The sequence below is a fragment of the Molothrus aeneus genome, chromosome 3, assembly GCF_037042795.1.
Source record: "Molothrus aeneus isolate 106 chromosome 3, BPBGC_Maene_1.0, whole genome shotgun sequence".
Lineage (NCBI taxonomy): Eukaryota > Metazoa > Chordata > Aves > Passeriformes > Icteridae > Molothrus > Molothrus aeneus.
In genome coordinates this window covers 22,454,306-22,526,394 of record NC_089648.1, presented here as the reverse complement: position 1 = coordinate 22,526,394, position 72,089 = coordinate 22,454,306, and the positions used below count along the sequence as shown (strand labels likewise).

At 43.9% G+C, this 72,089-nt stretch overlaps 1 protein-coding gene across 1 annotated transcript; it reads right to left on the bottom strand.

The window, feature by feature from the left end:
- Window positions 1–29,115: 29,115 nt before the first annotated feature.
- PKDCC (protein kinase domain containing, cytoplasmic) lies at window positions 29,116–65,712 on the bottom strand. Its single transcript, XM_066547857.1, has 7 exons — window positions 64,975–65,712; window positions 50,541–50,663; window positions 47,219–47,490; window positions 43,372–43,451; window positions 42,425–42,532; window positions 31,940–32,113; window positions 29,116–30,368 (listed from the first exon to the last, which is right to left on the bottom strand). The coding sequence occupies exons 1-7, from the start codon at window positions 65,623–65,625 to the stop codon at window positions 30,283–30,285; spliced, it is 1,494 nt and encodes a 497-aa protein (XP_066403954.1). The 5' UTR covers window positions 65,626–65,712; the 3' UTR covers window positions 29,116–30,282.
- Window positions 65,713–72,089: the final 6,377 nt, after the last annotated feature.

Sequence of the window (72,089 nt, the reverse complement as noted above, 5' to 3'; positions counted from 1 at the left end):
CAACATGTAATCAGGGGTTTATCCACTTATCTATTAAGATACTTAGTTACATTTTGGGGTCCCCTTGCCTGTTTGTATTTGAATCACAGCTCCACTTGGACATAAAAGCACAAGAGTTTGGAGAGGTGGAGTACTCTTTATCCCGCTGCCTCGAACACAGGAGGTCAGGGGACTCAGCTTAGCAAGCTGGGAAAACTCTAGTTTGCCCTTTCAGGCTTGGCACCACTTGCAGTGGAGGGCTAAACAGCAGAAGGAATCCTGGGATCACTATTCCTTTTAACAATATTTAATTTTCCTAGCACAAAATGCTGATTCGGGGAAATGTCAGTGCATACCCGATAGCAGAAATGCTTTTTTTTTTTTAACTTGAAAGATAGAATAGATTGAACAAAAAGAATTTCCTCGGCCTCAGAGGGGAAAAGAGGAAGTAGATCAGATCTTGTGTTTATCAAGGCAGAATTAAGGGGAAAGCATCTCTGCCAGGCTCTTTGTGATGGATGTGATGTTATCTCAAATATGCCAAAGTCAAAGGCACACTGTGAGATTCATAAAAGTCAGATTATCTGCTATCTAATGAAAACTGTAGCTGCAGTGCTGTCAAAAAAGCCTTATTTTTTGTGTGTTCTTTAATAACAGGTATAATTTTGGAGAAAATAAAATTGTGGTGGAAATTCCCACTGAGCCAAATCTAATTTTCAGATGATGTGACACTCTGTTTCCTAGAGTTACATTAGAAACATCTGGTGGAAAATGTTACTTCTTGATCTGTACTTAAAAAAATTTCCTCTCCAACACTCTTAATTAATCTTCAGAGACATTAGCATTAGCAATAGTTCATTTAATGTATTTCAAAAATAAAAGTTGGAGTATGATCGGTGGGCAATGGCTTTGTTGATACTTACACAGTAATAGCTCTGCAGTAAAGCTTTTGTAACAAACCTGGGGTTTAGCTCTTCTTAATTATCCAGGGTAACACAGTTCACTAAGCATGTCACTTGGCACCACTCCTTGCAAAGCAGAATTTTTCTGAAAAGCTTGTTTGTAGAAGAGGCGGGGCGAAGCGGGGGGCTGGAAGTGGAGGATGCGGAGAGGCCGGTACAATTGGCCATTGACAGCACCTTGGAACCTCCGCCTGGAGCCAGCCCAGGGCCAGGAGCTCAGCCCTGCCTGGCTTCCTGCTGGGGCACAGCCCTTCCCCGAGCTGGGCAGCCACAAGTGACAAGTGCAATGTGGCACTGCAGCCTCTGGCACAGGTCTCAAGGGTGCCCAAGAGGATTTCCCTGCAGCCAGACTGAACTGTAGCACCAGACTGTACAAATGCCCAATCCATCTTCCATGCGTCGTGGATAGCTCTGTTGAGTTCATTGAGTTTGAAGTCCAATCCATTAGATATGATGAAAATTAATCTGCTGCTGCCTGTGACGGCCAGGTTTAAATAAACTGCACTTTTTTCCTTCATGATTAGTGCCCTTGCTGCACTTACTAGCTGAGGTGGAAAGATGAGTCAAGTTCAATGCAGGAACAGGTGTGAGAGCAAATAACACCTTTAAATATTGCCTTTATTATCAAGAGACCATCTAGCACAGCCTGAGAGATGTTTAATTAAAAATAAATGTTTTTTTATTTTTATAATGAAATAAGAGCTCTCCAATCTTTTTATCTCCACAGCTATCTGTATGGAATATAAGACTTATTTAAATGTGCCCTCTCTCTGAAAGGTTTTTAATGTCATTTTTCTTATTGTTAAAATTTTATTTGACAGGAAATGTATGATACAACAGAGGTTTATATATGTCATCAGTTTGTCTGTATAGTAAAAGATATTCATGAACAACAAAAAAATCAATTATGTTGTAAGAACGTTTCTGGATTTCACGCTTAAAACAACTTCAACTCCTCCGCCCAGAAGAATTTTGTATATGAAATTTTACTGTTGTAAAATTATAAAATTGTAGTGAGTTTATTAAGCTTGCTATTTATTTCTTAGAAACATTAACTGAGTCTTAGTGACAGGGATAGGAACCGAAATTTAAAGTTTCTACCCAGAACTAAAGATGTGCATCTGATTTTTACTTTTTAAGAATCTAAGCAGTTTGAAGTATTATGGAGTTAGCAATGAAACTACAGCTATTTCTAATTATTACTGTGTCTGACAGGATGCATATGTTTATGGAATAATCTTTGCATAGCATGAAAAAGCTCTTTTTACTGTTTTTGAAACAATGTTTACATCAAAGTGAAACATATGTGCGATAAAAGAACAAAGCAGAAATCCCTAGTTGCTAGTCCTAGTTGAGATCTATATATAGGATATTTACAACATTTTTTGGCATGGCAGAAATCTGTGTCAGAATGATTAATTAACAGACATGAAAAACTAAAGGACCGTGAAGGGCTGAGGCAGATACAGCATCATCTAAACTAGCAGGATAGGTAGAAATGAACACTTGAATTTGTCAGAGGCTTGCTGCGAAGTTTTATTGTTACTCAAAAGGCACCTGGGCCCAAAGCATCAAGTGGAAACAATTTTACAATCAAAGGAGATAAACTATGTGAAAAAATCATGAGTAACTAGTTTACTCAAAGGACTTGTAACAGGATCTGGAGCTTTCATCCTCACCCAATTAAGAGTGACCAAGACTAAGTCTCATCAGGAATAAAAAGGACAGATATTCCCATCACAAAATCACCACTACAGCTGACACCAATTGACTTTCTTATTGGTCATGTCAGCAAAGGGCTGATGATTACATGACTGTGAAATACTGTCCTTCCAGAAAGGCCTCGGGATGGCTGAGCAATGATATCTAGACTGTGTCTAAACTGGGAACAGACATTGCTTAGGCTCCCATTTGAAGAACTGTAATTGCCCTGATTCTCTTATTGGACACAGATATTGTAAATCAGGATTGCTGACTTACAGCAGCTTCAGTGATATCCACAGAAACAGCTCAACATAAAATCTGTGGGTGGAAGGGCTGGGTTGGGTCACGGGGTTAGAAGGATCTCTTCTCAATTTTTCTCACTCAATAAGCTGCCTCAGTGTCACCTGAGGAAGAAGACACTTCCCTGCAGTGCAACCCTCTTATTAAGAGCTGTTGAGCAACAAAATAAGAGTCTGAAAAGATCCATTTTATTAGCAAAAGGGAAAGTTTTGCTATTGTTCTTTCAAATTCCTCAGTGGGGTAAGACACACAATGGTGAGTGTGCTCCCTTTTGCTCTTTGATGACTGTTTTTGAGCCATTCAGTTATAATAGGATGTATTATCCTATTTGAATTATCCTAATTTTCCATTAATTCTTACTTCATGTTTTCCATACCTTCCATTAGTTCTATGAGTAGGATAATATTTAGTTAGCTGAAATGACATGGTTTAAGTGTGGCTACCGTGTCTGGAGATAATGTGAGCAAGCATCAGCATAAAATTTATATGTACAGAAACATAAATAATTCTTTAAGAAGTCTTCTCAATCTTAACATAATCAATGGGAAACTAAAGCAGTTGCTGTCCCCCCACCAATCACAAAAGCACAAACTCACAGCAGAATTGGTCGATCAATGGAAAACTTCATTTTGGATAGGAGCCATTTTTAAGCCAAAAGCTGTTTATTTAGGCCGGGAAGTTTGGCTGCAGCGAGTAGGCATCAGAATTGTTTATTATTGGAACCCAGGAGCACATTAATTATGTGATTTGAGTGACTGGGTAGCATCAGCCCCGCAGGTTTTGGACGTCAAATGCCCTCATCTCACATGGCGTAAACTGACCCCTGAAGTGTGGGTCTGTGCACCAGAGGTTACAGGAGGACCCTCCTCCATCCCCACCCAGGCTCTGCCAGGGTGGCTGCGCCGCAAATTTATGTTTTGGGGAGATCAGAGCGCTTTGATATACTGCACAGGGCAGCAGCATAGCTTCAATTTCACTTACATGTTGTGATTTCCTATGAAAGATCATCTGTCATTGGGGGCTCTTGTAACACATTTGCAAATAAGGTCAAACAATTTGTTCAGAGGTGAACACGGTAAGTATAAACACATTGTAAATATTTGAGTATGAGTTTAATGGTGTTTGAGAGGCTTGCACAAAAAACCTCACAAATAAAATCGCTATATTTAAAAACAAATTAGAAACTTGCACATTATTTTAGCCTTTGGTGGGCATTCATCATCATTATGGATACTTGTGTTTATTTGGGTTAGCGTTGGGGAAAAAGGAACGTTTGGAAAGGCCCAGCGAGGGTGGGCAGGGTGGGACGGGGTGCCCCTGCAATCACCAGCTGCCTGGGGGACCAGCTGTGCCCTCCCCCTCAAAAACCCATTAGGCCTGTCCAAAAAGCATTTCTGGAGAGCAATTACGGGGCACAGGAGCAGCAGCTTTGGTCTATTGGCACTCTTGGAGAGGACTGACCCAGTGTTGGGCAGTGAGGGGATGGGTGGCCTCTATGGACAGCACACAGCATGTCTCGGCTCTCTGGGTGGGGAACAAAGGGGGTTTCCTGTGAAAAATGGCACGTGGCTCTTGGTGTTGCATTTTGTGGAGCCACATCACACTCTGAGAAAGATAAATTGAAGATGATTGCCCCCAAAATTACCTTAGGACTGGAGAAACATCAGTTTTGCCCCAGATGTAGCTAAAAAAGCACTAATGGGAATTTCTTGTGAATCCATGCTCAGTCCTGCCACAACCTCCATAGAGAAGGCTCCCCACAGAAATATGTATGGCCATATTCCAGCACACTCCTGCCAAAATAATTTCTTTCACAGGGGATTTCAGGTCCCCTCCATACTACTGTATTTTGATATGGCTTTGGAGAGGAAAAATTTAAATATTCCCAGAGTACTCCCCCCAGGTTTACATCCCTGAGTAATCTCCAAACAAAGTTAAATTTGAAGAGTATTAAATCTATTGATTTTTGATTCCAAAATGGTAACAAGAATGGTCTTGAAGTAAGTCAGAGAGCTGTGATTTTCAGGACTGCGATATCCATACTGCAGCTGTTTGCACAGGGCCCAACCTTGCAAATACTCCTGCACATAAAGTGAGGAGAGCCACACCTGAGTGCAGACATTTCCAAACTTAAGTTTCCAGCTACTAAACTCTCTGAAACAGAGAACTATGTGTAACTGGAGCTGTACCTAAAGCATTGGTCATGTTTGGGGGGCTCTGTAATAAATCATATTAGTAATTGCATATAAATATGTAAATGGCATGATACAAAATATGTAAAAAGTAGTGGATTAAAATATAAATATATAGGTCAGACTCCTAGCATCAAAAGAGACCTCTCTGTCCAGTGGAATCCTATGAATGGTATAGGTAAGGAATTCTAGTTCATTAATCTTACTTTTGATCTTTCTGAGTGAAATTCACCCCAGGGTTTCATTTGGTCTCTCATGAAGCTGTCCTATAAATCACACAACATATAGTGCACAAAGACAATTATTTTGATAATGTTTAGGCTAAGTATTCCACTGCTTTCCATCACTTATAAGAATTTTTTCCTGTTCTGTGGCATTATAAATTGAAATGCTCAGATACATTTCATACCTGCGACAGGGTACTGCTAATAAAATGGACTCTAGGTGCCAAAAGAGCAAGGAGCATTGGCAGCTGCTTTGGGAGCTCTGCCCTAGTGAGCCTGTGAGTGAACAGCCTGTTCTTCCGTGGCTGTGGCTGGGGGAGTGATCCCTGCACAGCTTTTCACAGCTCCTCGGGGAAGGGTGAGCTATTGCGTAGGGACTGACCTTCTGTCAGCCCCTGAGACACCACAAACCAAACCTGGGGGAGGACTGGACCTCAACTGCTTCTTCTCAGCCAAGATCACACCCTTCTGGAGATTGCTTTGTCCCAGCACAGAAGTGTGAGCTGCTGCAGTAATTCTGCCATGAATGAGAGCCTTTCTTTTGAGTCATATACTTTTGTTTCCAGTCTATGGTGTCTTGGCTTACTACTGTGCTGGGGATTATCCCTCCAGAAAAACAGAGCCTGGAAAAATGAGCCATTTTCAGCAGCTATGAAACTAGGTTTTAAAAAGTGTTTCCCTCTTTATATACATTTATATATGAATTGGTTTCACTGCAGCGAAACTATGTAAATTATTGAAATAATAAAAAAAAATATAATAACATATTTTAGTACTATAATGTAATAGGAAAATGTACTACCAATAATATTATCGTTACTATTATCATTATTACTAGTAGAATATTACTCTCATAGTTAAAGTTTTCTAGATGCCAGTCAAACATAATGAATTGGACTCTTTTTTCCTCCAAGCTGCAAAAGCCTCAGGAAACTCCACACAGGCAAATCCCAAGTGAGCACAGGGAAGTCCTTGGCAGCTCAGGAGAATGGCCCAGCAACGGCTGCATTGGGACTGTGGTCCAGGTAAGGGCCATAGGAGAACTGATGACCAAGAAGAGATGGGAGCACTTACACATGTACAAGGACACATTTCTACCAACAGTCTGAATTCAGCTCACTCCTACCCTCAAAATCCTATCAAAACTGTTTCAGGTAGCAGCAGAGTCTTATGGGTGCAATTTATGGCATAATTTGGCACGGACAGCATATTTCTCCATTCCACAGGGCTGGCGTCCTTCAAAAGTCTGATCAGGTAAATCATAAATGCCTTGTGTAGCTATATTATCCTGTATTAATGTGATACAATACATTGTTATAATTTCATAAGATCAAATACAAAGTTTATAAAAAAAAATCTTTGGCACTGCAGAAGCTGTGAAACTCTACATAGTTAAAAGAGAATATTGTAGCACAGAGCAGCTCTGAACACGCTAATATTTTTTTAAAAGTCCTGGAGGGTTTCTGGAATTTATTCCGTGCTAGAACATTCCATAACATTGCATGTCACATGCCAGAGAATGGACTGAAATCTTGTCCTTTGCTCACCCTTTTACTGCCTTACTTTTGAGTCTCCTGTGGTTCTACTTTTTTCATCAGGCCCCACAAAAGAGGATTGTCAATGACACAAACAGATCTATCTATTCCCTGACTACATCAAATGTTATATTTCAGCCTTTCTTCATCAGAACCAGCTGCTTCAGGTTGTACATTTAAACTTAAATGCTGTGCCCTGGCTGACAGTTACTATTCCCTCCTCATCCCTATCTATCTTCTAATAGCATCCTGAAGCACATGTCAGTGTTGGGGCTCCTTTAATACCCATTTCACTTACCATTACAATACCCATTCTGCAGGTGTATGAAGTTTATGAAGATGTATCACACTGAGTGGGGGAATGGGGTTAAAGTGAGACAGCTGAGTCCATGTCCACCATGAATTTAGTTCTATCCTTTCCCAATTTTTTTTCAAGGATATGAATACCTGGAGGAGTGGCCCAGAAGAGATGAGTCAGTAGGATATGCAATTTTTAAAAAGGAGGGAAACGGGAAATCTTTATGGAAAAGCCAAATGGAAATAAGAATAAAAGAGGAACAAAGACCTCAAGGGAAAGAAAGACTGCAGGAAAGACACGAGGAAGATCTGAGGCTGAAAAGAGTATGGAAGCAGAAAGAATGCCCACACTGCGTTAGGTACAGGACAGTCAAATTAAACTTCTGAAGCTAATGCTGCCCCAACTGTTGGCCTTGAAACAAGGGCCAACTTAAACAATCTGTCCACAGAAACTGCAGCAGGTTAGCAGCTGAGTCACAAACTGGTCCTCCTTGCTTCAGGATAACCACGGAATCACAGAATATTCTCTGTTGGAAGCAAACCACAAGAATTCTTGAGTCAGCTCCTGGCCCTGCACAGAACACCCCAGGAGTCACACCACATGCCTGAGAGCATTGTCTAAACCTTTCCTGGGCTCTGTCAGGCTTGGTGCCATGACCACATTCTTGGATAACCTGTGCCAGTGCCCAAACACCCTCTGGGTGAAGAACCTATTCCTAACAATTTAACACACAAAAGCACAGTGAATGGTATATCCTCATCCATCCAAATCAAATCTGAGGCTGCAAATCTGCCCAGAAATCTAAAGGCTGCACTAAGGGAGGATATAAAACATTTTGTCTTTTTCAGGAGGAAAATAAAAATAGCAGAATTAGCTATCTCATGTGCAAAGAGGCCCTGCTTGCCAGAGTCACATTATTTAAAGCTTTTGATTGACCTGAGAGACTTCCTACTCTTTTTTGCCTCTGCCTCCCACTCCACATACTATAAGAGCGGTGGGTTTTTTATTTTTAACTGTATCATGACAATAAATTTAAAACTCTTGGATCTCTCAGCTCACTCTTCCTAGTTGGCGCCTCATTTGAGTAATGGGTCATGAAGTTGACATTCCTCCAGTGATGTATTGCTTGCTAAAGTGGCACTGACCACAAAAGGCAGGTCAAATAGTCTTAATTTAATCTTTTACAGCTAGAGATTCAAATGCTATAAAAAATGCAAAAGAGGATATCCATGTGATACTCTCACTGGGGAGAGTATCCATGGGGGAGAGAGGGAGAGACAGCATCAGGAGCCATGGAGAGATATATCTCAGGAAACATGGCTTATTTTGGGGACCAGCCAAAGGCAGAATAACAAGTGAGAGGGAAATGACGGAGAGTTTCTGGGGAATTTTTCACTAGCTGATTACCTTCTGTTTAACAGTTTGGCTCCAAAGGCTTTTTAGGTGGCTTCATCAAGAATACCCTTCACAGCAGAAGAAAACTATCACTCCTGGAAAGTTAAAGCTGACTACATTAAACCTGGTTTTCTGACTCTGATTTTGATTAATTGTGTTTCTTAGAATACATGTTGTCTCTCTTAGGCCATTACTTCTGATGACATAGCCCTGAAGGTTCTTTTAGATTGCTGCAATTTATTGCACTGTTTCTTAAAGTGTAGTGTCTCCTCCTAATTTCATGAGGAACGGACTCCCATTCCACACAAACAAGAGCAGAGAAAGAAAACAGTGAATTGTTTAGCAAGCCACTACTACTTTGCATAGGATTATGAGGGTATGTTAACCCTTTAAACAACAAATTTGACATTATTAACGTTTACTCAGTTTCCTCAACACTTGATGGAGTAAAATTTGTCTGATGCAACTCTGTTGTGCAATTTGATTAGACCTTCCATGAACCCAAAGAAAAGGAGGAACTCCTTTCAAAGTTATGAATCCCTTTTCCCATCAGTGCTTTCCATCAGTGCTTCCCATCAGTGCTTTTGCCATTTTATTATTCTCCAGGCTGCACACAAGGTATGTCCTTGTTTTATAGATCCTTCTAGCTTTTCAATATTTTTCTTTTTCTTTCACTGAAATGAATGTCCTTGTTTTATAGATCCTTCTAGCTTTTCAATATTTTTCTTTTTCTTTCACTGAAAACAAATGTTTTGTAAAACCACCATCAGGAAAACCATCCACCAGAGCTTGTCTTGAATGAGTAGAGACATGTGCTTGGACTTGCTGAGGATACTGATCCAGTCTCAGGAATCTGATTTCAGGCAGGAGATTAATAGTTCTGGAAGGTGTCATAGATGAAGGGCCATATTTCTGCTCAGTCCATAAAAGTAGCTTTTGTTGTTGTTTCAGCCCCACATATTGTTTATGCTGATCCATCCCTTCATGAAGAAAACCAAATGTCTATATTTCATCTTTGCTGAAGTCATCCCATAGCATTTTAAAGCTGAGGAAGAAATTCTGACATTCCTATTCATTCATCACTGACACTGGAAAATTATGAGACATTATGAGAATGTCTCAAGAAAGAAAAATGTTTATATTTGACTTCTCATATCTTGACCCTCTGAGGTTATTTGCTTCATATTTTCAACTTAGATCCACAGCTTGGAAGGCTAGCAAGTCTAAGTTGCCATTAAGAGTCCCTAGTTTTAATGGAAGCTTAGATTCTCACAAACTTCCACTATCCCAGCAGCTAGGGCACAAAGAAACCCAAATATCTCAAGACTTTGTGATAAAATTCAAAAACTTGGCAACAGTTTTGCCTCCTGCTGATTAGCTCTTTAATCTATGAGCAATCTGATATAAAACCAATGGAGTAAGTCACCAAAAGATAGCATTCACTGTGAGTAAAGCTGGCAGCAATATGTGCTGAAGAAAGTTCCCAATCTGAAAGTCTTGGTTAAAGGATATACACCATATAAAATGTATGCACACACACACACACACACACACATATCAATAGGCACACAGATACCCATGCTGTTAAAAACCCTGCAGCAGGTTCCAAACTAAACAGAACTACTTGGGTGATGGTTCCAACATGACCTCACCTTGTTAAATAAAACACCAAGTTATTATTTCACTGTTAATTTTAAATCAAGTGAACTGCAACTGTATGAAAAGAGAGAAATTTGTTTATGGCTTGCCTCTGCAGTGCCAAGCTGCCACAGAAATAGCACAACTCTGTGATCACAAGATGATACATGACTGGAGTTGACACACATATGCCAGGCTGGCTACAGAAAGCATTTCTTGCATCTGACAATTACAAAATCCTGGTGGTTTTGAGCATTTAGATTTCTTGGTTGTATACATCCCTTGATGTATAATAAATATATGTGACAGCCTCTCCTTTAGACAGGACACTTGAAAAACCTCTTTCTCTCTCTTCTATTTGATCACTGATTTTGACACTATTTGTAAGAACTTAATTGCCTTTTAAATATCAACTGCCTCTGTCAAATTTACTTAAAATCAGCTAGTGTTTTAAAAAAGATTATTGTGGAGACACAGAGTGCGACTGCAAAATAAGAAAAAAAAGGCATGTATTCAGCTAATGGAAGTAATTCTGGCTTATTTCTGTATTCTGTCACAAATCCCCACGAGGAGCACTGGCTGGCATTTGTAAATGGCAGCTGCTGCCTATGCACCAGGGCAATCAATCTTCATGCTGCTGCAGTTATCCATGTCAGAATAGTCAGTGGCTGTGAGTCAACAGGCTGAAGCATGTACCATTTACTCCTATCCACTTGGAAGTATCAAAATAACAGCTCACGAAGGCAGAAAAGAAGGCAATGGCTTCTTATTTTCATACCACATTTAATACAAATACAGTAGTTTTAAACAGGGCATTCACAAAGCTTTAGCTTAGATATTCATCTCATTTTATTGGTTTGATATATTCAGAGAAAAATGAAACCACCCCAACAGACAATATTACATTAATGTCTTAGTCATTCTGGACTTTGATATCAGTGGCACTCTAGAAAAATGGTGATTTATAAACAGATATTTTATTCCAAACAATTGTCTTATAACCAGTAAAGACAGGAGTATAAATTCCCCAGAGCACTTATATTGCTGACCAAAGTTCTGCTAAATAATATTATGGATTTTCTAACCCTAGCAAAATATTCAAGGACATGATTTTTACATGTATATAGATTTAGAGATTTTATAGATTTTTTATAGATTTAGAGATTTAATTTGGCACTTAAAAAAAAAAAAGTTGAATCCTTACCAAACTGAGAAATTGTCCTAAAACTGAAAAGTTCCTATGTAGATTTGAAAACTTGAATTAAACCTTCTTCTACACAAGAGGACATGTGTCAATGAATTACAAATTGGCTACTACTAAAACTAAATAAAGTATTATTTCCTTTAACTGAGATGTCCTGAATGTATTGAATCTGAGTTTAATCCATTGCCTTGAAATGTCTATACAGTGGAGCAAAGAAAAAAGAAATGGATGGCTGCTCTTCTCATTGACATTCATTATTTTGTGTTTGAAATCACATTTTAGTCTCATTAAGCCAGTCATTTTCAACTCATGGGTCGTGGATAAAGGGATATATGGACCACTTTGTAAAAAGTCTGCAGAAGATAGCTGCAAAAGACCACACCAATGGCTCTCAAGAAAATGGGTTCCTGTCTCTCCTACTGAAAAAGACTGACCCTGCATCTGCACCTGCATTTTGAATGTGGGCACTCCAAAGCTTAATTTATGAAAGTGAATTTCGCCTGCTCTTTTGCTAACCTCATCTTTATATGTCAAATGCCCATAGCTGGAGTGATCATTCAAGCAAATCTTCACATAACTTTAACTGGATTTGTCATTCTTCTCCAGAGGCATTGTCTGCTTAGCCTCTTCATTTAAATTGAGCCATCCAAAACTGAACTGTGGTGCAACAGGGAATCTACCATTTCTGGTTTTCTGGTTTTTAATTAAATCATTATTACAGCAAGGTATTACTTTTGTAAAGTATTTCTCTAACCCGTCTCTTTGTTAGTTTATTTTGGAAAGGCATATTCATTAATCTGTAATACTCTCAGTGATTCATATCTGCTTCCCCAGGGAACCATGTTAGATCAAAGTCCATTACGATAAGGATAATTTTATTATATATTCTAACACATAGTTATTTTCATCTGCCAGAATGCTGATAGATGGATGGAAGAATGAATGTTTTGGGCAAATACAAGTACTTTTAGGAGTGTCTAATGGTCCTTTTTAGTTGTTACTGATCCAGAATAATTTGTTAACAAATTGCATTAAAACTCCTTTTTCAAAGTACTTCAAATAATTAACAGAAATCCTGTATGTTCTCTCATTACTCTTTTAGTTTAAGATTGGCAATTTGCTATGAATTTCAAGCATCCTACAGGCTGGCCACATGGCTTGCTATTTATTTTATTTCAAAACCTCTCACAAAGGGTCCTGTCAGAAGTCTCTTGAAATTCCACGTAAATTATGTTCGAAAGATACATTTCATCTCTTACTTCATGCACTTTCAGCACGGAATTCTTGAAAGATAGAGCAGCACAAGTTGCCCTTACAGAAGCTGTGTCAGTTGGTCCTTATCGCATTATGCTTATCTTAATGTGTAATCTAGTCTTGAAGTAGATTCCATTTGAGGTCTTATCTTTCCCAACTAGAGCAGATTAAAGAGGAAAGTCTTTGTTCATTGAGGTGCTGTGACTTACTTGCTCTCAAATCCTTGGAATTCAGAGACAGACCTTGCTGTCTAGCAAAAGGTTTTCTGCACTTGCCTAACCCCAGCACAAACAATGTCCCTGCAGCCAGCAGCCCTCTCTCTCTTGCTTAAAACCACACGTGTGACCAAATACCTTCCAAGCTGTGCTGAGCAAGTAAAATACCTTGCATAAGGAAAAACAGCAGAGTGTAACTATCTCAGGCTACTAGCACTTTTTTGCCCCTTTCATTGCAGTTTTCATAAATCATATGCAAACTTGGATCATTCAGAAACTTTCTCTGTTAAATACCCAGTTTCATTAGTTCTAACTTCCTCAGACACATTTTCTGTCATACCTAAGGAGCTGCCAAATGTTTCCAAAAGAAGCACACAACAAGAACACTTCTTGATGAGAAAAATGAAAAGAAAATATGTGCCTGACTTTCCCAAAGCCTGTTAGGAGCTCTGTCTAAATTTCTGTTTTCCTGTCATGTATGGCTTTCAAATGAACCTTACACCTAACACCAAACGGATAGAATTAGCCTTTTCCACATTTTTCCAGTGGCTAGGGGAAATACGCCCCCTCCACCCCACCTTCTGCTCTATCTCTTACTGTGAGGCTGTTTAGTTTCGCTGTGTTAGCATCCAATGCAAGTCGTTTTTGCTGCGTGTAACTGGGTCTTTTAACTCTTGTAAAGCCTTTGAAGTTTCCTCTTTCTGCAAAGAGGTCAACGCGGTCTTTCTTTTGCCCTTTCAAAAGGACCTTTCATTCATTGCTGTGTTTGGTCAAGTTGTTGTGGGTTCTGCTCTGGCCTGGCACCATGAGTCCCCTCTACACAAGCAATTGCTGCTTTCGTGGCTACTGCTGTTTGTACTCCTTATTGCTTCTTTCATTTATCTTCGCTGACACACCAAAGGAAAGAGGGGGCCGAAAGGGGAGAATTTGGCTGTAAGCTAAATTGATTGCATGTTATATTTCATGGAAGTCTGGCAGGAAGAGTTGAGTGATCTCAAGAGTTTCGGGAATATTTTCGTTCCTATTGTGCAAATCAATCAAAGTGCACTCGGCCCCGGCTGCCCGCCCCCCTGGCAGCCCAGAGCAGAGCTCTCTGCATTGTCAACAAAGGTTTGAATAGAACAAAAGTCTCCCAAGTGGACACTGCATTCACTTGATGGGGTCACATATTACCCAACATTTAATAAAACTCACATGAATTTGAAAAGGATTCCCAGATAGATCAATGACTGGAAAAGCAGTAAATTCAGCAGGTTGGAGGGATGTCCTAGGTGATGGTATTATATGTGACAGTTACTCTTCTGCTTGGATTTTAAGTATCATGGGTGTCTTGGGACTATTAGAATGAATTCTTGCCAAATAAACATATCCACCAATTTCCTGGGAAGCTTCCACCCACCCTGCATCTGTCACGAAGGAATCCGTTTAAAGTGGGTTGCTTTTTTCCAAGCCTTCATCTGCAAGCCCAGCTGACCGGGCTGGTTTGGATCCAGCTTTAGACACTTTCCTGTGGCACCAGCATAAACACAGCAGAGCCAGCAGAAATGGGGAGGCTCAGGCAACACCTAAGGCATTGCCCCCTAAGTACTTGGGCAGAGATGTCTCCAGGAGATCATGCTCACTCCCTTTGTGTCCTAACCTTCTCTAAAAAACAGAACCATAATCCTGATGCTCTCATCCTGCCTCTTCCTTTAAAACCCAGAAGACACCCAGGCTATAACCAGTCTGCTCACCTAGTATTCCACCAGGTCCTGATAAAAATTGATCTTGGTAAATGTGATTCCTGCTGCAGTAACAAACTTTTAAATGCTGGCATAACGTGGGAGTTTTTAATTTCATGGTTGAATGCAGAGTGAGAAATAATGACTCTGCATTCTCCCTCAGCAGAGGCACAGCCTTAGGCTATCTAAGGAACACAAGGCCATATGATGTGTCGCTGTTCAAATATTCAAAAGGAATCCAAAGGAGTACTTGGTGCTTGTTCCTCTGCCCTTATCTGGTTCCCCACTAGCTTTGGCAATCCCTGTCACAAGTGAGAGCTGAGGGAATGCTGAGTCTGGAGTCATCACTCAGCCAACAAGTAAGTGCTTCTGCGAGATACACAGAACTTGCTGACTGCTGGCACCTTATTTTGGACACAAGTCAGACTAGAAGGAGAGAATGGGTGCAAGAGCTGCAAAAACCTGTGGTTCTGGGCAGGCCTTCATTCTGTAAAAAAATTTCAACAGACACAGTTTGGATTTTGTAATCCTATTTGCCAGAACCTCTTGCATTTTGGGGGCCATATTGATTCCCTCTCTGCAGCAAGACACAAAACAGACCATTCATTTGGAGTGTTTGTTCTTCAGTAACACAGTACAAATTTATGTCCAATTAACATATTTATGAGAGGAGGAATATGCAAGTACAATTTTAAATCACATAAATACGGAATATAAAGAATGTAAAAACCAGAAGAAAATCCCTGAAAAGGGGCGTAGAGGGACATACTTTCAATATAAGTATTATTTTCATACTGTTTCATTCTATGTCTCTAAAGAACAAATATTAATTTTTAGAAAAATATGCAGGATTAAATTTTCCAGCTGGCTGTCCAAATTCTTTGCACCAATGCCATGCTTCTGCAGCCAGAAGACCAATAGTGCACAAAATGTACATAGGTTTACCCTTTATACATTGTCATGCACAGTTACTCTGTAAAATAATTTCAGTTGGATGGTTCAGAAACCCAAATTTCAACTTCATTGGAAAGGCTGAGATTTTCAGAAGAGTTTAGGAATTGACTTTTGCTAAATATAGGTGACAGCTATTGTCTGGCTGCAATAAATTCTTCAAAAAATTACAGCCTGAAAATCCCATGTGATAACTATCAGTTCAAGAATCTAGCAGAAAAACTTTATTCTTGCTGGGACTTTGCAGAGGCAGCCAGAAAACCACAGTTAAGGAACATTTAAAAACAGAACAAAACATTGCTGTTGATGAAAGTGAGTATTCTGATGTCCAGCCAGTTTATTTCATAAACTTTTGAAACATAAAGCTCACACACCACCACAGAGCAACAGAGTTTGAAGCCACCTGATCCACCCCAGCCATGAGCACTAACACTGTACAAGAAAAGATTGTTATCTGGCACAATTCTGCATTCCAGCAAGGATGCTATCTGTTGAATCCATGGATGTTAAGAAAAATGTTGTTTCTAATCAAAAGTAAATAATCTGCTTAAAGCCCACAGCTGTTTTCAAGCTCTCAGATTTATAGATAGAATAGGTATGTGGGATATACTTCTATTATTAACCTCAGAGTTAATTGTTCCGTTTTCTACCTGCACCATCTGTTATCAAACCAGCTTTGTTGACTAGTACTGGATGAGCTGTTATGTATCAGAGCTCAAAAGAGAGGTATGCTGATAAGAGAAAATGTGAGTTTAAGACTCATCTGCTGTTGAAAACCCTCATGAGGTGAATCCCCTCCCTCCCTCCCGCTGCTGCCCACACTGCATTTGGTGCAGCCCTGAACACAGCTGACTTTCTGAGCTGCAACTGCACATTGCTGGGTCCTGTTGAGCTCCTTATCAACCAACACAATCTACAACCTTCTCCTCAGGGCTTGTTCTTAATCCATTCTCTGCCCAGCCTCTGTCTGTGCTGGGGATTGCTCCCCACCCAGGGGCAGGACCTTGCACTGGGCCTTGCTAAACTTCACGGAGTTCTTATGGGCTCACCTCTCAAGCCTGTCAAGGTCCTTCTTGATGGCATCCCTTTCCTTCAGCATGCTGACCACACCACACAGCTTGGTGGTGTTGGGAAACTTGCTGAGGGTACACTCAACCCCACTTTCCATGTTCCCAACAAAGGTGTTAAACAATATAAGCTAAAATTAAAGAATTCCTTTTTCCACCAAATGCTATGTTGATTTGCATTGGTTTGTTCCTTGGTTGGCTTGGTAAAGAAGGTTGGACAGTTTTAAATCTGTTCTCACCACATACTGGCACATCCCTCCAGGGGCAGTAGCAACCTGAGGGAGCACAGGAAGTGGGGGACAGAGACAGAAGGCGGCATGGGACGCACACCACATCTTGGGGTGCAAAATCCCACAGGAAAAATTACCTGCAGCCTCAGTCAGGTTTGCAGCAAGCCCATAACATTGAGATGAAATTTGCTTCTTTTCTCAATGTATGCATTTCAATCATAACTCATTCCACTCTCTCAGATACACTTTTAATTTTTACTGGAGTCACTGACAAGCGCATTTGGGTTGTGCTGTGTAGAGATTGGTGAAAAGGCCTAAGGTTGATTTGGCTCTGCTTCAGCACTGAATCTGTGAACCAATACATCCAGAAGGTATCATTTAGAGTGTAAGTCAAAATGTGTTTCCTTAAGTTTTCCAGTAATCCACTTTCTGCAGATATTTCAGATGGTCAAGTCTGATCATACAAACATTATGGAAAGCAAACACCAAACAGCTGTGAGCCAAATAAATCAATTTCAAATCCAGGGAGGACACTTGCAGAATTCAATAGGAACCATTATCCTTAGTTCCCAAGGAAAAGGGATCTCAGTTTCTCTTGCTGAATGTGTATTATTTGGTGCAATTAACTAAGAAGTTGATGTATCAAGGATTTGAGGCCCAAATCCAGGATATACTGTAAGGGGTGAATAGTGAGGAATGTTTCTATCTACTTAAGCTTGGGCTTAGCCTGCAGTGCAGTGCAGTCACATGGAACATTTGCTGTATGGCTGCTGTGCTGGACCTAGAACTGTTATACAATTATAAAATATCATACAATCATTTAAATGTGGGGGATTTAAACCAGATTCCTGCGTTGGGTACTTCCAATATTTTTCCCTTTCTTTTTTCTTCTTTTTAACTTTATCCATTTATTTATTTTCTCTTTGGCTTCTGGAATGTAATCAGCTGGAAAACCAGGCACAGAGAAAACAGTGTGATGGGGCTTGCAGCCAGGCCCAGCAGTGCCCCAGGAAACACCAGGGCACCGTGACTTTGCCTGGTATCAGGAGGCACTCAGCACCTGCACGGCTGGCCAGTGTAAATGAATGCTGGCAGCAGACCTGGACTCTGGGACTAAAGGTGACATATAATTAGCCCATATGACTTCTGCTGATAATAATTGCAGGTAACTGGCTGCATTCTGCTAGTCCAGATGACTGTCACCATGTGCCGAGGGCACCCGTTATCTGCAGAGGTTTCACATTTCATTTCAAGCAAGGAGTTATCCATTAATAAAAACAGAAGGCCATTATACAAACGTGCTCCCTGCCAGACTGCCTAGCAGAGCACATGCAGAGCTTTTCTGGCAGTGCCTCCCCGCTGAGCAGCGCTGCCCCTGCACCTCCCTCAGCAGCACAGCCAGGCACGGGAGGGGCTCCCAGGGAGTGGTAGGAACGCCTGAGTAATTCACTGTAGGCAAATGCAACAAGTAAATACTTGAACTGTGTTGTCCAGTGAAAAGGAAACAAGACCATCTTGCGGTGGGAAAAGGGGCATGAAAAGATGTTAATCGCATGAGCAGTAATCTCTTTGGCTGCTCAGTGTGCCACACTTGGGCTTTGTTTGCCTTTACTTATCTGGCTTACTTACCCCAATCCGTGTGATCATGGAGGTGCTGGAGGGCCTCTTTAAGTGTGCACGAGATCAGCTACTGGGGTAGAGCAATGAAACATTAAAGAAGAAAGGTGCTACCATTAAAAAAGCAACCTTCAAGGCCACCTATCTCGAAAAAAGGGCTCAGACAGGCAATAAATGCAGAAAATCATTGAGACAGCAATGAATTATGAAGGCTATTAAAACCCACAACTGAATTTACAGAATCAGCTTCCCCTGATGTATTATAAAAATGCTTTTCCCCAGGAACTGGAGATATCCATATTTGTATTGCAGATTAATTACAGCTTTATTTAGCAGAGCTGCAGTGGGGGAGTTCGGCTCAGTCAAAATAGCGTGGGTGTTAATAGTGTTAAACTTTCTGAATCTCATAAACTGCCAGGAAATCATTAACATTACATTTAACAATTTCAGGTACTTCTGGTTTTGAACTCCAATTTTATTATTTATGGAATTTTGATTGCAGCAAAAACATACCCAGCACTTGTATTTAGATTCTGTTTACAAAGGAGCTCTGTCTTCTCTCTGGAACTTACATAAGAACAGAAAAGTAGATTATGTGGTTTCTTAATAGTTCTTCACAAAGAGTCTTCTGTTTCTGACAAATGGTTTATGCAAATGTATTCTCTGAACTGCTTTAAGCTGTACTCATGGAAAAATGACATTTTGCAAGAGGGAACAATGAATATTCAATGCATCATTACTTAGGTGAGCTAATGGACAGCTTGTATTCTGCAGCCACTGCCATTCTCTAATTTTGAAATTTTGACAGAGGGCAGAGAAGTATCAACAGGCAGTGGGAACTGAAAAGCACTGGCTCTCAGACCTTCCATCAGAATTCCAATAAAGGCAATTCAGGATTTTAAATTACAGGCTGGAAGCAAATTTTCAGTTTCTTCAAGCTCAGCTAAAGAGCTGTTTTTACAAAGGGCAGTACAGAGAAAAAAATCTATCTGCATCCTTGAAATCATAGCTACTGCTGGGCTGTGGAAGGGCAAGTGGGTGAAGGCTTCACAAAAGCCTCCCATAGATATTAATCCCTGGTGTGAATGGCACAAAAAAGAGGCAATTTGGAATGTACAGACTGTATCTTACAGGCCTTATTCACAAGAGCAGGCACGCTGAAGTCAAAAGCTTTGTTTGTATTGGGCTGGGACTCGCCTGAGAGCAAAGGCTGCATGAGGAGCCCGCATTTTGCAGTCCTGTTCAGAAAGGGTGGGTGGCAGGAGGAATTTGACCTTTCTATGACAAAACCAATTTAAATCATCAATTCACATGCAACTCCAATTTAAGTCATCAAGTCACATACAACTGCTGTATAAAAATGATAGTGTTTATTTGATAGAGAGAAAGAAACCAAAAGGAGGAAGAAAGGCAAGTTAAAGGAGCTGGAATGTAAATGTCTTAAGCCTCCTTTGCCTCTCATGCACCTCACATGACAGAGGTAAGATTTTTGAGTAGAGTTCCACTAGGGAACACAACAGTTCCTACAGAAAGTAGACAGGCTTTGCTCTCTCCTCCTCATCTCTTTTCTGCACCCCTGCAGTTTTTCACAAGTGTTTTTCTGGTTTAGAGATAGGATGCAGGTTGTTCTCAAGGGTTGCTTTCAAGGGTAAGGATATCTCATCCAATTCCTTTGTATTTAGCTCTTAGTAGTCTTCTACATTTACCAGAAATAACTATATCTGGATAACTATATCTGTGAAACTTAGACATTTAAAGATAAAGAATTGTTTAGAAAATCTTCACCCAGATTGAAAAGAGGATCAGATCTCATGCTCATTTACAGCAAAGGTATTCAGCATATGAATCAGGGTAACTAATACCTTTGATTGCTGAGCTTCTCAAGTTCATCTCATTAAGTGCAACTAGAGATTAGAAAACAATTTCATGTATATAAATGTGTTCTAGTAAGTAGCAAGTGACCTCAAAAGAGAAATTTTTGGACATGCTTTTAAACTCAGCCTTCCAAACGGGGAATTTAACAGCATTACTGTAAAAAACATATACACAGTAGACATCTCATTTCCACACAGTCATCTGAAATTTAAAGTCCAAATTCAGAATTCACTTACTTCACCATAATTCCCAAAATACTTCAACCTATAGGGCTATGCATTCAACAAGGTAATTGTGGACAAAAACTCGAAAACTGAGATTGGAGATCCTGCACTACAGTGTCAGATGACACTGAATCTGCCTCAGTTGTTTTCACAAACTATGCCCAGAAAAATCAGAAACTCACTGCTTAGTCCAGGTCTATATAATAGTAACATATGCCAAAAGGACTGCAGTATTGCACCCTTTTTTAGTTCCATTAGCAGAGGTGCTTTCAGAAACTTTCTGAAATAACTGTTGGGGATAGCAATGAGCGATTCCAATCTGCCTGTAGAAATATCTACTGTAAGACATTAAAATTAATCTTCCAGGATGGTGAAAAACCCTACCTTCTTTGTTGGGGGGATGAGGTTTTGCTAAACAAATGTTTTGAATGGCTTTCTGTGGACTGTACCTGCTAGTATTAAGATTCTAAGCTGAGCGTGGTTTCCAACTTCCTTCGGACAGCATTTCTGACTGACAGACAAACAAATTCTGAAAGAAATTCACAGAAGAAAAAAATTGCTGAAAACACCAAAGATGTGCTCCATTTGTAGATTTAATTAAGATATGCCAATAGAAAAGCACTAAGTCTTGGTGCATTCACAGCAGCAGAAAATCATTGTTCTGAGACTAGGCTGAAGAGCTTATTTTCAAAGTGGGAGATACTGGTCCTGCCGCAGCTGCCAAGAGAAGTGATATAACACTCTTACAGACAATGTCTGGAGATGGTTTAATAATTTAAACTCGTGGAAATCCTGATCGGCTGCTTGACAGAGAGGAGGAGACTGTGAGAGGAAAGGTCAGCTCTGTACTTACTCTTCCCCTCGAGGTCAATTGCTGGACACTGTCAGACACTGCAGCCAGGGGCGCTGGCTGATTAGTGAGCCCCAGCAAGGCCAGTTTGGAGCAGATGAACGTTGCCTGCGTGACAGACTGTCAGTGTCACCACAGCTTTGCAGCTCAAACTCCACGTGACCTTTCAAAACACAGGTGCTGCTTAGTGCAGGGTAAGGAGCTGGAGTTTCTGTTATCTGCTAGTTTGCTTCCCTGGCACTATTCAGGACAAGTCCAATGCACACCTGCATGTAATCCATGGGGCAAAGCTGGGCTCTTCTCACAGAGTGAGGCCATGGCTGAGAATCTGCACTCTCACTGTGGGTCACAGCTGGGAAAGGGACAGAAATTAGAGAGGACAGAGTGGGAGAAGCCCTGTGACAGATCTCCAGGGGACCGTGGTCCTCTGCGACCCATACAAATCCTAAATAAGTAAGGAAAGCCTTTTGCAACACGTGTGTAGGGCCAGAGGGAAAGGAAGATTTGGGATGCCATATCCAGTGCTGATCACTCCCCTGCTGATGCATTCAGTTCAGGCTTTACACAGCAGAAACTTTAGGCCAACTTGCATATTTTTAGCAAGTAAAAGGCCAGCTAGGATATTTTCAGCAAATAAAAATGAATCATTAGTTTGATTGGCAACTTTCAGGGACTATTCCTTCTGACAAATAAATAAACAGGTATGAATGCACCAAATCAATGAATTAATGGCCTCAGTTTGCCCAGATGATTTCATGTCAAATTACAGCTAAAATATCTCTCAGTTCTCCATCAGACTGCTTTGTTTGTTATAAATAATGCACACAAAGCCAGAAAACACCATGTCCCAGTAATTCTCCCCAGATAGGCACAGATAGGTCTTACTATGTTTGCAAATCACATTCCTGATACAGATCCTATTGTGAAGAAAAAATGGCTTAAAACTTGACCTGAATCAATACTGAGACTGCAAAAGAAATTGGAGCATAAATTCAGGCTCCTAATATTGTAACCTCAAAGTTTCTCTCGAATTCCTTCTTGGAAGTCATGCTTGCACTACTGAGAAAGATACTAAAATGCTTCTTATATAACTGCTCAGGAAAAGCTGTACGTGGGGAATAAACTACTGAGCTGGCATTAATTTAATTTTACTCTAGTGTTCTGCAATATGGTATATTTCACATCAGCTCCACTGTGTAAGGTTCTTCTATCTATCAATTTGAAGAGACAAGTTTGACATTAAATTTATCTCTTGGATAAATTACTGGATGCTTCTGAAGTCTACACTGAAGCATGAAGTGATAGTGTCTGCTGAAGCCATCAGTTCTTATTGACAAGTCTGGTTAAATTATCAGGTTGTATGTAATTTTATTTGAGTGTAGGAAAATGAAGGTTATAGCCAAGAACTTGGTGGGGTTTTCTTTCCTGAGATGATGATTTATTCATTTTGGCTTCAATAGCTACGGTGTCAGGCCTATTTTATATTTTTCCAACTTTGACACTTCAAACATTTGATTTCCCTTTGCAACTTCCAGCCTAAAACATGTTTCCCATTATATATATTCAAGTGACTGCCTTGCACACACTGACTCATGAGGCTGGTTTTTATTTTCACAAAATATATAACCCTATTTGAATAAAATACAGATGGTGTCCAATACATTAAACACAGCAAATTTGCCATTCCCTTCTCCATCCCCTCCATGTTCCCCTCCCCAGATTTTCTGTAGCTGCATGAAATCTTATCAGCCTCAGCTTGGAAAGGACATGGCAACAGAAATGTGATGCCATTCATATATGGTTTGCTGCAATAAACAATGTGCATTTTTTTAATTATTAGCATTTTTCTTTAGGATTCTGCATTTTGAGCTCTGCTTTAAAGCAAGCTTTGTGCCCCTTGGAAGGTACTGACCAGGCAGCTTCACATTGCCCTGTGGCAGAGTTTGAATAAAGGGCAATCAACATGGCATATGGCACCAAGGTCCCAGGTGACAGCTGGAGCAGATTCAGCTGCCTCTTACATCAGCAAGCAAGTTAGAGGGGGAAAAAAAGGCCATATACAACTGTATAGGAAATTACTTAAGTAAATTAGTAAAAACTGCTGAAATTAATTGAAGAAAAACCTGTTCTAGGTTTGCTCTGAAAGCATAATTTTACTTCAGAGTATAGACACATGTAACATTTACTTGGAATGCACAAGGTTTGTGGTTCTAAATAAGATTCTATCAGCATCACTAGATGGCATTGGAGGGTGCTTTATCTCATCATAAGAAAACAGTCTGTAGTAATTTTTATCAGGAACACAATGTTTACACCCTGAATTTAACCCAGGCAAGCTGAAGGCATGCTCTGTGGTGAGGGAATTGGAACATGAGGCAAGAACCAAGGCTGGCTGAGCAGTGACAGCATTGCTGCAGTTTTCTTCTGTCACACACAAGGATCCCACCACCTCTGAGCAAGAATGGGATGACTGAAACCTGGAGAGAAATAAATTCCAAAGGATACTGAAGAAACTGTGAACTGGTATTACATGGGCTGGTGACTTTGGAAAGGTAAGAGTTAATCTCCCCTGAGATGTAGGGTGGAATTTTTGGACTGCATATTTGTTTTTCCCCCACAGCAAATTATACAATTATTATAAAAATAGTATTTCCGTTTTTCTTACACCTTTTTTACTATATAGTACTCATGTCACTTTCCTATTACTTTTAGAATGAGACATGTTTGCCATCCAGTGATTTTTTTTTTGTTAGCTTCAACATCCACATTGGAATTAGTGCTAACTTTAGCCACCAATTCTTGCCCATTGTTACTGCACAGAAGCCATGCGAAGTCCACTGCTACCCTGGTTTCTGAATTGCAAGAGTATTATTATACTCATGGAGCTCTGTTTTACTCCTACTCTTTAGTAGCTGGTAAAAAGAAGCAAAGAGGAGTTTGTTCACCTATGAATACACAATTCCAGGAGCTCAGTCTCTAAGAAATTGACTGTATATCATAATAATAATTATAGGCCATGGAACATGTGTTGCAATGTAAGCCACCAAAATGGTGATTTCTTTTGACATCTGCCACTTTGACCCTCAATCCAAGTCATTAAAATTTTCAGTTCTCTAGGCAGACAGTGCAGAGTCTCTTCACAAATTCACTGCATGAATGTACATTATTTTTTGCCTCCGTAGTATTCTTTCTGCTTAAGAGCTGTCATTGACCAAAGTTCTATAATGAATCACAAATCAGAGCCATGTACAAATAAAAACCTGACATTTAATTGAAGCATTTCCATTTTTTAAAGAGGTTTTGGGTTTGTATCTCATGGGGGTTTAAGGACAGGATGGTAAAACATGTAGAAATAGTAGCACACATGATGATCAACAGCTTGTGCCCAAGAATGAGGCAGTACGTGCCAGTAAGTCATATGGGGTTTTTCATAGGTCATGAACTTGCACAAACCCAAGGTCTTGTATAAAACATTAAATACACCCACTTCTAAAAGTGCCACTGTGCCCCTGGTCATCTATTTGTCTGACTGGCTGCTCTGCATTCCTTCTACTCTATTTATGGAAAGCTGTAATTCATAAATACCAATTTGTACCATTATCTTCATACATGCCAGGTACTTGTAGTTTTGGAAACTGGAACTTGTTGTTAGGGCATACTTGAAGTTGGCAGAAGGATGATAAATAGGAATGGCATTATACCTATTAAACACTGAGTGTAAATGTGTAGAATTCATATTGCCTTCCTGTCATTATTTATTAAATAATATGTCTTTAATTTTCTGTATCTTGTTAAAGCTTCCATCTAAAAGAAAGATAAGTTTTCATGTTGTCTTTATTTACATTTCACAGGAACTTACATGTGCTCACATGGTCACGTACATACAGGAAAATCAGTGTATTTTTCCTCACTTATATGGCTCAAACATTTAGGTCCAAAAGGTAGGTTTTACTGAGTTCCTTCTTTGTTGAAAATCTAGCAGTCTGACACTGTTTTACGTGAACATAAATCAAAGATTAACTGATCTACACTGGTAAAATCAAGCTAAGTAAGATCAGATTCTCACTTTATCATTTCAAGTAGCCACTGGATAGTTTAGTCTTCCTTCAGCGCCTCCCAGTCATTTGCTGAAAAACTGTGGTTAGCAGGGATTTTTTGTTTAAAAGCCACAATTTCCAATAAATGCGTTGTGTGCCCTCTGGCTTGACATCAAAGACAGTTTCGTAATGAGGGTGGCTCCTGCTGAATTATATTTCCCATCAGTTTGGAGAGAAGTGGGGCACCTTTTACACAAAGGCAATTGTTGACTGTACACAAGCACAAAGGGAAGCAACACAACATCTTGTTTCCTTCACATTTTTTTAAATGCACCTCTTCAAAGCATCCATTCCAATTAGAAAAAACATCTCTTGTACTTACTTGTAAGAAACCTACTTGTCAGAGTTCAAATGCCAAGGCCCATGTCTGGGCTGAAGGAAGGGCAGGGACTCTGTGTGCCCTGGGATCTCTAGAGGAGGGCAGCCCAACATGTTTTGCCCCTCCTTAAAACACAGAAAGAGGAAAAAATATATTTTCATGACCAAAAAAACCAGTTCAGTGATCACATCTCAAAAATCATTAAGCAGAGTATGACTGTGAAGTCTTTATATACTGCATTCTTTCCACCAATGTTCCTCTTCTTCTTTGAGTCCCATTTTCTGTTTCTGCAGTTGATTGATGAAAACTTTAGATGAGTCTTTTCAACCTAAATCTGTTTGACTTCTTTCAACACCATTTCACATTTTGACCAAAAGGTTAGGGATAAGTTTTCCTCTAAAAAACTTGTGAACAGTCTTGCCACTCCATTTTTTTTTTCCCCCTCCACCAATAGTAGTTTGTAGTTAAGCCTTCACAGAATTTCATGCTAAAGAATACAATATAAGCTCTCCCTACTAAATCTGAACATCAGTGTTCACATCATGACTGTTCATATTATTATTTCCTGACAGGTAACATAACATGATCTCTGGATATTCACTGCCACCTTCCATATGCTTTGAATTACAAATCCGCTTGGTACAAGTTGATAAGGTGAATTTCAGAGGCAGGGGCAAGGTCTTCACTGTGCACCTACCATGGTCAGGTCCTACCCCAGGTGAATGTCCCCTGTGGTTGCCACGCCACAGACAGTAATTGCAACAGGAAGAACTGCCTTCAAGCCAGGTTGCTGTCCTCCCCTCACCCCACTCTGCCATCCCCACAAATCTCACAAACCTTTGGGAAACTTGATCATGGCTGGCAGAAGGACTAAGAAAAATGCCTCAGTGAAGCAGTGAGAGGAAGGGGCAAATCACAAATAATTGTACCACACTGAACTCCTTGATCTCATGTTGAAAGTTCCTGTCTGACATTCTTCACCAGCATCTCACTGCCCATCCAACCCCCCTTCACTCCTTCTACAAACTTACCTGAACCTCTCAGCTGGAAACAAGGCCCACTTCTTTTCAGGCTTTGTCTCATGGCAATGAATGCTCATGTCAGTATTACTAATCCCACCATAGATTTCTCCCAGATGTGATGTGAGATGTGGCCACCTGTTTGAAGCCGATTACAGGAGACCTCAGCTTTCCACTTAAAAAGACGCACTGAAGTTGGGGAGAAAGCTCAGAAAAATGAGCTGAGATAAAGCAGTAGGCTCAGACACGACAGAGAAAAATAGAAGAACACATTTTTATTTTGCTCTAAGCTAAGATGAAAGCTCTTGGCATATCTCCCCTGCAACCCTCAGGACGTCAGGCTGAAGGTGATGCTGGTCAGTGCTTGTTTGATTGCCTGGAACCTGTTCCCAGTGGTGGGACTAGAATCACCTCCTCACCAAACCATCAGGAGACAGTGGGCAGCTCTTGGAGGTGCTCTGAGCCTCAGACCAGCCAGGACAACATGGTGCTGGACTGGGCCAAACACTCAGCACAGCCCCTTGCAGAGCTGCAGCACCCATAGCCTCACACAGCTCTCACTTCTCCAGATGAACTCAACATCCTGTTTAGCACTTCATTTTGTGCACAGGCAATTGGTTTTTCACGGAGGAAATAAGCTCTCCTTGTTCAGCATGACACGTACATAAATACGTATACACATACACACACGTGCATGTGCACACACAGACAGCAGTCCTTTAAAGCCCTGTGGGTGTCTTCTTTCATATTGCTACCTTGTGGCTTGAGGAAGCCAGGAAATGTAAAAAGCAGTCCAAAAGTTAGGGGAAAAAACAGATAGAAATGCCTTTTCTGCAGAAAACATGAAGCAGGTCCCAGGCTGACTGGCCCAGGCCTGCCAACTCACTTTGTGCCTTGCTTCCTCCTCTTCCTCCTCCTCCTCTGTGGCTTCTCAAGGGTATCCATTCCACATGAGCCAGTCAGGCACTGCTGAATCAGACCCACTGCTGCAAAAATCACTTTCTCCACATAAATTCAGAATTTTGCCAGTGCTTACTACGGCTGGTAAATTCTCTTATTGTAGTATCACACCTCTCTTACTAAGATTTTAATCAGCATTTCCACTGGAAAGCCTTACTTTCAGAGTTATAAAACCTGCCTGTATAAAGTTGATTACCACTGAAATTTAAAATCCAGCTTCTTGGCTCACAGCTACATTTCTTTCTTGCTTACATGATCTCTGTTTGCAAAAGCTGATCTAAATTGGTTTGGCAACTTTGTTTAATTCTGGGGATAAACAATTCCTGACTAAAGAGGTATTTTTTCCCAGTGTGCAGAAAGTGATGGAATGAAATTATTGAAGTTACCTACTACAGCTTTAAAGTATTACCCTGAATGTCTTTTTTTTTTCTTTTAAATGTTGGCATTTTTTACATAGGAATGCAACTAAAGGATTTAAATTTAAAGAACGTTTTTAAATGTTGAGTATTTTTGGAACTGTGCAGTGCTTAATGGGAAGGAAATCACAGGAGGTTAAAGACTTTCAAAATACATACCAGCACCTCAGTGCCAACAACCCATATCACTTCAATGAACTGTGCAGTATGTGTTGGCATGATTTATGCAGCAATTTTAAAAGAATCCATACTGTTTGTTTATTACCACAGTATGATTGATGGGTTCCTAAGTGCAGGGCGACACAATCAGCTGAGCTATTAGGGCTGGGAGTTTGATAATTTGTGAGTTACAGCCATTACAGGACGTCACTTCAGCCAATTGCCAGAGCCATTAGGGCATCTGTGACCTCGGAGAAACCGCAGCAAGGCGAGACCCGCTGCCCGTGGTGCCACTGCCAGACCTTCCCTCCCTGTCAGACCCCACACTGCTGCCCGACTTCCCTGGCTCTCCTGCCCTGCTTCCCTGCCCTCCCTGGCAGGGGCTGCTGCCCAGCCTCTGTTTTGGCCCAAGGAGCAATTTCATCAAATCCTGCTCTCACCTTTGCCCCTTCCAAGTGCTCAAAGGCTGATACCAGCATAAGGCAAAGCACAGAGCAGCAAAGGCTGCTCAACCACTGTCTGCTAACTGTGACTCACTTTGTGACAGGCAACCACATAGGCAAAGCCACCAAGTACTCTAGGCACCAACAGACCCTTCCCTGGGAGACACTGGAACAACCTCAGTACTTTCTGGAAAAAATAACCCAAGTTTAAGTTTACATACAGTACAGTGGATTGAGGCATTTATTTGAAACATAAACACACAAAAACCAAGAATAAAAGAAATTTTATTTATCTTTTATTTTTATTTTTTTTACAAAAATAAACAATTTGAGAAACAAAAGCACATTTTTCCTGACTGTACAAACTACAAAACAGTATGACATTGGTCACTTTAGCATTTACTTCATTGCTTTCATTGAAAGCAAATTCTCTAGACACACCCTGCCTTTAAGATGCATTTTATATAGAATTAAGGCTAGCATTCATTTGACATCATTAAGGTCATTTACTTCATTCACTCTAAGAATCAGCAAGCGATGCCTTTGAAAACCAAGGACCTGATGATAAAAGGTATGAATAACTCCAAGATAGTCATTAAATTAGTACTGTTCAACCAGTTGGACTGCTTTGCCAGTCTGTCAAAGATGTGGCTTCCTGAACAATTCAACAAAAGTCTTAAGCACAGGCTTAATTGTAAGCATATGCTCAGGCCTATCCAGCAAAGCACTCGGCACTTGGGTAAGTCCCTGCCCTTTCAGTGGGACTATTCATATGCTTATGTGATTTGCTAGATCCATAAAATGGCTCTTTCAAATTAAAAATGAAACTTTATGATAACATTGGAAGCAAAAATGAAAATTAGTTGCAGTCTTGCAATTCTAAACATAAGCAATTCTTTCCGTTTGACAAATATGCCGGCATTGCATATCCCATAGCTTGAACACAAATGCTGATTGTCCTCAGCAACGTTTGCTATTCAGCAGACAAACTGATACGCTTCAGTTCCTCTGTTGTGATTGTACGTGCCCAAATAAATACCAGTGTGGAGGATACAGGCTTCCCAGAGAAATGATCAGCTTTCATCCCTGGACACACATGTATAGGTCAGAAATGTTATGCTAACCTTGCTTAGAAAAGCCAGAGGTGCCAGCTGATTTATAACCAAAATTATACTCTAACAGTGTATCATCTCTTGTACTTTGCTTTGGGTTGTTTTGCTTTGTTTTTAAATCACATTTTCAAAATCTTGTTTTATTGCACATTCATCCTGGTCATGCAGGTTATTTCTTTAAAGTTTCCTTTAGCACTCTATAGATTAGAATGAGTAATAGTGCAATTATTCTCCGGCCACAGCCGCCTTCTACCTAACAGCTGCCTATATTTATACACAAACAGCCCTTATCACTCACATGTCAGACTGAGCACTTTAGGTGTCAGTCTGTCACCTTCACATATGTTATCTTGTCAGGATCAGGCACAATATGATTCGAGGCCATCTTGAAGAAGACAAGCTGCCGACCTGCATTGAATAGGAAAGAGGGGGAAGGGGAGAATATTTAGAAGTGATGAGGAAAAAGGTAGCCTACTTTAAAATGCTGACATTTCAAATTCTATTTCAACCAACCTTCAGGCCATGCAAGACTGAACTCTCTCTTAACTCCAGCTGGTATAAACCTGAACTGTTTTTGTCTAAAATGACACCAAAATTCCCCTGGTTTCAGTATCTTTACTCTAACCTAATTATGGTCAAGATATATCTGTGCACAGCTAGCACAGTAAATGAAAGAAAGGTCTGAAGACTTTAATACAAATTCCATGTGGTCTTTAAAAAAGTGTTTTGAGACTCCCACTAATAAAAACAGGCTTGGGTTGGGGGCTTAAATGAAGGACATTAGTTTGATTGTACAGAAGCAGAATCATATTTGCATGCTTGATCTTTATAAAACTGATCAGTGCAATGTGTACTAAACATGACTTTCTCTGAAACAGCTCTTGCTGATCACTTTGTAGCTCTGGGCTTTAAACAAGATGGAACAAGGTTTCTAGTCCCCAGACAAAAAGCAGCAGGAAGTGACAACAGCCTGGGCAGCATAAGGCACCTGCTGCATTTATATCCAAGGCCAGTATATATTATATCCCTTTATATCCTTGAATATGGCAAAGTTTCTTTGTTTGGTGTCTGTGGGAGCCACAGCACAGCTCTTCTACCTCCCCACACTTACTGACCTGGCACCTTATTCACATTCCTGTCTCCCAACGAGCTCCTTCTGCCCCACAGACCTGCACAATCACTGCCTTTCTTTGCAGCACATAGATGCACTCCTTGTCTGCTGTACTTCTGCCTTCCCTCTCTAAACTTGAGAAAATCAAATGCTATTTGCTCCCAGCCTGCCTCTCTAGGGGGCTCCCATAACACTATTTTCTTTAAAAGTATTGCATGGCAAACAGGATGCCTCAACTACTGAGCAAATTTCCAAGCTGCAAGTTTCAGGGACTCAGGTGCTCATGCCTCAGGAATGGTATGGCAAAGGGAATGACAAATAAGACTACAAATACTGCTGTCCCATTTGCTTTTAATACTGTAAGCCAAGATAGGAGCTGCTCTAAACTTCCAATGAATTTCCCTGTGCCAGAATAAATACTTTTTTAATATATCAATTAACTTCAAAATTCCAGCTACGGATAGTCTGACATGATGACATAGTAGTCTCTGGTTAGCTACAGACAAGGTTAACAGGAATTAGATTTTCCTTGGTTCCATGGAAGCGCCTGCTCACACCTCCCAGAAGCACAAAAATGCAAAAAAATAACACTTCAGATCCTGTGGTTTGGTAACCTGAGGTCCACGTGCTTAGCCCTCTAGTGCCAGCTCCTGTGAGCCTGTCTGAAATTTCTGTTCCCCTGACAGCTGGCAAAGAGAAGCCTCACCAAAGAGAAGCTGCCTCAGCTGAACCTTCAGAAACTCCCTCACTTCCAGATGCTGCTGGTGGCTCCCCCAGCCCAGCACAACACACTCCCCAAGCTATATTAAAACACTTAGGGCAGCCAGAAGAGGTGACTCAGTTCTGCTCCACAGCATCCAGGACCTACCTGTCCAAGTTGTCTGGTTAGTCAGGACGAAAGCTTTGCACTGGGAGTAGCTGTCACAGATCTCAATGGCTTCGTTGACATCAAACACGGAGAGGAGGCAGCCCTTGTGGTGGTAGGATGGCCAGCATCTGTAGTTCTCATCAGGAATAAAGGCTTCAGGCACCCGTCTGTACTCTGCAAATCAGAGCAGAGCAGTGGTTGGAAAGCTCCAGTAAACTGGTTGTTTTTAACAGGCAAGGTTTATTAGAGCAGCCTAGGAGCAGGATATATGATGGAAAAGCTGACGGTTCAGGCTGTACCAGCTCTGGTTTACTCCCAAATGTGTTTATAGCTCTGCACTTTCGTTTCCTTTTCCTTCCCTCCTTTCTTCTTCTCACCTTTTTCTCCAGAAAGCGTCTGTAAATAAACAGTCCGTGCACAAAACCCCTTCCCCTTCCCCACTGCGGAGGCGAGGCTTTGGTTTTATTAGGAGTTTTACAGGAAGAATGTCCCATTGAATAAACAGCATCCACTTGAATGAACTGACTCACTGTCCTACTTCGCAACAGTGAGCAGGATTGTCGGGGTGAGACCTGACCAGGCGTTCCCAGCCCTCCCTCTCCCTCAGAAGAGCATGCTATTTTTCTCTGGCTCCTTTAGAGAAGGAAGAAAAGACAGGCTTTTAATTAAGCAAACTTTTTTTGCTTGCTCAGATTAGGACAAAAGAGGAGTCGCTTGATGGGCCTCTGAAGAGAAGGGAGGGGGGGAGTAGCGGGAGCATGTCAGCGTGGTCCTGCCCAGCCGCGCCTCCGCTGCCCCACCGCCTGCTCCTCTCCTTGGCTGCCGTTCAGTCTCACTTGCCTTTATGAGCTGCCTCTTGTTCTCTGTTCACTGCTCCTCTCACTTTCCCAGCCACTAACGGGGCTTTCTCTAATGAATGCATCAGCAAATTCAACTGATCATTTATAAACACTTCTGTTTAGCCTCCAGACACACAAATTAATGGTTCCCTCCTGTCTCTCCTCCCCACGTCCTATTCAAAAAACTAAATACATTCTATATTTCTTCTAATTGTGTCTATTATGGAAACCAGAGCTGCCTGCCCTGACTCACAGTCTATTCTTAAGTCACTTTGGTTCAGGCATTTTCTGCCTGCTCTGCTGATTCAGCCTGCTAATATTTCATACAGCACTGAGTCAAAGGCAACTGTGTCTGCTACTCCAAACTGTCAATATTTCAACTGGAAAAAGAAGTGCACATTCATGAGTGCTCATTCTCACCACACAGTCTGAAATAGTGGGAAACAAATGTAGTAAATACATTCTATTTTAAGCTCTAGCTCATTTAAAGTATCATAAGAAACATTCTCAAACAAGAAGCAAAATCAGAGCTGATCATGTCCCAGTTAAATGAAAAGCAAAAACGTTTTCCAAATTCAGGAAATGCAGATTCATGCACAAGAAAAAAATTTTCAAAATGTAGTTCCACATTATGACTGGTCATTTCTCCATCAAAAATATTTATGCATTTCTTTTGAAGAGAAGTCAGAGCATAAATCAAACTTTTACCTTGGCTAGGTAAAAGTCCCTTTTTTCCCAGTTTCTGTATCAACTGTAGTGTAACAATCATTGCATGTAACAGAAGATACTCTTATCTTCACATGGAACTGCTGAGTATTGATTTGTACCTCACAGCCTAGTAAAATGATGTGTACAAATTAAAAGCAAAAAAAAAATCAATTCCCTGTAGTTAGCACTGTATGTAACAATTTGTATCAGCATACACGCTATGCTGACTGGATATAAAATGTGATTATCCACAGCTCCTCTTTGCACACCACAGAACAGCCACCTCACACTGCACTGTGTCAAGCCCCATGCCACAGGGGGCATTCACCAAAGGATGGTCCTTGCTGTGGCAGTAGAAGATGAAGCATCTGCCTGATTCTCTGTGACAGCAGGGAGCCTGTCCCAGCCCCTCTCCAGGGCACTTTGGGAGTCTGACAGGCTCCATGCTGGGGCTGGGAGGAAGCTGCAGCATCCCTCAGCGCACCATCACTGCACTAAGAGAGCAGCCCAACATCACATCATGTGTTTTTCTTCATGCAAGAAAGCCCACCTTGAGGACCCTTATTTAATATTTAAAATATTTAAACTTCTCTGAGCACAGATATGCATCTTAATAGGCCTAAAGCACTTCCCTTTTCCTCAGCATTGCTCCCAATACAGCACTCAGGGGTTAGGCTCTCAGCTGACATAGACTTCAAAGGAGCAGCAGTGATTCAGAGGTAGGAGATAAAGTTCTCCCTTTCCATTGCCTTTTTCAAGGTGACCAAGCCTGGTAAATCATCTGGGCAGCTCAGACACATTAATCAACGGAGTTGGACCAGCAGTAACAGAGATGCCAAGGTCCTGGTTTGAGTCTGCAAGCGAGGATGGAAGCAGTCATGCAAGTGTAGTGTCACCACTCAGCAGGGCCCTGTGGCTGTCCCTTCTTGCTGCTCCCTGCCAGTTCTGACATGAGGGAAAGCCAAAACCATCTCCAGTGACTCATGGGAACAAGTAACAGGCACATGGCAGTATGACACAGATGCAAAGAGCATTTTCCTTTGGCTGGGAGATCACCAAGCACCACGCGGGTGGAAACACCACCGCTGGAATCTGAGGGAAGGCACACAGTCACACAGGCTGGGCTCCACAAGGACAGCTTCTGGCAGGGCCTCCAACCGGCAGGAGCCACTGGATACCTGCAATCTGGGGATGGAGCCTGTGCTGCCCACAGGGAGGGGAGGATGCAGTGAGGGGAAAGGCAGGAAGACAGCCCCTCTCCCCCCTCACATGGCAAACAGCAGCGATGGCTGCCTGAGAGTGCCTTCCCTTAGGAGCATCCCAATGGAAGGCAGCCACAAGAAGTGGAGAGCAGTGATAGCCCTGCACCTGATTCCTGCTCCCACACCAGCCACGCACGCCTGCTTGCCCTGGGAAGCCAACATGGAACGTCTCTTAAACTATTACAGTCAGAACTGATCAGAAACTCATTGCAACACCAATCAAGTGGTGGTCTAAGCAAACTGCACTTCTCTTCAAAACTCACTCCTCTTCCAGCAGAGCAAGGCAGCTGCCTTGTCCATTTGCATGGTAAAGGCAAGCATCCCTGGAATCTCTTACTTGCATAGTGTTGATTTAGGGAGCTTACCCTTTAGCCCTTACTTGTATGACTTGTGAAGAAAGGCACTCCTCTCACATGCACAGGAAGGACCCTCCTGAGGATGCTCCTCCACTGAGATGTGTCCCAGCAATAACATTAGGTCCAGCCCTTAGGAGAGCTGGGCTTCTCCTACACCTTTAAATTGGACACCACAGTGCAGCTCCTCAATTAAGCAGTACTCCAATGGTTTAAAGACAGCTCCAGCCCAAGTTTTTGTCCTGCCAAGACCTGGAACTTGCTTAAATGGAGTCCTTGGAATTTGAAGGCTCACAGCAGTAAATCACATCATAAAAAGGTCAAAGTTCTGGTCAATTTCCAGACTAATGGTGTTTAAAACCAATAAATGCTTTCCTAATACTATAAATGCAGCCATAAATTTACACTTTTGTGTACATACACATAGCTTGACAGAGAGTACATAAAGTCTATCAAGGTAATGGCAAGGAATAGATCAAAGAAATGCGAGGCATCCCTACTGGTATCAGCAGAAAAAGAATCCTTTCCTCCATTAACTAATTTTGTGAGGATTGAAGCAACTAAATGCAGTGCAGTAAGCCTGATCTTGATGTTACTTACAACAGGTTTACTCCAGAGTTTAACACAGGGGAGGTAATACAAGAGCTCACAGTTACACAGATAGATTCTGCTCCAAAGCATTTCTTGTAAACGTTTTGGAGCTTCAAGATGCCTTGCTATGCTTAAGCCAGGTAATCCTTAAAAGTTTTGTTTTGTGATCGCTTTTATAGTTTTAAATATTTTTACACAATTGTTCTGATCAATCAAAACATGCTGCTTTGATCAGGCCAAAATCTTAGAATTTTCTTAGCATGTTAGCCACATCCCCATAATGGCCACACTGATCCTCAAACCAAGATCACCCACTTGTTGTGACAAGTAAGAGAGGCATCTTTAAAAGCTATCTGCAGCATCACTGACCAGTGCAAGAGCTGCACAAAAAAAAAAAAGAAGCCAATGCTTTAAATTCTTATTCTATCTTTTTTTCCATCAAAAACCACCTGCACTGTCCCAAAGCCAACTACAATCTATAAACATACTCATTTTCACTGTACTAGACTGAATCATATAAAGAGCTCCACAAGTATATAATAAACTATGTGAAACCGCCTGCGGTTTCCCCCTTTTAGCCTGTCTGAATCACCCTAAATCTGACTTTAATCAGTCCTAATGACCATTTATTTCAGCCACAGCAGCCAGACTGCATTTTTACTACCAACTACAGCTACTTGTTGGAGATTTGCCCAGTTCTCTTATCACCTGCCAATACACTGTGGGTCAATGACAGAGACACAACCACGTTCATCCTTGAGAGAAAAATCATGTTGTTCCTTTTTCTCCCTCCTTTTTTCCTCCAGTCTCAGGAGGAACACTGGCCATCAACCCTGGAATTGCTTTTAATTGCTTTGCTCTCAAGTAAGCAGAAAGAGCCTGATCTTGCCAATATCAGCAAAAAGTGGTATTGAGCAGTGTTTTGCTCTACAAACAGTGCCTTCTGATTCCCAGGGAGCTCTTGGAGAACAGCACTGGATCCAAAATAGACAATAACACACTAATGTTTTTAGTATGCTTCATTTTACTCTGAACTTTTCCTCATGTTCCAATACCTCACATTTAAACACACTTCCGACAGCAGGCCCTGTGAAGCTCCATGCACAGTTTGCTAAGAGAGCGGCTTTGGTGTGCCTGAGGGAGCGAGGGGCAGGCCTGTCCTGTGGGCTCGGCCTTCAGCCAGGCCTGACACATCCCAACTGCTGGGAAAGCCAGGCTGGCCTGCCAGGCATTGCTCTGCCTCAGAGCAGGAGAGAGCCCTGCTCCTGTGGGGAGCATTCCCCTCAGAGCAGGAGAGAGCCCTGCTCCTATGGGGAGCATTCCCTCAGAGCAGGAGAGAGCCCTGCTCCTGTGGGGAGCATTCCCCTCAGAGCAGGAGAGAGCCCTGCTCCTATGGGGAGCATTCACTCAGAGCAGGAGAGAGCCCTGCTCCTGTGGGGAGCATTCCCCTCAGAGCAGGAGAGAGCCCTGCTCCTGTGGGGAGTGTACCCCTCAGAGCAGGAGAGAGCCCTGCTCCTGTGGGGAGCATTCACTCAGAGCAGGAGAGAGCCCTGCTCCTGTGGGGAGCATTCCCTCAGAGCAGGAGAGAGCCCTGCTCCTGTGGGGAGCATTCCCTCAGAGCAGGAGAGAGCCCTGCTCCTGTGGGGAGTGTTCCCTCAGAGCAGGAGAGAGCCCTGCTCCTGTGGGGAGTGTTCCCTCAGAGCAGGAGAGAGCCCTGCTCCTGTGGGGAGTGTTCCCTCAGAGCAGGAGAGAGCCCTGCTCCTGTGGGGAGCGTTCCCTCAGAGCAGGAGAGAGCCCTGCTCCTGTGGGGAGCATTCCCTCAGAGCAGGAGAGAGCCCTGCTCCTGTGGGGAGCATTCCCCTCAGAGCAGGAGAGAGCCCTGCTCCTGTGGGGAGTGTACCCCTCAGAGCAGGAGAGAGCCCTGCTCCTGTGGGGAGCGTTCCCCTCAGAGCAGGAGAGAGCCCTGCTCCTGTGGGGAGCATTCCCGTGTCCTGCGTGCAGGCCAGGCCAGGCCTCATGGCTCTTTGTGCGCTCCCATTGTGCCAGCAGCAGAGCCGTATTTAAATCGGTATGCAGGCGTTCACCAAAACACAAATAAATAACCAGAGGAACAACATGTTCCCTTACATTTTATTCCTGTTAACATGACACAGCTGGAGCATTCTTCCTGCCTCGTGCCCCACATCCCAGGGAGCTGTTCCATATCCACAGCCACCTCTGTGGCACACACCAATTTACCAAAGGCAACAGGCCCAAAATGTCCTACAAATGCTTAAATATTGTATGTGGTCCACCCAATCATAAAAACAAGGATGCCGATGATGGACAAGCCAGAAGATGCCTAGGGTCACGTGTTGGGGCATTTAAGCTGGAAGACAGAGGCCCACAGGATTTATAGAAGACACTCAGAGACTTCTTTAGTGTTCTGGAAGGGAACTGAGGACCTCAGCAGAAAGCATTTTGCTGTGCAGAGCTAAGTTGGACAAGTTTAGCAACAGCAAAACACATTGCTCAGGGAACAGGGTAAATGGCTTGCACAGTGGTGGAGATACAAGTGAGCAACAAGCAATTGGTTGTGGTCACTGCAGAGCTGCTCAGACCCACACGGCTGCAAAGGAACCTGCTCCTGTGTTCCTGTGTGCTGGCAGTGCCTGGCTCCTGATGTGAGAGCCCCCCGCCGCCAGGCAGGGTGCAAACGAGATTTTCTGCCCTGTGGTCTTTTCCCCCTCAGCCCTGAGAGCTCTGGGAAAGGGACACCAAAGGTATATGTATAAAAATAATTTATAAAAAATATAAAGCTGATAACATTTGTTATACTATATTTTGATAGAGCAGGAATCTGGGCTGCAGTTTGTTACTGATTTCAATAATTCTTGGGTAGATTTACTGATTCCTAAGCAGGTTGCTATAGTGACCCTGCAGAATATTTTTTTCAAAACACTGTTGTACTGTAAATATTTACATACAGCATAATCCTGCCAAATTGTCTTGAGACAAAGGAAAACACAACATGTCTTTGCTTTATGTCCAGCCTTCCAGCTTTTTTAGCTTTGAGAATGTGCTTTCAGCTAGCAACAGCAGCTAGTTACAGCTTTCTGTGGGCTTGCACGCCCCCAGACCTAATAATGGGTCATTTATTAGCTTTAATGAATAACAAAGCTATCCGATTTACGAGTGTTAGCTGATTTCACGCATTTCTGAGTAAATTCTGAGTTAACTGAGGGGCTGGGGCTTAGCTCAAGGGCCAGATATTCGGTACAAATCACTGTCACTTGATTGAAGTAATAAAAACCTTGATACTGGGGCATGACTTTACTGATGAACATCAGTAGCTTTTTTGTAGTCTCCTTAATCTGGATAATTAATGGAATGATTTAATCATTTTTAGATAACATATGTCAGAAGAAGTATATGGTTCCTGTTTTAATTCACATTCTTCTGGATTCCAGCAGGAGAGGCCAACAGCCAATGGAATATAAAAGCATTTGTTCCTGGTGTTGTTTTAAACACTGCAATGTTCCCATATCAACATGAACAGCAGTGTGATTTATGACTGCAGAACACATACACAGCTATCAAATGTCTCCCACGCCTCTACTCTAGGATACTAAACCAAAGTCCAGAGCATAATATAATTTACAGCACTATAAAATCTTTACAACTGAAGCACAGTGAAAGCTTAATATCCAAGACCTTCTGTAATATGACTGTGTCATCTTGTTAAACTTTATTTATGGGAACACTAGGCCTGACAAGAACTTTCTTCATGCCACTTCCCTACTGCTTATCAATATCACCTTTCTCGCTTTGTGGTGTTCACAGGAGGAGGTCTTCTTTTCAAAAACATAAGTTCACATAGATAACACGCAGTTTCTTCAGCAATAATGTTTTAGTTATGGCCTTACATGATTTGCCCAAGATCATGATCTTGTCTTTCCTACTATGAATTTACAATGGTCTATCCAAGATAATGCCTAATTCCAAGCATTTAAAACCTAAGACAAATTCTGAAGCTCCATTACCTGAACCTTCTCTGTAGCTTCTTCTCAAAACCAAAACTAAACAAAACCTTATAATTCTTGGATCAGAATTCTCCTCCTGTTCTTTTAGGTTTCAAAACAGGTCGTGCACCAGAAAGGCCTTATTTTGTCACTAAACCTTTAAATGACAGGAGAATGGCATCACAAATTCCTGTCATTTCTACTATTTGTGAGAGCAAAAGTCCTGGGAGTGAGTCAACATGTGAGAGTTCTATCATCTGAAGCAAAATGGATGCAAACTTGTGCCTCTCCCATCTTGGCACCCATTGGGGTATGAATGCAAAGCTGATTAACTCCAGTCTGGCCTGAGAACCAAATGATCACCTTTCATTTATCTTAACTTGGCACTGGGCTGAAAAACACCCTTCTTGAACTTTGTCTATGTTGCAGAGCAACATGGAAAACATTTTAAAAAATCATGCAATCTTAAAAATATTTTTTTGTCCAAATAGGGCCAAAGCAGGACCTCAACCTACAGCTTGGGAAAGTATCCCAGTTGTTCCTTTTCATCCCTGTCTACCACTCTATCAAGATCTATAACAATATTCCATCTGTTCAGCTGTTCAGCCTTGGTTTCAGTGGTGAGGTTGCAATCTCTGTTGGGAACATCCTGCCAGTAGAAGAGGCTGATTCCCTGGACACCACTCCCTTCCAGGACACCTGTCACCCTCTCCTTGCAACTCCACTGGACCACAGGAGAGTTCCTCATTCCATTATCTCCAAATAAATTTTAATTAATAATTTCTCATTCCATAATCTCTGGATTGAAAATTTTAAAAATTAATTCCAATACAGTATTAGTATCAGATATCAGTCAAATATCAGTTGAGGAAAGATTATGGTTTGAATTAAAATTATAAAAGTGGGTATATAAGCCCATTTTAGCCCTCGTTATATCACTTCTTCCTATTTGCATGGCAAGGAAAGGGAGTCTTAAAATAGAAATAGATTACAACACCTTTTCTGTTTGGTTAAAGTGGCCTTAAAACAAACTAGAAATAGGCCTGCACATCTTAAAGGCATGGCAGCTAAGTCTGAGAACACATCTAACATAAGTGTAATTTCTAGTAACATACCCAGTTCCTCAGGCTTGTCCCTGTTTGAGAACATTTTCTTATCAAGGAATTCAATATTACACTCAGGGTACTTAATGTACATTATCCAATATGTTACATAAAGTATCTACAGATTTTCAATATCTTTGGTCACACTGTGAAGTGCCTAAGTCCATTAGCAGTGTCCTGCAAATAAAACAGGCTCCTTGCAGAGCAGGGCATTACCAACCATGAACATGGGGGCAGTGGATTCTCTGTTACATTATCAAGGACTCTACAGAATTAAATTAACACAAAAATGTGTAATTATTACAGTAGCTAAATATACACAGAGCTCTGCTTCGTATCCGCGGAAACCTGCACTGATACACTGACTACTGCTGTCCAAAGCTTCTCTCCTTGTGAGTCTTTATAAACATGACAGATCTCTAAAATTCAAAACCTTCACCTCATCCTGATACAGCAGTGAAACCTGGAATCAACCAGCATCATAGAACAACTTCAGCTCTCCTGGCACTTCTTCAACAAAGGACATGTTTGTACTATTGATTGTACTGCTGAAAATAATTTTGCTGTGTTGACAGGTATCACTCAGCACAGATGTGATGAAAAGCTGAAAATTAGAAAGTTAAATGAACACCTGCAACAATTTTCCTGCCAATTTTACAACAAAATAAATATTGAATTATTCTGATAAGTGGGTCAAATTCATCCTTGGTATCATGGCCCTTTGAGGTTAACAGAGCCACAACCAGAATGAATTTGGCTCCTGTGTCTCTTTCACTGAGCAAATGCTTCACTGAACTTTTCAAACCCTCTGTGCCAGCATTCATCTTCATTGAGAACCCATATTTCCCTCTTTACTGAGCTTTTGCAGCAAAGCCATAATTTTCCTATCAACTTGCAGTCAATTATGTTGACAGTTTGACATGAACATTGTACGTACACAAAAATAATTTGCAAAACAGCTTTTACAATTGTTGGGCTTAACAGTCATTTCCAGCACACATAATATTCTTTGACATGTACAATTCCACAGCTATCCTTCTAGGAAGAACATGCACCACTTGTACCACAGCTTGAATAGCATACAGACATGTTATGAAAAAGATACTGTTATTCAGTCTTGTTTTCATCCTGTTCTATTTTTTCATTCTATTGCTAGCAGAAGATGAGGGACACACTATTTTTCCCTTGCAAAGAAAGTAAAAATTTACTTCTTCTTAGTCTTCCAATCAATAAACATTTATGTTACAAAAAATTCATTTTAAGTCCCAGGAAGCCCATGGGGGGTTACAGCCTCATGAGTGGATTCTCCCCAATATATGTTCAGGCAGGTTTTGGTACTACAACAGCAGTGTGTGGATGTGGTGAAACACATTTTCCATAAATCTGTCATGGAGAACTCCCTTTGGATTTCCTTATTCCCATTACAACCTGCTCACACTTATGGATGTCCAGCTACATCACAGAGTGAGAAGAGTTACAGGAGGCTCCCAGGAAGCAAAAAGCAGATAAAATATTATCAATGCATGATTTCAAGGACCACCAAGCTTTGCTTTCTGCACATTAGCCCTTGCACACCCCACAACAATGACAAAATCTCAGATTTTAAGTTTCAAGGAAGATGACTTTACCAGCTTTTGGGACACGGGTTGTGTTCTGCAGGTACTCCCCACTCTTATACAGATTCAAAACTCTCTCCAGCTGAGCAGCCGTCTCATCTATTCCCCAGTGAAGTTCTCCTTTAAAAAAAGCAGAGGAAAAAAATGACTTAGATGAGGAGCATCCTGCACAGGACAAAACAAGGTTTTATTTGAATGAAGCCCTAAGCCTGGGAGTCCCGTGGTGCCCTGCTCCATGGCAGGGTGGTGACGTGGGCAGGAAATCCCTGAGTTCCTACAAGTTCCTACAAGTCTCACGCCTGACATGACCCAGGCATTCCAGAGGCTTGCTCATCCAGCTGGTAGCCCCAGGCCTGCAGGCACAAAACACTGATGAGAACTCCCTACAAGGGATCAACATCAGCCAATACAGGGAACTGCAAAGCTTTGCTTGCTCATTAGGTATAGCCCAGCATCATTTATTTTCCCTTCAGATGCACACTGGAGCAAGGCACTGAAAAACCCCCAAATCAGTGTCACAGGCAACTACTCTTGTCTCAAAGCCACTACTTTGGTAGTGAAGATCTATGGAAATGCCATTTGTGCCTCTGGCTTCTGAGGTATAAAACACCACTGATATCATTGACAATGAGAAAGTATCCTGGGTTTTATCATTAAAATTTCCCTTTCTGGGACAGAAGTTTTTCCGGACCCCACAAGGAATTGCATTCTGATGCAATTCACCCTGGGGTGTCAGGATGAAACAAATATCTCTGTGAAGCCTAGATAAAATGTAAAAACGGGATTTCTCTGATGTATGGGCCCATTCTTGCCTTCTTGGTATGGGAGCAATTTCATCCTGGATAGAAAAACAATCTAGTTCTATTGCAGTGAGCACAAAAGCAGCATCCTCCCCTCCCAACCATAATAGTTACACTAAAAAAGCAATTACTTGGCATCACTATGTTTATTGTGATTACCTGTTGCATTGACTATCTTATCCAGCAATGGTCTCAGTGAGGACGGAGCACTGTGTGGAAGAAGATAGGTAAAAAAAAACCTGCAATAGAAAAGTAACCAATATTGACTTTTTTTTTCTTTACAAGTTTACAAACATCTGGTAACTCCTGAATATCATCAGGAATAAAATTCCTAATGCTTATATGCCACTGACCTATTCAGGAAATATAATGGTATTCTATACTCAAATAAATACATAGCTGAGACTATTCACACACAGCTGTCTGGCACACCTAGACCACGCTGCTACATACAAGGCTGCCTTGTACCTACGTGTAAATGTTCCATTAATACAGCAATTTGCCGTGAAGCCCCATGGATTGTGACTATTTGCAAAGCTGTCTGTACTTCAACAAACTAAAAGGATGCCATCAACCCCATAAATCTTGGGCTTGCTTTTTTTTCAGACCTTGAAAGTGCATAAATTAGATTTCTGTTCATTTCTAATAAATGAAATTACTATTTTCTTTACTACAGTTTTCTTAGACTTTCAAATTGAGTGCCAGGAGAAAGCCACCTTCTATTGTTTTAATGCTGCTGGAACACAGAATATCCTCTCTGTTCCTATCATTTATCTATAATCAAGGTACATTCATGTAGGTATTCACTGATGGAGGTAGAATCACAGAATGGGAGAGGCTGGAAAGCACCACTGGAGGTCAGCTAGTCCAGCCTCCCTGCTCAAGCAGGGCTCCCTAGAACACTTAGAATTGTGTCCTCACGGCTTTTAAATATCTACACAGAAGGAGATTCCAAACTCAATTTTAATGATTTTTATTACAAATTAAAAACAACATGCCATTACCATCCCTTGAAGTACATTTAATTTTTATATTCCTCCTTCAGAGTTCTACTGCTCTGCCAATACTACTACCTATTGCAACTAACTCAGGGTCACAGAAACCTAAGATGGAGATGGACAGGTCAGGATCTGGCAATTCAAACAGAACTACAGGACATAAATATTAGCTAATTAAAAGAACAGGAACACAACTGGGAAATTGTCCTGCTTCACCTCTAACTTGCAAAGCAAAGTAAACAATTTTTAATATACAGAGACCACATTGTCAAATGGAAAACCCCAGGGACTCATGCTCATGAGGGAGACCAGCAGATGCTTTACATAAACACAAATTAGAAAATAAAAATTGATCACAGAGGCAGGTATTATTGAGCTGACACTATTTATAGAATGAACATTGCTCTGAGAATGTAACTCCCTTTTCCATGCCAAACAAAAATAATGTTCATGGTTTTCCCAAGTCGGATAATCCACTGGTAGGTGTTCCCGATGATGAGTATGAAACAGCCAATGTAAATGCATACAGAAATCTGAAGAGCAGCACAACATTTGTAACAAATAATTTGTCTGGTAAACTTGAGCTCATTGTTTTTGCTTAGAGATTATCCCTAAAGCAGAGTCCAACTGATTGTGAATAGTTCTTTGCAAAAAATTCAGTAGCTGTCTCTAAGTTTGCTCAATGCTGGCTGGAAGCAAGTCACGGAGGTTATTGTTTTTCTGTAGCTACAGGGCCACAGAAGCATGCGACTGCTCTGCTGCAAACACCCACATGTGAAATCCTGACATGTACAGACACTGCAGTCTGCACAACTTAATTGCAAGAACATTTGTTATTCATCGATTCCAGGGCCAGTGGTATCCCCTGTGATCTGTATAACACAGACTGTCAGATCCTTTTACATTGGTTCCTACAAATTGTTTCTTTTTGAGAACTATCTGATACTAATTTAAGAATTCTCAGTGATGGAGAATTCAAGTCAGCCATTGGTTAATAGTTCAAAATATTAATTTTGTTTACTTTCAAAACTGTCTAGTGCTTTGAAAACTGTTCCCCCAAACACTTGGAGGAAAACACAGTGAGACACATTTGTGACAGGAGGTAACCACCTGAAAGTCAAAACAGACCAGTTCCTGTAGAGGTTTCTCCTAAATGTTTTCTCTCCTTTAATTATTTACCTCATGAAGAAACCAGTAAGATAGGCTTAAATATGCTCTCAAGGTTAGGGTGTGCTCTGTTTTAAAATTACAAGGGGTTTATGCATTGTTTGACATATTGCTGCTTTTGACTTCTATCTAACAGCTTCAGAGGGCAACCTCTAAGCCTACAGCAACAGAGTGCACCTATGAAAATAACAAATTTAGCAGACTATCCCTAATGAAGTGAGGATTTCACCTTCTGAGACAAGTGCATAGGGCTTGATGTAACTCCTCAGCATGGGTGGTCACAGCCTCCCACACCGTGAATCCACCGTTCAACAAAACTCCATGTCTCTATGGAATTAAGGCAAAGCAGGGGCTGAGAACACTGGGGGACTGTGCATGAAATACACACTTGAGAGCAGTTCAAAGGCAATACTAAAAACTGTATTAGAAAAAGACCACTTCCTTCAGTGTGACCAGCAACCTGCCACAAGCCCACCACACCACAGACATGTCCCCACTTACAACTGAGATGGATGGGTGACTATTAAAGGCTTCTTACCCAGAAACAGTAAAACAGTCTTAACCAAAAGCTAGCAAGCTAAGCAAGATCTTTAAGCCAAGCAAATGAAAACGGAAAATCTTGCAGGACACATTAAATACTGTGCTGCACAACTGCAGATGGCTGTCATGTGGTGCAGCCCATTTCAGTGTGGTCAGCTAATGCAACACACATGCTGGTGAGCGCCCTGCAACCAAAGCAGAAGGCTCTCTTTGGAGCAGCCTCTCCTCACTGTGGTCTGGAAGGCAGTGAATGGCATGGCACTTGAAAGGGAAGCCTAAGAAATTAGCACACCATTATGGCGCTGCTCTGAGATCTCCATCCTCCCATCTGGATCAGCCAGGGCGGCTGCCCATCTCAGCAGCACCCGTCAGACGGAGCAGCAACAGCAGGATGAGCACGGCACTGAGCATCCACTACTGGCTCCCTGGACAGCAGTGACATGGCTCCCCCAGCACCCCACAGCATCACATCCCTTTGGGGGTGTGATGGTTGATGGGGGAGAGCCAAGACCACAAACACAAAGCCATGGCCCAGAAGGACCCAGCTGTAAATCTGGGCACAGCTTTAGAATCAAATTTGGAAGATTTGCAATAGCTGAACACTTCCTTCAGCTGGCCAACTGGTCCAGCATGGCCCACTGCTCACATGTCCCCTGCTGCAGGCACAGCACTGGGAATCAGTCCCACAGCACCTGCTCACACAGACCTGGGGCTGGGAAGGAAGGGTGAAAAGACCACCCTTGCTTTAAGAGGTTTGGGCTTAGACACAGAATGTCAGCAGCTGAGGGTGGTCCCAGCAGCTCCAGGGACGCACTGCGGCTGTTATCACCCTACCACAGCAGGCTCCAGCAAGGCAAGGAGCACTGAGCCAGAGGGCAGGATGTGAACTGAGCTCTAAGTCTCCCTCTGAAGCCAGCCCTTCGCTCAGCTGGTGGTGCAAAACATGTGATGACCCCTCTTAACTCACACCAAAGAGCTGCTGCAATTGTCGCACCACAGAGCTTGTGGGCCCCAAGCTCCAAAAGTGCTTATGCTTCACTCCTATGAAAATCTCTGCTTGAGAAGAATTCAGTGGGCTTCAACCAACACAGAATTAGACTGAGTGGTGACTCACACTCAGAGTATGCAAAATATTTCAAACATTATAAATGCCATGTATTTTCACAAATGAAACAATTATTCATGGCTTCACTCACTCCTGGGCATTGGTTCTGAGATAGTATGTGCTCATTGATGTGAATAACTGTAAAGGATGCTCTAGACCCACCCTTAACTCTACATGGCTCTATCTGACCACAGACCTGTAGGCATTGTAGAGATTCCTCTTTTCATTCATGCTCTGACACCGTCCCTCAACCGAGCAGGGTAGGGTGAAGTTTCTCGCAGGGAATTCCATGAAGCAGTCACTGTTACTGGTGCAAGAGCTCTCCTCAACACTGGCATCATCCAGATCTGTCACCTTCAGCTCCCCATCCACGATCACAAACTGCCGAGGGCGAAAATCCAGTAATGTCACCGAGCCAAGCGGAGAGTGAGCCAAGTAATGCAGAAGCCGAACTAAGCTGAGACAGATCTGAAACACAAAAACATGGGTACCTCACATTGTTTTCTCAGTGCAAAGTATACAGCAAAACCACTTTAGCTGAAGATATGCTCATAAATTTATGACTTAATATAAGCATTATAACTTACCCTCAAAACCAAATGTTGCAACCAAGGTATTTTTCACAGGATTAGCATCGCTGATTGTAAAACCCTGAGAGACTTGAAACAAAAATAAGCTTCTTTACAAGTGCTTTCCCACACTATTCTTGAAGCAGAGTTCATTGTTGCTATTCTTACTTTTAACAGAAATAAAAGCATTAACTTTTAATAACACTTTATGCACAGGTGTTGACCACAGAGTCTGATCCTGCTCTTTTATAAACTCCAGGTCTGGAAATTTTGCCTGGATTGCCCTGCACCCATGCCTGGAGCTCCAACTGCAGACAGTGTCTGTATTGCCTCTCTACTGATCCTGCCTCTTGACTGTTTTTATAATTTTTCCACTGCTTCCTCTGATTTTTTCCTTTTTCCAGGGGAGAAGGAAGCAAATTCCCAGGAAGAGGAGCTCCACTGGTCCAGTGTAACCCTGCACCATGCCTCAGGATAAGTGGATGTCTGTCTACCTTGATGGGTCTGCTGTGGTGGACCCTCTTGCACCACTTTGAGGCTGAGGTGGGAGTTCTGTGTTGATGTTTCACTTTTCCACTACAGATTAGAAACTTGAGTAACTCTTACTAAGCAGCAGCCCTGATGAACATCTAATTTAGCCCCCTTACCAAAGTCCTGTGTTCAATTCATGCATTCCTTTAAAGTCCACTATGTAACCTATTAATCCAAAGGTAGCAGTAACATGAACACAGTTAAATACTGGAATTTTTACTTTATGTATTGAATAAATAACAGGTCATATTCAGTTTAGCAGGCTTTTTACTTTCTATATATAATCTTTGTTTTCTATTAAAGGACAATGTTAAGGGTATGTGCATTGAAGTAGCCAAACCCAAATTCAGTCTAGGGGCTTAAACATTACACTCAAGGGTGCACTTCAACACATCCTTGGTAAGAAAGCTGAGCACAGCTGAAGTTATCCCTCAGACCCTTCCCCTGTGGGACATTAGAACCATCTCACTCTTCTCCCTAATCCTTCTCCTGACCAGACAAGAACATTTTTCTCCTACTTGCAGGATACCATAGTTCATATGGAGGTTCTTGTAGGTGCATACAAGTGTGGTTATGGGATGCTAAACTTGACCACCCTTTACCTCCCCTTGGAAGGACACAGAACTCATGTCTGTGTTATCCTCCAATACACTGTAGAGAAAAAGCCCATCCAGCCCAAGCTAACCTATAATATAGGTATCTTCAAATGCCAACAAACCCAGAATTTAGCCTGAGCAAACCCACAGGTTGTCACCCAAAATTATTGCCATTTCTCAAATGCCAAAAAGCCCCCTGTTCCTGCACAGCAACCTCTGTGCCCAACCCCAAGAGGCTCTGCTGCGCATACCTGCTGCAGGCTGGGACTGCAAATGCCCCCTTACAACAAGTTTTAAGCACACAGGTGAAGGCTTTGCTCTGTGTCACACACCTATGGATTACTCAGCTTACTGCTCAGTCCATCCACACAAGGAAATTGTCAATTGTAGGAATGACCTCATGGATTTATGCAGTCATTTTCAGAACTGGACCACAAACAGGTCTCACATATCAAGAAGACAATTTTATTTCCTTCCTTTCTGTATTAGTTGCATCCTAGACAAAGGAATGAGCATGACATTATTTAGGACTTCATTACAGTGGCCACAGGAATGTTTCACCTGTAATTCTACCTCTGTGAAGGTTTTCATCTAATTCTCCTTTATCTTCCTTTGCAACTGCTCACTCAGAAATATCCACACTGAAAAGAAACTTCTCTTTTTATTACCCATAATCTCTTGGTCATTTATTTTGTACATAATTGCTATCACAGTCCATTATTTGCATTCCCTGGATGAGATGAGCTAAAGGCAGGTGGTCCTGTGTTTTGGGAACCCTGCTGAGTACCTCTGCTGCTTATCAAGACCACGATTCTCTAGGGAAAAGGGAGCTGCAACTTAGCACAGGCAACACAAATTGCTCCAGCTGTATGAGTAAAATAAACTCTGCCAGGGAACATTCCTGGGCACAGAAACTTAATCCCCCATGCACACTGGCTAGCATGGTCTCTGGCCAGGTCTGACCAGCACCGAGGCTGTTCTCCTGCACTGTCCCCAGGCAGGATCCAGACGGCAGTGTGGCCCAGGGACCATTTCCAGCAGGTTCCAATCCTGCTCACAGCCTTCAGAGAGGGCAGGAATGCAACAGCACAGCCGTGGGCTGCACCTTGCTCTTTCCACCCCCAGCTCACTCAGGCGCACTTTTAATTTTCTGGCACAGACGTAACCAAGCAATCCAAAGTGTGTCAGATGGAGACTCTGCTGCCTTTCAACGTCCTAGGGAGTGAACCTCAGACAACGACACATCCCCACACACACCAAGCCAGACAGCTGTCTTGATCAAAGCATTGCTGCAGTCTGGCTTCATTTTGGACAAATTAAGTGTGACCTTCGTGCTCCTGGTAAATTGCCAGTGTGCTGGACAAACTGGGTTTGAGATTTGTGTACATTTATTTCACTCTTCCCCCAGGAAAAAAATGAACAGAGCGGGAAGCAGTAGAAAACAATTATAAAACAAACCTATGATAAGGATCAGGAGAGAAATGTAACATCCTTCTATTGTTTAAATCCCGGTTGCAGAGCACAATGCCAAAACTCCTGGGCCCCAAGCTTTAACAAGTAAGAAATGTTTTGAGATATCATGTAAAAACCATATAACTGGTTACAATTAGATAACACTGATAGACAAAATAACACAGTGTCTTAAAAACTACAGAAGGGGAGTGCTGAATACTGCTTCTAAACCAAGATGTAATCATATGCAAAACAAACATTTAATAAATGTGAATTGTGCTGAAGAGTACACAACCCCTGCTTAATAATATTATTTATTTATTTATTATTTATTATTTATTTTATTTATTTATAAACAGCTGCTACTCACCCGAAATCTGTCTTCCCAGGAAGTCTGTAAAAGCTGAATCATCTCCAAAGGCGAGCCCAGTTCAGTGATGGTGGTCAGTGTGTCTGGGATGTCATTGCTGTCTTGGTAGCAATAGCCATAGAGCTGAAAACAACACAACCAACATAAGTGCAGTGCACCTTGGCAGGAGGATTCCCAGAGGAGGCTATGAGCAGTGCTTCTGGCAGGATTTGTCACCCTGCAGGGAGCACAGGCTGAAGGACTACATCCAGTGGGCTACATCCAGCCCACACTGGACCAGCTTATGAAGAACTGTAACCGGTGGGAAGGTCTCAGCACCAGAGGTGTTCATGGAGAATTGTCCCCCGTGGGAGGGACCCCCTCTGGAGCAGGGGAAGACTCTCAGGAGTATTCTCCTGAGGAGCAAAGAGCCACAGAAACAGCCTATGGTTAACAGACCATAGCCCTCATTCCCACTCCCCTGCACTGCTCAGGAAAGGAGGCAGGGAAATCAGGAGGGAAGCAGAGCCCAGGAAGAAGGGAGGAGTGGGTAGAACTTGTTTTTAAGATTTGGTTCTATCTTTTATTACCCTACTACAATTTGATAAGCTAAATTAATTTTTCTCCCAAGTCAAGTATTTCACCCATGACATTAATTACTGAATGATTTCTCCCTCTCCTTAACTCAATCCACGAGCCTTTTAAAATATATTCTCTCCCCTCTCCAGCTGAGGAGGGGAGTGAGAGAATGTCTTGCATCCAGATAGGGTCAACCCATGACAAATATATGACAAAAATTATTATTATTATTATTATTATTATTATTATTATTATTATTATTATTATTATTATTATTATTATTATTATTATTAATAATAATAATAATAATAATAATAATAATAATAATAATAATAATAATAATAATAATAATAATAATAATAATAATTTAACATTTCTCTGAATTCAGAAAAACAAAACTATCTGAGGAAAGGTAATTTAACCTACACAACACCTGACTAAATAATACTGACTTTATGCTTAAAAAATACTGCAAAATAGTTGAATTTACATTTTTTACTCTTTATGCCCTGAGTGGCAATGTGTATTTCAATGACACAGCACCTTGAAAAGCATCTGAAAAGCCAACATTTATCTTTTACCAGCCAGAAATTGCCTCTCACTATACCTGATGAATTTCTGTGTACAGTATCATTAAAGCAGGGCAAATACTCCAAAATACTATCTGCCACTGGCTTCTACAATTTAAAAGCATTTAAATGGCAATTTCAGCCATACTCCAGCTTCTTCTTTTATTTGCTTTCCAAAGATTTTTGAATGATTTCCACTTGCACAAATAATCGCACTAGAAGATTATTTAAAGACTGTGGAGGAGAGACTGTCTTGCTTTATATGGAGTGGGACAATGTCTGACAGGCTGAGGGACAGGCTTTTATGAACTTCCTGCCAAGCCCTGGCAGAGAAGATATTAAATGAGCCAGATAAGGATCTGATCACAACTTTCCAGCCAGAACAGCATGCACATGAAATAAAATTAAATGTAATCTCTGCCCCCAGTCAAATAAAACATACAGTAAAAGGTTTGATGTGAAAATGCAGCATTGAAAAAAATGCCCTGTTGCTACTCCTCTGCTGCCTTGCCTTGAGAAATTTGATTTTTCAAACCTCTGAGTTTTAAAAAGCTCAGGGAAGATGACAGGGGGTTCCTCAGTGCTGAGGGCACTGCAGAGGAAGCCAGGCTCGGGCAGTCAGGACAGGGACTAATCCCAAATCATAAAATTTGGGATCTCAAAGCAGAGTGCCATGGCTGGAGGGAGCGGCTGAGGCTGCATGCAGCCCCTGCGAGCAGATTCCAGCATCCAGCACATTCTTAGAGCTTGTGACCTCCCCAGGCAGAAAAGCAAAGACCAGGCTAAAGTCAGCAAATATGGGATTTGTTATGAGCCATGCTGCTAGTTTTGACTGTAGCTGTCTACATTTAAAGGAAAAAAGGGTGCCAAAAAATGTAAAAGAAGTAAACAATTTTTCTTTTTGGTGTAAAAATGGCACTGTATTTCAAAACAGCTGCTTAAACACGGACATTAACCTAAACAAAAAAAAAGAGCTAAAAGATTTTATTTTAAAACAAGCCAAAAAGAGGATTTGTGATAGATGCCAACATGAACATTTGAAGTAGGAAAACAGACATTTGTCTTTACTGCCACAACCATGACAAAGATACTAACAGCAATAATTTCTCCATCTAGAGCCACTCAGACCACACTTGGGCTTGTTCCTTACCATCCGTGGCACCACTTTTGTGCAGTATATTGCCAGGAGTTAAATCTTAGAGGATCACACCAGCACAACTGTTTAAGCAAACCAAAAGCTGATTTAAATGAAAATATTTACTATATTATTTTCTCAGGGAAGGTTGGATTCTGCAGTCCTTACCAGCTTCTTCCCACCCCTCCTGTGTGTGGGCACACTAAGGAGATCGGCTGAAGCTTGGCAAATTTGAAAACCCTCACTTCTGAGTGTCAAAATCTAGCATCTGTTTCTGTATCATCTGCAGAATTCAGTTCTTGTCTTTAGCACAGTAATACTATCCACTGGGAAAAAAGCCATAAGGGAAATTAGCAAGCAATCCAGACTGGGAAATGACAGTATTGCAGTAACTGTTGGTTCACGGTAACACTGAATACAAAAAAGGTATCAGTCTCCATCAGACATTGTCAATATTTGTGAAAACAACTCTGGGAATAGAAACACAGAAGACAAACAACCATTATCCATTCCTTTTGATTATACAAACATAATACATATATATATTTACACTAAAAATATTGAAAAATGAGTCTCGCTATCTATTTATGTGCATATGATCACAGGAGTAGAAATTCATTACAGTGCCTATTTTTGTCTATTATATCCATGAATGTCAATAGTAATAACAAGTTAGATTTGCTCTCAGCTGGAATTTTGCCCACAATTATTTCATTTTAGTGTCCAGTTTGTACCTTGGCAAAAGTCTTCACTGCCCAAGTATCTGACTGTATCTATAAACTAACCTGAGCTCTTTATTGATTTCACTTAAATGAAACCTCTCCAGATACAGTGTTACTACATAATTATATAGAGTTATAAAAGCACAGAAGTCTGAAATAGGAAGGATTTATTGGGCCGCATTTATACTTTTCCAAATGAACTCCTGAAACTAAATGCAAAAATGCACATGTAATTACATGGCCATATTTGTATGGGCAATTACCATGATTACAAACTGGGCAAGTCCCAACAGCCAGTTAAGCATCTGAAATGGTTACATTCATCCCTTCCTGATGAACCACCACCCAGCACACAGATGGTACAAAGTACAGAATATATATAGATGCAAAATATTCCCAGGCAGCAATACTGAGGCCTTCCATTTTAAAAGCTGACTTACACAACACAAGAAACAAGTACAAGGGTACTACCCAAAACATTTTTTTAACTTCCTTTTGTTTTTGTCCAATCCATTTTAAGGTCAGAAATGAGACAGAATGGTTTGTATTCCCAGACAGTGAAGTAAGAAGCAGATAGCTGGTGCATACAATAACAAGAAAAATAACCACATGGGGAAACTGAATATAGCTGGAAGCAAAAGATGAGCCAAAATATCTCCTCTATCTGAAATTCTATTAGGTTGGACATCATTCTCAGCGTCACAAAGCTACACTTCAGACATATTGAAGAGTGATGGTTTTCATACGCTTTTTCAGTATGGTTCCAATTAAATGAATGGAAAGAAATACAATCCCACATCTTTTTGCTATCTCGAGTCACTGCATTTAAATGCCACCCCAATATATTTTTGTGTAGAATCTAATAGCAAACAGTCACGATACTGGGATGCCTTTCTGTCTGTTTAGAAAAATGTATGCCAGATATGAAATGTTGACCTGTTCTCACATCATGTGCTGTAATTCATTTCTTTTGAGTAGCCCTGTTTACCAAATTATTCCCTCACTGTTTGGATTTTCTCGTTTGTAAAGGCTCAGTCCTGCATTAGTCTTTCTGCACCCAAAATCCCCACTGATTCCCAACAGTTTTTAGGTACACTGGGCATACAGGGTCAGCCCTGTGAAAGTTACATTGCATTGTAGGAGCCCGTGTCCCTACAGCCGGCCAGTTCACCTCCCTTTACAATTCCCTTCTACTACAAATTATGGGGACAGAGGTGTCCCTTTCAGAGGAGCTAGGGCAGCAGGGGAAGGCAAAAGCAGAGGTCAGCCTCTACACAAAAGCCAACAAGCTTACTGAATAAAAACACAAAAAGAAGAAGCTTATTAAGCTGTCATCAGCAGGGTAAGTCTGTGTGAACGATGAGCCCTCCTGCATTGGTGTAGACTTCCCAGCTGGACTTTCCAAAAAATAAATGTCAAAATAGAACCATTGCCAAAGTGTCACATTTCCTTTGTGGAGGTTGCTCAGTCACAAACAGTAGGACCTGCCTTTTCCAAACAGGTCTGCAGCCACTTTCCCCAGCTGGGGCTCTGCTGGCTCAGCTCAGCTCTGCTGCCAGGCTGAGGCAGGACTGCTGGAGGGCAAAACACCCCCGCACACATCATACAATTTCCCTAAAAATTACAACATGTTGTGAATATTCTTCTCTCTCTATAACCACAAAAACTGGCAATTTCCCCCTTTTTTCTTTAGTGAACGTGAGATTTCTGTGAGTCCTGGAATGTGCACTTCAAGCACACTGCTACCAGCTGTAATATAAGTGACAGGCTCAACTGCATTGCACCAGAAGTAAATTTCAGAAACCTAACTCTCTTCTCTTTCAATTTGGACTGCTATTCTCTTTTCATTTTGACTACAGTAGGACCCAGCTTCTGCCCACAATAGAAAAGTGCCATGAAATACAATCTCACATGTACGAAGAGTGACAGTAGTCAACACTTGACACAGCCTTTCTTTTCAGAAATACATGGGGACAGAGTTGCTTAATCAAAACTGGTTGTGTTGAGATTGTATTTTGTAGTGTGTTGGTGCCCAGGGGAAATAAAAAGCTCCTACTGGCCTTTCTATGAGCTATTTGCTAAAGCTGCTATGGTTCAAAACCAGGACAGCATATTTTAGAAGCTCTTGCTACTTTATTGCTAAGTTAATATAATATTTTTAGGCAAGAAGTCCTTGGATTCACTTTTCATCCTTGAAGCACTCAGACAGTACATCCCTGCAAGAGCAGAAATCCCCAGCACAGCCTGATACAGCTATGATTTACCAATACATGATTTGAGACATTTCAGTCACTTTAAGGTTTATTAATCACTTGTGTTTTTAAAATTTCCCCTCCTTGCTGATGGTACATACATCTATAGATATACATACATACATACACACACAAGCACATATATACACATATTTTTGTATATATGACATATATGTATATTCCTGTTCTATCTAATGTATACACGCAATATTTGCATGTGTATTTTGAAATGTTTGATATTTTTTTAAAATACATACTAAATATTTTTATATATTGCCAATCATCCCAAAAGCACATGCAAACCTGTAACATGCAGGGAACCTGGAAAATGCAGGGAACTCAATGCCTAAATTTACTAAAGATCAATCCAATGCCCATTTTCCTGCTATAGAATATATAAGATGGTGTTTGACAAGTAAATTGATTTTCTCCTAGAAGATCCAGCAATCAAGTCCTGCAAAGTGCTGAGTTTCACAGGAAAAAGACTCACACAAAACATCCCCAGCACCATGCAGAACCTTTTGAGAGTGAGACCCAAACTGTGTCCTGACAGCTGTGAGGTGGGATTTTTGTCTGCTGGATTTTGGAACCGAGAGAAAGTAGTGGGTAATTCAAATATTAAACTCTAAATTCACAGCTCTGCCTAGGCTTTATTTATGAATGTATTATCATGATTAGCACTAAACTCCAGGAGAACTAAAAGGTACAAGAATCTCATTCCTGGCACTATTACTAAACATGTTACTAAACATTTTCATTAATAGAAAAATTGGAATGTAGTACTCAGAAACAGAGCACTATGTGTATTTACCCATATCTGTTGCTATATCCATAAAGGTCCACAGACATCTCCATATATTTTAGAGGTATATGTGTGTATACATATCCATACATACCTGCTGCTCAGACACATATTATGTTGGCTATAATCTTATGATTTAGTAACTTTATCTCCCTTTTACTCTCCCTGCTTTCCTTATACTCTGAAGTGGAAAATTCTTCTACTAAAAACATTTACAGCACTTCGAATTTGCATTGCACTGCACAAGCTCAAGGCCCAACCCTGCAAATATTTAGTCACTCAAGCAGCCTACTCTTGTAAAGCCTTCCAGGGAAGACAAATGGATCACTCATACAACCATGATTTCAATGGAAACAGGCTGATATCACTGGAGGCATAGATCATTATCTTGTAAATAGCCAGATCAGAAGCTCCCCTGACCTCCATTCACAGCCAGGCACTCAGTTCCATTGCACCACAACTTTAACCCTTTGTCATGATATGATTTTGCATTACAAAACTGTCAAATAACCTCTGTGCATCACATGTTCAGAAATGCTTGTCTTGGATTCATTATTATAAATCCATCTGTATAATTTTTCTTTCTTAGGTATGAGTCATTTTGAACTTTATCATGGCAAGCTTTAAAATAAGCTTGGAGTCTATCTGCAGCTTCACAGTCCAAGAAAAAGGCAAGTCTATCCAAACTAACTTGTTCCAAATTTGGCCTAAAACAATATAAAATACCCATGTCTGGTGTCTGTTACCCAAACTGAGCAGTTTAGCTGAGTGTGATGAAAAATAACAAGTCCTTTAAAATTAGTCGAGTCAATATTAATATTAGCAGAGTGCCTGTGAGAACTAGTTCTCGTCAAGTTTTTCACAGCCATCACTCAAATGAAAAATGGCAACAGAAGTTAGATGTCATGGGGCATCTACCTGAACCATCAGATGACTGTGTTGACACAAAAATCCATAAAAAACATCTTTTTAAAAGCCCAGCTTGCGTATTTGACACAGACACTTCACAAACCAGGCCTGCAACACTTCCAAGCACGGCCTGAGCTGATGCCTGAGTCCACCAACACTGTGTCCATGCAGAGAGCAGAAGGACAGAGGAGCAGAGCTATGCCAGCCCTGGTGTCCCCCTCCAGGGGTTCTCTCCTCCTCCCTGGCCAACCACCACATCCCTGCCTGCCCTTCCCAAACATAGCTGCAACTAGAGGACAGAGCATGTGCAAAAGGGCCACAATGATCCAATTCAGGGATAGGATTGGATAGGATATTTCTGCTGGTCAGTTGGAAGGGACAGGAAATCATGTAGTCCAACTTCCTGAGCATTTCAGGGCTGACTAAAAGTTAAAGGATGTTATTGAGGGCATTGTTCAAATGCTTCCTTAACACTCATAGGCTTGGGGCATTGCCCACCTCTCGAGGAAGCCTATTCCAGTGTTTGACCACCTTCCTGAGTGTTAGGTCTCAACCTTCTCCAGGGCAGCTTTGAACAATTCCCATGTGCCTTATCACTGGATGCCAGGGAGAAGAGATTTACCTAGCTATCCTAAACTGGGGGGCAGGGGGAATGAAAGGATAAGTTATCAAAACCATGTGCTTCCCTCTGCAATTCTGTCCTGGTCATAACTAATTCCAGGCCAGAATATTGACAGCCCAGAATGACCTCGTTCATCCATTGTTGCTCCCATGAAAAATGGCAAGCAGCAAGGGAGAACTTGATCATACCCACAGCATCCTGTGGTGACCACTGATCTCTCCAAGCCACTGAGCAGAAGAAGCAGTGCTGGGCTCTCCTCAAAGAAACTGGATGAGGTTGCAAGTCATCAACTCCCATAAAGGAGGCAGAAATTCAAACCAGTCTTCTGGAGTGATTTACGTGGCACATAAAACTGAGAAACAACCATAGAAATCATTCAACAAATGATTGGGATTAGTTTTATGAATGCTACTTTTAAAAGGAGGGACAATGTAGCCCTTCTAACTTATGTGATGACATGTGCCTTATGGAAAGTCATTCCTGCCAGCAACTTTGCAAGTTCAACACCCTCTGCCATCCCAAAGAATTCAATGGGAAAAAAAAATACTATTTGGTGACTTCAGCATCAAGATGTGCAGCTTGCCTTCCAGGGACAGGAACAGTTAAGAGTGGGTTTGCAATTGTATCAGCTCTATGCTTCCAGCAGCTCTGGAGTTCTTGTTAACAGATCCTTTCTTCACTCTTAAAAGTGCAGGATAACATCTGGGCCTTTTGGGAAGCAGTCTCACAATAAAGAAGCACTTTGTGTAATTCTTCTTTCCTCGCCAAACCGCATCTGTCTGCTCTGCCTGCCCTTCTCCACTCCAGCCCGGGCTCCTTGGGGCTGTGGGGACATCTGTTAGCAGCAGCAGATGTCTCTGCCGAGCCAGCAGTAGGTGGCACTGCCTGCTTTTTTGTCTCACCACATGAATGCCCATCCCAACACCTTCTGCGACCACCACTAACCATCTCCAAGGGTGCCCAAGAGAGCTAAATACCTCATCTCCTTCAAGGTGCACCTACAATAACGTCAAGCAATAGATTGACTGGGGCAAAGGAGCCACTCCATCACAGCTCCCCGGGCAGTGGTGGTGGCAGCAACTTCCAGAGGAAGGAAGTGGCCAGCAAGAGATGCCAAGCTCCCCTGCAACTGTCAAGATATGACAGGCTCATCTGTCTGGGAGCTGAGGTTCCTCTGATCCCAACACCAGTTAAACAGCCCCTATCAGCCTAGTGTTGCACCACATGGTGGCCTCACCCATCTTTAAGAAATATGTCCCAAGAGCAGATCAACTGAGGTAATTTAGAAAAACACTCCCAGTCTAACATGACCTTCCTGCATGCAGCAGTCCTGTATCTGGGGTGCATTGTCAGAGTCCATCCAGCTCCAGCCTCAAAGGTTAAATCTCATTAGGCACTTGGTTTTTAAAGATTTGATCCCGAAGACCTGGGAACCTCTGCTGCCCCATCCAAAAATTAAGAACGACAAATTCTCCATATAGACTCTCACCAGCTGCTATCAGCGAGTGCAGCACTTTCCTCAGGTCAGGAGTTCCCAGAGTCCTGATGGCCAAACTCCAGCCAGACAAGGATAGGACTGGTTGCTGGGAATCCTGCACTACTGCCACCACAAAAGCCATTCAATGCCCACCCGCTGGCAACAGGGAAGAGGTCCCTGAGTAGCTATTTCCACAATAGCACAATCTCCCCTTCCCCCCTGCCTTCTGTGAAAACAACAGTAGATTCCTGCAAGAGGGATGGTGAAGGACCAGACCTTCAAGACTCCATACAATCCCTATGCAAATAAGTTTGCACTGGAAATTAATTGTATATTGACTCTCTTCACACTTGGAAAGATTGTCTACTTCCACCTGGAATAAGCAAACCGTATACAAAGCTTTATTATTTTAATTCTCACATTGAAATTAAAACTGCCCTATCCCGTTGGCTATGCATATGTATAGGGAAACCATCAGGGTAAAAAAATCTCTTAATTATCACATGTAAAGAAAATAAAATCCTGTTTAAAAATGGGTATTTAAAAATATTGTGATCGGCTAGCACATCTTAAATCTACTTGTCAGCAGTAAGTGATGTATTATTTGCAGTCTATTTTAATCAACTAATTTTGCAAGAGACAAATATTCTCCCTGTAAATCATGACCATCTTTAAAAAATCAGCTACAAATACAATAGAGCTAACTGACCCAATTCATATAGAAGCTGCTTTGATATTTGGATGGTGACTTTTCTAGTGCAGATGCCACCTTAATATTTCAACTACACACTTTAACTTCACACTAAAACTAAATAAGCCAAATGAACTAGCCTCATCTGGGCAGCCAGCAAGCCATTGGTGCTGTTAGTAGCTAAGTGTCTTCCACCAGCATCAGACAAAGCCAAGCCTTATCCCTGCGCTTATGTGTGTGTTTTTAAAAGAGAGTGGTGGCTTCTTCTTAAATGAATCATTGTGAACTCACACTGAAAGTGCTGATAAATAGTTGTCACAGAAATAAACTTGCACTTTTCCAAACGTCTGCAGTTTCAGACCTGCCCTCCCTTCTCTTCAGCAATGCAAAGACGAAGAAAGAATGGCACCACCCTTAAGTCTGATATTCCAGGGCTATAATTACATTATTACAGTAAATCAAACATTGCCTTTGTGTCACTACAATTGTGCTCATTGTTTGAAATTAACTGCAAATGGTTTGATTTTCTTTTCTTCCTCAAATATGGGCAGGGAGGAATTAAAGCACTCTAAATCATCTCCCCCACTAAAATGCTCAGGAAGCCAGGATTCAGACAGCAGCATTTGAACTCTGCAAGAAAAGAAATCGCAGCACGGAGTGAAAGGAAGAGATCGGGCACTGCATTCGACAGAGCGACTGCAAAGCAATTAGCGGGCCGCTAAATCCTCTGTTACAACAAATCAGTGACCCAGTTCCCCCTCTTCCCCAGTGCCCTTCATTATAAAATCAACTTTAATGAACTACCCCTCTCTCCGCCGCTCCAAAGCAAATACGTTTCCACTGCAGCCTGCACCTGCCCTTCCCAGCGTCTGCCGCCCCAGGGAGCCGCGGGCAGCCCCAGACGGCGGGGGCAAGGGGGAGCGACGGCCCAGCGCTGCCCCTCCGTGCAAGTGACGGAGCAGAGCATGGAAATAAAAACAGGAAGGCAAGCTGCTCTCGCCTCAGCATTGCCTAATGTGAAACCACTCTTCCTCTTGCTAGTTTTCCGTGTTTCTTTTGCTAGACTTGATTCCCCACATCTGCCAGAGCTGACACATCTGGCTCCTTCCCCGGGCGGAGGGTACGGTGGATATGTCAGCATGTTGTCTAAAGGCACTGGTACTTTCTGGAAAGAGCTCTTTTCCCCTCTATCATATATCGTACAACAATCAAGTCTTTTTAAAAGGATGGCTAAAAAAAAAAAAAAAAAAGGCAAAAAAAAGCTGATTTTGACAAGAGACAGGCCAGAATGAGAACTGCTGAGACAGTAAAGAACAAGCCTGTTATCTTACAAACTACACTTCAGGCTGTCAGCTGCCAGAGATTTACAGGAAAACCCCCTTTCCTAGGACTGAACCGACACGAAACTTTATTTTCAGCAAAAGAAACTCATGAAGGCACTCACAGCCACCAGGCCCTGACCGGGGCCGGGGATACCCGGGAGGGCTCCAGCAGAGGCAGGGCGGCTGCCGGCCGCCTGCGTGGCCGCCTCCCCGGGGTCGCTCCCGCCCACGCCCGCGGCGTGGGGAGGCGGAGGAAGAGGAGCTCCCGCTCTCCTCCAGCGGCCCCGCTTCGCCTCCAGCGCCGGGCGGCCGCCGAGGAGCGCCCCGGTGAGCGCCGCCGCCCTGCCCCATCCCTGCCGGCCCCGCTGCCCCAGCCGGGGCTGCCGCCAGCCCTGCCCCATCCCTGCCGGCCCCGCTGCCCCAGCCGGGGCTGCCGCCAGCCCTCCCCCATCCCTGCCGGCCCCGCTGCCCCAGCCGGGGCTGCCGCCAGCCCTGCCATCCCCGGCACGGCACGGCACGGTGACAGGAGGGTGGCACGTCCTTCCTGCTATTTATAGCAACCGGATCGTGTTTGGGGATGCCGGGAACCGCCGGGGAGGGGGGAAAAGGAGCAAAACAGAGGTAAGGAGCAAAGGCAAGGAAGCTCCTGGGCCTCGCTGGCCCAGATGTGGAACAGTGCCTTTGGCGTCTGTAGCCAGTGCGGTCCTCCTGTTCCAATGGGAGCTGAAGCGCCTGTCAAAAGCCAGAGAAAGGAGGAGACGCCGGCTTTTGAACTGATTCCTCTGCCTCGGCAGCAAACCCTGGACAGTGAATTCTAAGCCCGGGGCCGGCTATTGCTGAAAACAAGTTAAAAATCATGAAGTCGACCGACCCTGTCCTGTGTGAAATTTTAACAGAGGCATAACCAATATATTTCATGTTGTTATTCCCTGGTGCCCCATTTTCCACATCGGTTCCACGACTCCTGCATGACACCGGAGACTTGCTCCTGGCCCGGAGCGCTGTCCCGACAGTGTCCAAATAGCGCCTGTCAGGTCGATATTTACCGTCTCCCTTCAAGGTAATGCCTTATCACACGTTTGGCCCTGACTCAGGCCGCAGCTCCCTGGCCCCGTGCGCCCCCACAATGCGGGGCATTAAACAACAAATGGGGCACGTCCGGGGCTGCGGGGCTCTCCTGCCTCTCCTGCCGGCCTGGCAGCACCGCGGGGGATGCTGCAGCAGGAGGGCAGGCGAAAGGAAACAAAATGAGAAAATCGGAACGAATCTGAAAACATGTTTCTGCTTTAAGAGTAATCTATTTTTAAATGGGGTGGCATGTAAATATGAAGCCCTAACTAACAGACGGGATTTTTGCCCATGAAAGCATTTTCCCAGCACGGCGGCTGGGCGTGTTTCCCCTGGCGCTGGTGGAAGTGCCTGCTCATCCTGCAGCTCCTCCTGGCCCGGCCCCCTGCCATGGGACGCCGTGCATCTCGCCTGCACTTCCCCCGTTCGGAGTCCACCTGACATCCCGGACCGGAGAAGTGAATTACTGTGGCTCCTCCACATCATCCCGAACCGGAGAAGGTAATTCCTGCGGCTCCTCCAAGGTTTGCTGTGGGGGGAAGCAGGGCGCCGGGCAACTTCGGCAGCGCTTCCAGAGACCCCCCGCCCGCACCTGCGGGGACAGACAGCACACCCCACTTCCTTTTCATGAGAAGGATGGCTCCAAATTAATCCTTCCAGAGAAGAAAACTACACATGAGTAAAACGAGAAAGAAATGCTAGTGCCTACCAAAATGACTCAACTTTAAAAAACACACACTGGCCAACTCACACAAAAAAAAATTTAAAAATCAAAACAAAACCAGTCTTGGGAGGGGAAACAAAATCCTCTCAGAGCAACCAATACTGATGGCTGCACTGAAGCATGGCTTTTCCAAAAAGAATTCATCACAGCTTAAGAAGAACAACTAATATCCTTCCTAGGAGTGCAGGGTTTTGTAGTTTGTGAGATGCTGTTCTCCCTATGCATTATAGTTAAGACCTGGCCCCACAGAGGAAAAAAGGAAGGAAGGAAGGAAGGAAGGAAGGAAGGAAGGAAGGAAGGAAGGAAGGAAGGAAGGAAGGAAGGAAGGAAGGAAGGAAGGAAGGAAGGAAGGAAGGAAGGAAGGAAGGAAGGAAGGAAGGAAGGAAGGAAGGAAGGAAGGAAGGAAGGAAGGAAGGAAGGAAGGAAGGAAGGAAGGAAGGAAGGAAGGAAGGAAGGAAGGTTGGTTAATATCTATTTTCTTGTAGTGGATAAATCATGACTAGCCTTTCTTTGAACAATTTATGAAACTCGAGAGCTTTGATCGCTGGGATCTGAAGTTCTCGTGGGGGAGCTGGTACTCCTGCTGCAGCTGCTGAAGAAGAAACACAAAACTCCTTTACCCAATTCAGTTCAAAAAGCACCTACTGTGAGACCGTCTGGTCTAACGTTCATTTTTTATTCTACTGCAACGCTCATGCTATGCGAAACGCAATAGGAATTTCCATACCAGCATTTACATCCAAATGGACCCGCTGAGATTCATGCTGATGTGTAACAGCCCTACAATGCAGCCCCTTCTGGCAAGTGCCGCGGTGCCGGCGCACGGGCCAGCAGGGCTCCCACCCGGCCTGTCCTGGAGAGCCCCCTGGGCTGACCCGTGTGCCGGGGCTGCGCGGATCCAGCTGAGCCCGCCGGGAGTCCCAGCAGAGCCTGCCAGGGGTGATCCTACCGCTGCCTTCTCTCCGGGGGTACCGGAGCCAGCGGCGCTTGCATTCAAGCCGGCCTTTATTTCCCGCATTCGGGGGGTGTTTGTGGATTTCCGAGTCCTTCCTCAGCCTCCCCCTCGCCTCTTTCCTCACTTCAATATTCGTTTTGTTTACGAGGAAGCGGGATCAGAGCGCAAGCCGCAGGGCCGGCCGCCGCGGGGGGATGCCGGGCAGGAGGGGGAACGCGCCGCATCCCGCACCGCTCCCGGCCTTGCCCCGGGCCCGGGGCAATTCACTTGTCGCCGGGGGGTGAGCACCGCCGCTGCCAGCGGAAAGCGCCCATGGGCGCGCCTTCCCGCTGACACGCGATGGGGACGGGAGGTACGGGACCGCCGTGCCGGGGACAGGGACATCTGCCCCGGCGACCGCGACCCTCGCCGCTCCTGCCGAAGGGGGTGCGGCTGCCCACGGAACGGGGGACGGAGGTGTGTGTGCGAACGCTCGGGAGCTCCCCGGCACGGTCCCGGCCGGCTCCCCGCGCACGCGGGGAGTGGCGGCGGCAGCTCCGACAGGTTGCCCGCGGCGGGACTGAGAGCGCCGGGGAAAAGCAGCGTGACCCACCCGCCCCGGCGGGGCTCGGCGGCCGGACCCGCGTACCTGCAGGACATTGGCGTGGCGCAGCCGCTGCAGCAGGATCATCTCCTTGACGATCTTGTAGGCGGCGAGGCGGTAGCAGTCCCCCAGGGCGGAGAACTGCCGCACGCAGTGGGCGATGTCGTGCCCGCCGAAGTCCACCGCCTTCAGGGCCACGGCCAGCGTGCGGTTCAGGACCGCCTTGTAGACCGCCTTGGTGTAGCCCGAGCCCAGGTACTGCACGCCGCTGACATCGCGGATGTCGCGGCAGCCCAGCAGCGGCGGCTCCAGCGAGAGCTCGGCCCACGGCCCCGCCGCCGCTCGGCCCCGCGGCCCCGGCTGCTCCGCCGAGGTGCGCGGCGGCGCCAGGTCCATCAGGCGCCGCTCCCGCGGCCGCAGCGGCCGCCGCCCCGCCGCCGCCGCCGCCCGGTGCTGCCGGTAGCGCAGCACCTCCTCGTAGCGCTCGCGGATCTGCCGCGCCAGGGCGGCCTGGCCGCCGCCGACCTCCTCCTCCGGCGGGTAGAGGGGGGCGCCGGGCGGGGAGGGGGGCGGCAGCTCCTCGCGGGGCGGCGGCGGGTGCTCGGAGCCGCCGGGAATGAAGAGGAGGTTGAGCAGGGTGCCCAGCAGGAAGGCGAGGCAGCAGCCGGCCGCCACCGCCGTCTTCCTGCGCCTCATCGCCACTTCGCTGACGGCTTGTCCAGCCTTTCGGGCTTCTCTCCTCTCGCCCCTTCCCCGGGAATCAGCTCCGAGGCTTTTTTTTTTTTTTTCTCCTTTTTTTCTCCCCCTTTTTTCCCCCCCTCTCCCGCCTATGCCGGCGGCAAAACGGCCCCGGGCGTTCAGCCGGAGCTCAGCCCCTTACGGCGCGCCCGCATGACACTTGCCTCCCTGCTTTTAAGGCTCTGAAGCACTTATTATTAGCGGGACACGGGGCGGGCGGGCGGGGGGGATCCCGGTCCCGCTGCCCCCGCCGACGCGCGCTGATTGACAGCCCGGCCCTTCCCGCGGCCCGGCCGAGCAGCAGGGGGGCCTGGGAAACGTAGTCCCCCGCAGCAGCCCCGCCGGCCGCCGGCGAGCCCGGGAGCCGGGACTACATCTCCCAGGCTCGGCCGAGCCCCCCGGCGGGGAAGGCGCGGAGAGGGGCGGGACGGGCGGGCGGACCCCCCCGGCGGGCGCTACCGGGCAGGGCGGGCCCCGGGCGCTGCCGCCGGGCGGGGACGGAGGGAGCTCTGTGCCTGTGGCTCTTCCCACGCGTGGCCGCGCAGCCCGGGGAAAGTCGCGCCGGCAGCGGTTTGGGCGGGATGCCCTTATCCCCCTCCCCGGCAGCCGAGGGCTTTGGGGGGTGTGTTGTACGAGCATCCACGTACCACCACACAAAGGAGAGGGGTTCGATGTCTTTTCCGCACCAAAATAAAGCGAAAGGAGGCGGCTGCAGCCCGGAGCTGCGGGTTCGTCATTCGGAGTGAAAATTGCAGGCTGGAGGCACAGCGCGGAGGAGAGCGGAGAGGGGATGGGGCTGCGTGTCACCCACGGGAAAGAACAGCCACAAATCACGGGCTCGGCAGGGGGTAGCCCATGCCCCGTTGGAAATGTGAATTGCAGGGGTAAGCGCTAATGACATGGTTATCCATCAAGCCCACATTACGATGCTGTTAGCAACTAATTAACAAATACAATCAGCCCGCGAAACTTCCACAAAGGAGAGACCATCAACAAGAGAAAAGCCGTAAAGAGTCAGGCGAGGCAAAGTTCACCACAATAGAAGTGGGAAATCATTTCCAATAAGGGAAAGGGACGAGACATTTCGGTAATACACATCGGAGAGACCGTAGGGAAAAAAAAAAAAATGGAAAAAGAAAACCAAAACAGCAGCCGCGGTTCCCGGGAACTAGCGATCAGTGATCGTCAGCCTTTTCTCCAGCACTGACAAAAAACGGAGCTCGGGGTAACTCAGCCCTCAGACTCCGCCCGTCCGCTGCCGGCGCCCAGACCCGCGGGGAAGCGCCTGGGGACCGGAGGCAGCGGCGAGACCGGGAGGAGGCAGCCTCGGCAGGGGATGTGGAGACCGACCGTCTCTCCAGCCGCCTCGGAGCCTTTCTGTCGCCGCTTCCCGAGAGCCCTCCGCAGGCACCGGGAGCACGGCCCACCCGCGGCCCCGCACACGGGGCGGGCAGAGGCTCGGGCTGCTGCCGGACCGGGTGCCCCATCCCCGCGGGACTTCCCAGCCTGGCACCAACCACGGCGGAAAAGTGACGGGAGGGAGCGTAATCACCAATTAAAATAAAAATAACAGCTGTAGGAAGGGAGGGCTGTCTGCCCCCGAAGGGACAGCAGGCTCCCGGGCGCCCAGCCCAGCCTTCGCGGGCGCGCCGCTACCGCATCCCGCTGCGCGCTGCCCCGCGGTACTCGCTCCGCCCGCCGGGGCGGTGCCACCTGCCCTGCCCGCGGGTGAGGGCCACGGCTCGGGGGGAAGCGTTTATAGATGGGGTGGGATTTTTGGTTGGTTGGGGGTTCGGGTCTTCTTTTTTTTTTCTTTTTGGGGGTTGGGGTTTTTTTCCTTTCCTTCATCGTTTCTGTTCTTACCTATGGGGAGCAGCGTTTTACCCTCCAGAGGCAGCCCATTCCCGCTGCTAAAAGTGTGATTTTCACGGATGGCAGGCCGTTTCTATGGGTTTCTTTCCAAAGTAAAGGCGTTCACAACGGCAGGAAATGTATTTCCAAAGACGTTGCGACACCTGCAGCCCTCCCTGTTTTCAGCGGGATCCCCCCAGCCCTCGCAGGCGGCGGGAGGCTCGGGATGCCTTCCCGCGGTAGATGCGAGAGATCTGAACGCACCGGCCCTCCCCCGCTGCCCAGCCCTTCCTCCGCCGGCCCCTGGCAGGGCAGAGGGCTCCTGGAGGGACTCGGGGCATTCTTACCCACACCCAGCGCTGCAGCCAAGCCAGCGCGGAGGGGCCAGCGGTGCGCTTCTCCCGCTGCCCGCCGTCCTCCGGGGAAATCACGGCGATTTGTCCGTGCCTTTGAAACGTGCACGCTCGGCTGGATTTACGGCTTGGTTGATACGAGCCAACACTTTTTATTATTGCACAGATAAGAGTCAGAATATAGCCGCGCTCAGGCGGAGCGCTTGTGCAAGCCCATAGAGGGGGTGGCCCTGGGATCGTTTGGAATATTGTTTACAGGCCATACCCGGGGTAACCCGAGGCCAGCGGGCTCATGGAGCGAGGAGCCGGCTTCTCCGAGGGGCCGTGCCCGCAATGAGAGCGGAGTGTGGCCCTGGGGATGCTGCAGCCCCGTGGGGGCGGCTGAAGGCGCCGGCAGGGCCAGCGCGGAGAGAAGAGAGATCTTGCTTTGCCGTGCACCTCGCACGGTACCCGCAGCAGTGTTTGAAGGAGGCGCGCATCCCCCGAGGCGGGGGCAGTGCCCGCGTCCCTTGCAGGCCGGGAGGAAGAGGGTCCGCAGCGACACAGGGGCTTCTCCCGTGAGCATCCCCGGGACTGCGCACCCTCCGTGTTTGCGCGGTTTACAGGAACACAACCGGACTGCAAAACAGATGCTCCGCAACGGCGGGTCACCTGTTTTTCACATCATGCTCGGTCTCAAAGCCGGTTTTCTTCATTATATCCTTTCCGACAGATACCATGAAATACATCACTCATTTGGATATGGGAGCCGGCCTCTGGAGGACGACTTGCGCGCAGCACTTTGATGTTGAGAGACAGATTTCAAAAGATAGAAAGCCCCTTCGATGTTTCTAATTACCCCGCGCCCGGGGCCTGCCACTGATTAGGGCGGCGGTGCCGGGGCGATGCCGGGGCGGGGGCACGGCCCGGCCCGGCCCGGCCCGGCCCGGCTGCGCGGGGAGGCGCGATCCGCCTCCTCCATCCGCCGGCCAGGCAGAACGACACGGCTGCATCAGCAGAGCTCCGCTGAAGCCATCAGCGAGCGAGAAGGGGACAGCAGCCTGTGCTGCGCGGCCAGCGCCGCCCCGCCGCGGGAGGAGGTTTGGGAGCAGGCGGGATCTGCTCCCCTTTTGCAAAAGGCTGCGCTGAAAGCATTACAGCCCTTGCTAACACTTCTGCTCACATGCGAGCCTTTTATCTCGGCAGCGCTGTTGGAAAAGCTGAATCACCGCGGAGAAAGTGAGGACTGAGGGATATTTTTTCATATGCAACAAGCTACTCTTTATTTAATCCTCACAGCCCCTATTTCTATCAATATTCCTAGAGCTGAGAGATCAAACACGGAAAAATTAAAACCATGCTACCACACTAAATAAGATTAAGATCGTGGCAATACATTGGCTTCTCCCTGGGGAAATAATTTTGTTGCTGCAGGAGCCATGGCCATTCTGCAGGCAAAGCTTGTGCTTCAGGAATGAGTGATGGGAAAGACAGTTGGGAGTTGCCTCCAAACCCAACCAGGAGCCACCTCAAATCCCAAGCTCCTGTGCCCTTCTGCTCCCAGCCCAACGCTTGGGCATTACTTCTCTATGGAGTCAAAGAAATTTGCTGTGCTGAGCTCCATTATCTCTGTTTTACTCTCACCTGCAGGCATCTTCAAGTGAGTCTCCCTGTTGGCCTCAAGGGATTTTGACTCCAGGCCCCCAAAAAAGAAGTCTCACATTTTCAAGCATAGGTAACTTCAAGATCTCACTTAAAAAAGCACAAGTGGAAGCTTGCAGCTGGAATAATTCAGTTTCTGCTGAGGAACCTTGTTCTTTCAGAACTGTCCCATGCTCACATGATTCCTCTTTGACACTTAAGGAATTAATTTTATTTTAAATTTTAGATTGCATCATAACCTTCTGAATTCCTGGCCATCTATTCTGGCTGCTTATGTGGAAGAAGAATTTCTTGTAAAGTCCAACCTCAGACATGAGGCCAGAAGTCTCTTGAAAACAGAATCTACAGACTGCATGCCTTTTCACTGAGGGGTCTTCCATGGCCAACTTCTCCTTCATTCCCTGCTTTGCCAAGGACTTGTCAGCTTTCAGGGCAGGGTGGAAAGCCTCTCTTTCCTCAGGGATGTGGGGCCAGCAGTCGACCCTTGCACATGTACATTTTGTAGCCTTCTTTAAGTTTTCTCACAATCTCTCTAGTGTTTTTTACTTTAAGCAGGATCTCTTTTTCTGATGTTCTTTCTTTTCTCTGAGGAAACCCATTCCCTTGTATATTTGAAGCAAGCTGAGATGCAGCCAATTGTATTAGTTCTGGCTGGAGCAAAAATGTATAATGAAACACTGAATGTGTGGTATGAGTCCAAAAGAAATGGTCACTAGCAGAGCCAGCAAAAACCTACGAGCTCAGATAGCCTACAAAAAAAGAAAAGCTTGGATTTTACCTGCAGTGCTCTGCATTTTTCCAAAGGGAAAAATATACTTAGGGGTTTAGAGAGCTTGGGAAGAGACACTGGGGTACTGAGCCTTTTTCATTACATTTGTGAATTGTGATGATTCTTGCATTTTTCGTGAATGCAGCATCTGTAAGTGGGAGAAAGTGTTTTATCTCCTAACCTGTTATTCTCAAAGCACAGCAGTTTGGGTTTTATGTGCCAGATGTCAGTGTGCCCTGATTCTTCAGGCAGTTGGGATTAAAGCTTCCCTGTATCAGAGAGGTGTTATAAGGATAACTCTGTTAATGTATGTGGAAATCTGGTACTGCAGCGATAAAGACCCTGTAAATATTTACACAGACAGACGAGCTCATGGAAATTTTACATTATTAGCTTAACTTCATTACAAGGAAGTAGTTGAGAAAGTCAGCAGTATATTACATTCACCTTTTTTTTTTTAATTAAACATTGACAACACATCTGGTGCTGCTTCAAGCCACTAGATTTAGAGGGTCACTCTTTTAAATATTTTACAATCTGCAGGGAAATATCAAGTCTCAGTCAAAAGAGAAAAAGAAACATAGCTGCTATAAGAATAAATCTTGCCAGTCAGACCTTTTACACTTTTAAGAGTTAATAAAATAGTGAGTAAAGAACAACCAGAGAAAATAATTTATTTGGACATTCAAAAGCCTTTTGATAAACACCCATACAAGAAACTGTTAAGGAAACTTGGTAACCACAAAGTGAGAGGTAAAGTCCTGTCATGGATTAAAATCTGGTTATAAATGGGTGTGGAATAAATGGCCAATTCTAGTAGGGAAAGAGATTAATAATGAGGTGCCCTAGAGAGTGAGACTCAGACCAATATTGTTTAATGCTTTATTAATAACCTGGGGGTGAATAGTGAAGTGGCAAAAGTTGATGTCAATAGAAAAGTACTTAGCTTAGGTCAGGAGCAACCCCAGAAGAATTTAATAAAATGGCAGGACCATATGCAGAAGTATGAGGGCAACTTGGTAAGTGCCTTCAGAACCTACAGCAGCTCTCTTGCTCCTTCTGGCACATGGGCATGCTCTCAAAAAAGCTGGAGGTAGGTACTCAGAGGACAGGCAGACATTTCCTAGCATCTCAAGTACTTTTTGACTCTTTTCAATTGCTCTTTTCAGCTCCCCTAGTTAGTCATGCCAGGAGGAAAGAGTGAGCTCCCACATGGCCCCTCTACCAGTCTCTGAGTAGTATCTCCACAAGCTCCTCCAGTAATTGTTTAAAAAAAAACAATTGTGAGTTTCCGTGGCTGATCATTCCCTAAGGACATGCCAAAAACTCCGGAGGTCACCTCTCACAGACATTTTAAAAATTATGTGTTTGGTCTGACTAGCATGACATGGTAACAAGCCTCAAGTCCACTTAGTCTGAGCGTGTAAGCTCCTAAGTGGTGCCTGGCACCTGGAAAAACAAAACCTGCCAGCACAGCTGGGGTGCAAATATCTGTGTGAACATAGTGGTCTCTTTATCTGGTGCATAAAATAAGTGGTAAAGGCACAAACAGCTACCTGGATAATTGGTAGAGTTGTTTAGAGTTGTTTACTCTGCGGCTTCTTCTTCCCACTGATTTCTGTGTGGCTGCGTCTTAACTGAGCTGTGCTGATGTGAAATGCAGCACCCTGAGCTGGCACAGGCCTGGGCTCACCCTGCAAGGTCTGTGTTTGAGCCTGCTGTGCAGACAAATGTGCCCACAGCACTCTGCATGGATCCATGGCACCTTCTGTCACCTCAGTGCTGCCAGTGCTCAGTCCCAACTGCTC

What these genes read in the sequence shown, in the direction of transcription:
- PKDCC (XM_066547857.1), bottom strand. Translation starts at nt 65,625, where the DNA reads ATGAGGCGCAGGAAGACGGCGGTGGCGGCCGGCTGCTGCCTCGCCTTC. An exon ending in TAAGATAGTCAATGCAACAG is followed by an intron (nt 42,533 to 43,371) that starts GTAATCACAATA and finishes CTTTTTTTAAAG; the next exon opens with GAGAACTTCACTGGGGAATA. An exon ending in AACCCGTGTCCCAAAAGCTG is followed by an intron (nt 32,114 to 42,424) that starts GTAAAGTCATCT and finishes TCTGATTTGCAG; the next exon opens with AGTACAGACGGGTGCCTGAA.